Source organism: Quercus suber, unplaced genomic scaffold (genome assembly GCF_002906115.3).
Source record: "Quercus suber isolate HL8 unplaced genomic scaffold, Cork oak 2.0 scaffold_70, whole genome shotgun sequence".
Classification (NCBI taxonomy): domain Eukaryota; kingdom Viridiplantae; phylum Streptophyta; class Magnoliopsida; order Fagales; family Fagaceae; genus Quercus; species Quercus suber.
This window is the reverse complement of record NW_027069535.1, coordinates 1,749,273-1,813,146: the sequence shown is the minus strand read 5'-3', so window position 1 is coordinate 1,813,146 and position 63,874 is coordinate 1,749,273. Positions and strand designations below refer to the sequence as shown.

Here is a 63,874-nt window from a genome sequence, read left to right as displayed (position 1 = left end):
TGCGGATGATGGATCCTCTCAGCTTCTTCGTCCGTAAAAGTGATGGTTGGTTCGTCTGTCTCCTTCGTCCTTGGGGGTCGTCCAGAGAGTTGGACGTTCTGCACCGCTTTGAGGTACGTCTTCTTCGCCTTAAAGGATTGCCCCGTCGACGTCCCACCAATGATAACTCTTATTTCTCCGAGTGGGGGCCGTGATGACTCTTCCATCTTCGCTTTCAATTTTTCATCTTTATGATCTCTTCCGACGAAATGCCTCAACTTTCCTTGTCTGATGAGATTCTCAATCTGCTGTTTCAAGTCATAACACTCATCCGTATCATGCCCATGATCCCTATGGAAGCGACAATATTTATTCTTATTGCGCTTGTTAGGATCTCCTTTCATCTTTTCTGGCCACTTCAAGGAAGGATCATCCTTGATTTGCATGAGCACTTGATCGAGTGGGGCATTCAAGGGTGTGTAATTCTGATTTCGTACTGATGGGCCTGCCTTCCTGTTATCCCTGTCTCGATCCTTCTTGTCTTCCGTTCGTCCCTTCTTTGGACGAGGCCCTTGGTCAGAATGACGCGGTGGGTTGGCTTCCATTCTCTCAACTCTCTTCCTCTTCTTAGCTATGACAGCGTCTTCTGCATTCATAAAGTTTTGGGCTGAATGGACGAGTTCAGCCATGGATTGGGGCTCTTTTTCATACAACTTGTGAATAAATAAATCAGAGTTAGCCCCATTGTGGAAGGCTGCCAATAGGAGCTTGTCGTCCACCTCGTCTACTGTCAAGGCTTCCCTATTGAAGCGAGTGATGAAGGAACGCAGGCTCTTATTTTCTCCTTACTCTATGGTCAGCAAACTGGACGAGGAACGTTTGTGTCTTTATCCCCCAATGAAATTATTGACGAATAACTTGCTTAACTCCTCGAAGGAACTTACAGAATTCGGGGGTATTTTGCTGAACCATACTCGTGCTGGTCCCTTAAGGGTGGTAGGGAAGGCTCTGCACATGATCTCGTCCGGAACTCCTTGGAGATGCATTGTAGTCTTGAAAGTAGCGATATGATCGAAGGGATCACGTGCTCCATCGTATGAGTCCAGGGAAGGCATTTTAAACTTAGGCGGCAAGGGATGCCCATTGATGGAAGCAGTAAAAGGGGAGTCTGTTCGGTGGACCAAATCCTCTACGGGATTTGCCCTTCTCATGTTCTCCTTCATCTCATCCATAACCTTCCTCATCTGATCCATTTCCTTCTCCAGATGTGGCACCCTTCGCGAAGTGGTGCCTCTTGATTGAATCTCGGGCTCAGCATTTCCTCCTCCATCTCCTTGACTCTGGGATTGTCTCTCAGCCTGCCCTTCTCGTCGCTGCCTTTCTATCTCCCTGGTCAACTCTTGGTTTTGGCGGGTTAATTTCGCCATCGCGGCTGCCATGGATTGTATGTGTTGGATGGAAGGCGACTGCGTGACAGGCGCTAATTGGTGATTTCAATGGGGATGGCTAGAAGCATCCCTACTCCCTTGATGGCCTGGGCTAGTAGCCTTTGATCTGGTCCGAACCATTCGACTTTTTGTCCCAGAAAGAGCAAATCGCAAATCGTTTCACGAATAACCCTTCCCACAGACGGCGCCAACTGATGATGTATGGAATCAGTTAGTTGAACACTTCGGCTTCGGTGGACTACAGCGTTAGCGGAGACCTACAAAGAGAGAAAGCAGTCAAAGGGTGACCGGGGCGAGCCGGCCAAACACCCTCCGATGATGAAGTTAGTTTTTCTCTTCTAATGGAGTTCCAACTTTATTCAATGTAAAATCTCAGAAAATTCATACCTTTGCATGGTGAAGACCGGGCCTTATATAGGGTACTCCAGGGCGGTTACTAGTTCAATAACTTCCCCCAGAATCTTGGAATCTGGACATAACCTCCTCAACGGCTACAAAAAATCATAACCGCCGTTGGAAGTTACATGCATTGGAGGGATTGGCGGCGATGAACGCGGGTTGATGAACCGCTACGAAGTTCGCCAAGTGTTTGCGTAGTCGTCCATGTGCTCTGCGCATGGACGACTCTTTGTTGTGTCGTTTTGTGGTCGTCCATGCACCTTGTGCATGGACGATTCTCTCGATTTGATTCCCTGGAGTGATCAATTGCCCAACATCCCAAGGACGAGATATTTGGACGAATTGGAGATGGCCTGATGTTTGGCTAACCGCAACTCTCTGGACGACCCTTCTGGACGAACCATAGATGTGATTTTTTGTTATACATCAATGTTGTATACAAGATGATCAAGTTTAAAATATAACAATATTTCTAAACTCAAATGTGTGTACAAAATTTGTCTAATTTTCTATAAACATGTATCAAAAAAAAATTTTAAAATAAAATAAACTTGCAATCTCCTATAAAATGTATGCTTAACGTTGATCCTTCAATAAATAAAATTAATTCATTATGAATTCTCTATGGAAATTCTTAGCAATTTCCTTTTTGAATCTTTTAAAAAAATTAATAAATCTTATGTCTATGGCAGCCTAAATTCTTTTCTAAAAACAAATTAATGTTAGCACAACTTATCAAGCAACTACTTTAAAAAAATAAAAAATAAAAATAAAAACTTATCTAGCAACTAGATCCAATATTAAAAGATATAATCAGTTAGAGAAAAAATAACATGATGAAAAGAAGATAAAAATAAGTTCAAACAGTGCACTATGCGCACTGCACATTAACAATTGAATACACAAATAACACAATGCACTCTTGTAGATTTATAAAATATAAAAAGAAATGACACAAGTCAGCTAGATATTTATTATAGGTTTTGGTAAAATGTTATGTTTTATTTAGATAGGGCTCTATTAGAGAAATTAATGGTAGGACATGAGGTTGATTGACTATACATTACAAGATTTCAAAAGAAAGAAAATAAAAACCAATTGTGAATTTGGGCTTAAATTTTGTTGGGGGGCGTATCATTACAATTTTTAGAAGCCCAATTTATTTTTTACATCAAACCAATATTCCATTACAAAGAATTTCAATAATTTTGATAGGTGCCTCCACCCTTACCTACAAAATAATCAAATAATGCCAAGAGCCTTGTAATTTCAGTTGGCTTAACCCTCTTGATGTCTATCTATTATAATTATATATAAAATAAAAAAAAAAAATGTACCATTTGTTTAGCAAAATGAAGATGTTAATGTTAATTTTAGCCTTAATAATCTGAGAAATGTTGGATAAGTCGTAAGTCATCATGCTTATCCACACATTAGGTAGTCTTTTTCTTTTCTTTTTTTACTTTTTTTATCTTTCCGATGGGGGGCAGTTTTTTAGTTACTATGGATAAGCCCTCATGGTTACCAACAGATAATCTGTTAGGTGTTGATAGGATTAGATTGAAATGTTTCTCTCTTAGTTTTATCACTTGAATTATGCAGAGGTCTATTGTCAATAATGAAAGATATGAGAATTTTTCTAGCAATTAAAGATTATTGAAGGTCTAGTTTTTTTTCTCCAATTAAAACCAAACCCATTGATTCCATCAAGTGAGTTTAGTGCTAGAGTGACTGACCATAGCCCCCCAAAGGAGATGTAGATCATGGACGAGTCCTAATTGAGACATTGGATGCTGAAGTTGGAAACTCAAAACAATTTCCACTTTGCTCAGAACTTGCAAAAGAGTTTGCCTCCTGCTTTTATAGTAACTTACTCATCAAGATTAACACCATTATATATCATCTATCATGTTCTACAAGTCTTGGATTAAAAAGTAAAGGCAACAATGAAAGTACAAGGATTCATAAAATAAAGTGGATGTCTTTCACATTAATTTCAATGATTGTCCAAACCAAGTCCCCAAAATTTCATGGTAATCCGAGAATTCTCACTCAACTGAATGATGGAACCTGCTCTTTTTTCTTTTTTTGATAGATATGGAACCTGCTTTTTAAAGAAATAAGTTAAGAGCAGCACATCCAATTTAAGTACTTTCAGAATCATATTTTTACAAGAATTGAAGCACACACTAAATAAAGTGAAGTCTCTTATCATCTTGGGTTGTCCAGCTTCCTAAAACAAGACATGCTTTTATATGGCATCACTTAAAAATTCTAAACCAAACATTTTTGATATATACATATCCTTACAAAATTATGGAGAGAATGAAAGAGAATTAAAAAAAAAATTATATATCTATTATAAAAATAAAAAGAACTAAAGGGAAAAATTTAGAGCCTAAGTTTTAAAACCAATCTAAATCCCTTTTTCCATTTCCCTTCCCTTCTATAATATAACTGCCCCGGCCTTACGGCAAGAATCCTCAAATAAAGCAAAACATTGTCCTTAGCCACATGCCCACATATCCTAGTTGTCAAATGTACAAGAAGTTCCTAAATCTAAATATAGGAGCAGCTCATCCCCATGTGCAGCCATACAAAGAAACTGGAAACACTAATTTGCTCAATTGCCAATGGCTTTATGTACACAAATTGCTTTCTCATGAGAGGCCACTTAACCTGAAAAAGCTGCCCCATTGAAGCAGAACAGGGAAGAGGGAACAAAAGGATCCAAAGAATTTGTAGAAAAATTGGGTTAGGTAAAGCATATAACTTATCTCAATGGGAAATGAATGCAGTCTTCTTTATTTTAGTCCGAAAATAACTCTTCGGCTAATTCTGGTAGCTCAGGTTTAAGTGAAATATTAGGATCTGATTCTGTTCCGTTGGGGAACCCTTTCCCTTGAAGTGTATTTACATTCTCCATATAATCCATATCGGACCATTCTAGCTCATCCTCCATTGACTGCTCGTCTGTCACATCACCAGAATCTTTATTTGTGTTATCCTCCTTGACACTTGTATTGTGATTATGAGTTTCATTTTGGGGAATCAAAACCACCTTGGCCTTTTTCCCGGACTTCTCACATATGCATGATAGAGGGTTCTCATGAAACTCACCCGTGCCAGGCTTCACCTCATTTGGCTCTCCCATGAAGCCAATCTGAAAAGTTCGAACTTTGGAGGCAAACTCTACCCATGTCATGTTATTTCGGTTCATGAACAACCGGTACAGCTTTTTAGCATTTGGATGGATTGTTGGTTTGTGCCCAAAGTATCTTCTGCATAGACAAGCATGTTTATGTTACTATGTATAACCAGGGAACAGATTTACCTTTCTCATCTGCAGTAGAGATAATAAAGGTGTACTTGGAAGCAACAATAAGAATGACATACTCTATGGACCACTAGATTGATCCTTATAAGAACAATTTAAATGTTCTGAAAGTTCAAAAGGTGAAGGTAATTTACACACAAACTTCAACTATATAGTATATATATCTTCTCTGAACCCATAGAACGCCTTCCCCTGGCAAAACCATGGCACTTTAATTGTTGCAAAAACCCACTTCAATTCTAAGCCAATTTCATGTTCTAAAACTAAATAGCATGAACAGAACCAAAAGACAATAACTATATAATTAGCATACCTTCGCCCGGCTAACATTCTAGCCATATTGCCATTGTTATTGGTGACAAAAACATCACTTTCATCACAAACTATGAAGTCTAGCGCAGCCATACGAGAAGAAAATGATGAAAATGGAGCCAACTCCTCCTTGGTGGCTATAGTTTCTTTTGAATGAAAATTTGGGAAGAGTGCTTTGAGCGGTGCCAATGTCTCTTCACCTCCATATACTTCACCTGATGCCACATACAAGTGAACATCACTTCCAAAACCCAATGCTCTTAGCATAAGACCAACTTCCTCCGGAGTGAGTGGGCATCGTCCATGCCTTCGAACTTTGTCAGGGTTTCTTGTCTGCATATCATGCCAAAATAAACATCTCAATAATCAGACAGGCCTAATCCACTAAAGAGGTTGAATAACCTTTTCTAAGAATAAGTGAGTCTCACATGTAAAGTTTTCCACCTCTTCCGTACTTCACCAAGTTCAATTCTTTCTTTTTCTCCCCCACCATAATCGCATCCAGAAAATGCAAGCATATCAGGTTCAAACCTAAAGCATGAAAAAGCAATTTGCATCAACAACATTTTCCCCTCTACTTCTAAAACCTTTGATATATAAAGAACTTGGGAAAGGCCTGTCTCTATCCATTGAAATATCATAACAAACACGCATCATATACTCATCCAAAAGACCATATAAACAAACTACTCTTTTCTGAAAATATTGAGAAATTCACATTTATTCCTTGGGTATCATGTTCATATGAACTCAAACAATACAAATTCTATTTTTGGGTTTGCTGCACTACACCTATTGTTATGCAAATAGTTACTACAGTTGGGTGGTTGTACATAGTTGGGTGCAGTGTGCTGCTGGTTGTTGTATTGGTGTTAGTATTCTATTTTTTCTAATGAAATGACTGATTCTTAAAAAAAATTAAAAAAAATTAAGGGAGACTAAAAGAGTCAACTAACAGTCTAACATCACAAATGAGAGAAGCTTTGCAGACGAAATATATTCAAAGAATGGTTGGAAACTATCTGTACATACCTCAAATGCAGGGCAATGAAATGCTTGCTTTTCATCCTCATCCTCCCAACCAAATTTTTTCCCATTTCAACAATAGAATCGGTAAATGTTAAAGCATGGTAGTTAACTCTACATCTCAGCCTTTGTAATTGAGTACCCAACTTGTTTGAAAGCCTGTAATCAAACTTAGAGAGCCGAACAGCCTGCAGCATCAAAAGGGTAACCACAAAGTGTTAAATAATTATGGAATCAAATAACTGATTCAAGAATAAAAAATCATTTACAGGTGTGTACCTCAATTCTGAAAGTATCTGTCAAAACATGCTGAAATGTCTTTCTTTTTTTTTAAAAAAAATTGAAGTAAAAATTGCTAAGCAAGAAATTAAAATAAATTAAATAAATTATCTGAGAATGAAAGAAAGGTAAATCCAGAGAAATCAGTCAGGCCCTTAAAAGCTGAATCCATGGAAGATACAATACTAGAAAAAGCATTGCTAAAGATTAGCCAATTAAGTAGGCATTTACTATGTACAGTAAACAAAACATACTGAGACAGGAAGAAATGTTATCTTCCATTGGAAGATTTTGATTCTGCATATTTTTTTTAACAACAATATCTATCGTTCTTGTTAAAGGAATCAAAATATCAAATATGAAAATTTTACAGCCTTAAACAATGTCCATGACATTCAATGAATTGATTATAAGATTCACTACTTTCCACAAAGAATTGAACACTTACATGCTTTTTTATAAGAACAGGCAGAACACGGCTCTGGTAGCATTTTGGATTACACTTCCTTGGAACACGCATGTTATATGGACTCAAGACTTTCCCTCCGTTTGGTGGAATCTCTTTAACGATTTTAACATCTTTTGAAAGAAAGGAGATAAATTGGTCCACATCAAAGATTTCAGCAAACTCACTGCAGCAAACACCAGATTAAATGAGTTTGACAGCCTATATATATTTTCTAATTTACTTATCAAACATTGGGCTTGAAACTAATTCTTATTTACTTATCAAACATTACAACAAACCTGGTATCCTTCCAAAAAGATTTCTGATCCAGTTGGGGAACAACAAGAGTAGCATTCAATATGTAAGCTGCAACAACAGCATCTGTTATCTGCAGCAAGTAAGGTAAAAATCAAAAACTAATTCAGCAAAATACCCATCAAAATCATGGCCCATTATGTCTCTGGATTCATTCTTGAACACTGAAAACAATAACTATTCATTCAAAACCATGAATCTCAGAAAGTTACATGTAAACGGGGTTTCACTTAATTCACTTACCAACCCAGATAATATTTTTCATCATTTATTATTTTATAAAAAAAAAAGTCAAAATTGGAAATTTAGAACCAGTCAAAAAACAAATCTAATTGACACAGTAAACATCGCCAACACAAAGATGATGTACTACTACTGTACAACATGAATTGCACGGAAAAAACTTATCAAAAACTAATACAAAACTCTTATCTTCGATTCATTTCTTAATATTTTAGCTGCAATGAGCTGCCCAAGTCAAGCCAAAGTCCACATTTAACACCAGAAGAAGCCGCAAAAAATCAATTAAGTAAATGACAAAGCCTAATTTTTTAATCCTTTTGAATCTAATCACAGGATCCTACATGAAATTTCTCAACAATCACACCAAAGTCAGACTAATTCAAACCTAAAGCCTACATCGAAATCAAATTCGGCAACTGAATCTTATACTAATAAAATTAAAAAATTAAGGAAAAAAAAATAAAAAAAAAAAAAAAAAACTCACCCCTGTTCTTTGTTGATTCAAGCCTCCACTAGCGTCAATCAACAAGTACCGATTTGGAATCGTTTTCACATTAGCCCCTGCAGAATCAAAAACCCAGAAGAAAAAAAAAAGGCAGCCTTTAGAGTCCAAAAAATCAAAAAGTAGTCCGATATTGAACGAGTTGAAAATCAGATAAACTTGAAGAATCGGAGTTCCCGATACAGTACTTTCGAACTTATCGCTGGCATTACTGCAACCTCTATACAACTCGGAGAAACTCGTTCTCCACAAATCTCGGTCTAAGCTCCCTCCACTTGCCTACAAAAACAAACCGAATCCGATATCAAAAAAACCGAAACCGAATACCGAAAATTTGAAATACAACAGACTCTAATATCCGTACCGGTACGCTGAAAGCTGGAAAAGGATCCGAATCCGAACCCGACCGGAGCTCCACCGCATTGTTAACCTGAGCTCACAAACACAGAAACACATAAATACACAAAAGCGAACGAAATGAAAAACCGAAACGACGTCGTTGAGAGAGAGAGGAACAGTACGGAGTGAAGGTGGTCGTGGTGGTGGTGGAGAGGGAGAGAGAAAGCGGCGAAGAGGAGGAGGAAGCAACCGGAGATGACGGAGAGGAGAGGGAAAACGTGGCGGTGGAGACGCCGTTTACGACGGAAATGGTACATGAGGCTGGCCAAAACGACGCCGTTATGGTGGTGGTGGTGGCCGTGGCTGTGGCCGTTACTGCCGCTATTACTCAACCTCTTCTTCTTCTTCATGACTATCTCCGTTTTGGTTTCTGTGTCTGTGAAAGACAGATGAATAGAGAGCGGGATTGGCTTTGTGTTTGGGTCTGCAGAAGAAGAAGAAGAAGACGAAGAACATCGAACAGTCTGATGATTGTGACTGTGAAGAAGAAGCTCGTTTTGTATTTGTTGTTGGTTTTCTTCTTCCGTCTGTGACGCTGTCGTCATGGACGACAGCGTTTCCATATAAGCTTTCCCCCACACCCAAACAAAATTCTTACTATTAAAAAACTACTTTCCCAATTTCTTTTTTTTTTTTTCTTTTTTCAGAATCAGGATTTAAATTTACAAAAACCCTAATTCTCTTAATAAAAAAGAATGGATTAATTTTTCAAATTTATTTTTACAACTACATTTGATAATAAGAGGGTAAGAGAATCAGGATTTGAATTCAGAAAATCCTGATTCTCTTAAAAAAAAAAAAATTTAAAAAAGAATGGACTACACTGCTGAATTAAAATGTGCTATCAAATTTTTTTTTTTTATTTGACGTTGGTGGAAAACTAAATTGACCATAAATAAATTTGGTAGCAAAAATAGAATTTGAAAAGCTTCTATTTTAATTAAGAGGGAAAAGATAGAAAATTTTGAGTTTTTAAGAGTTAGAGATGAGAGAATCAAAATTTGAATTCAGAATATCCTCATTCTCTTTTTTTTTTTTTTTTTTTTTTTAATTAAGAGGAAAAAGATAGAAAATTTTGAGTTTTTAAGAGTTAAAGATGAGAGGTTATGAAACTAATTTGGATAAGATATATGTGTTTAAAAATCAGATAGATTTACGTAAATGTAACTAAAATAAGATGAGATTGGTTAGCAACAAATTCAACTGAGAATCAATGACAGTGATTAGTGAAATTAAAAAAAATTGAGTAATGTTCACTCATAAAAATATAATATTTTAAAATGTATTTATATTACTTTTTTATCAGCAATTTGTAAAATATTTTGTAAAATAACTTGTCTCACTAACATTATTCAAAGAAATTATACTCTTAATTTTTTTAAATAATAAAATTGTTACTAATTTTTTAAAAAAAAGTTTTTATTTATTTATATAATAGTAATAAAATAATTTTTAAAAAATCTAATTTCTGAGCTTAAGTGGGTCCCATCCTCGAGCGCGTAATTTTTTTTTTTTTTTTTTTTTTTTCAGTTGGTGTTTTGCTTAGGTGTGATTACTCAGACCTGGGTGTAATGTAGTATACTTGGATTGCGATTCAAATGAATCTTTGACCGTTGTTACTTACTTGCTACGTGATGCAGATAGATTTGCTAAATCTGTATTATCCCTAAAATTTTAGTTTACTAAATTTCCATCCATGCATTTAGAATATTCTTCACCTACATTAGAAAACTTTTCACTATCTATTATAATTTTATCCCATAAATTAAGGAAATTTTTCTCATCAATAGATTTCCACTCTGACTATTAGTTATGATCCACCTAAAATAGTAAAATTAACACAAACGAAACACAAGATAATGATAAGTTTTTTTTTTTTTTTCTTTTTTGGGTTGTAAATAATTAGTACTTCTAGTCTATGATTCTTTAAATAGGTCAATGTTTGAGTCTTTGACTTGAAATCAAATGAAGTTAATTAGTAAAACTAAAAAAATAAATGCTAATTACTATATTACTAATTTTCTATAGATTTCCTTCTAAAAAAAAAAAAAGTCTATAGATTAAATTATATATATAAGATAAAAATAAAAACTCTTGAGTTGTATCAAATTTTAGATGAAAATTGTGGGTTTCAGTTAGTTTAACTGGTAAAGTTTTTTATGGTTGTATAAAAGATTTAAGATTCAATCCCCGCTTACACCAAAAACTGATTGGTGTCTTGATTTAATAATAAAAAATTATTATCAAGAATGGACGCCATAAATTAAAACCTTTTAAAAAATAGATGGAAATTACAAATTAGAAGAATGTTCAATTTCCTAAGCAATAAAATTAGAAGAAACTATTTTATCATTCTATGCTTAAAAAGGACAACTACAAAATGTCTAGGGTCCACTGTGGTAGTGGTAGATGATAGATATTCTAGGTATGCTATCTATTTCATTTTTTTTTTTAAAGGTATGCTATAATTCAATAAGGCTTTGGAGTCATTGACCTTTTGACTTGATTGTATTTCACTACTTCTACCCTTTTTTTCTTTTCTTTTTTTAATACTATTTTTACCTTGTGAGAACATTTTCCAATTAAGATCCTTGCCCTTTTTGTCTAAATAAAAATTGATAAATGATTATATACTTTGAACTAAGAGACTCTTAGAGCCTCGGCATCCTCATCTAAATAAACGACTATAGGATTTGGGATTGAATCCCTTTAGAGGAATACTTCCTCTCTTTTTTTGAGTGTGAAAACAAAATAGAGTAATATTTTTTTAAAACAACTTTTACATGGTCAATAAAAAAAGAAAAGAAAAACAAGGCTTCATTGCAAAAATATTTCTTGGCATTTGAATCAGTTACAAAATCATTTATTGGAGTTTCAATTCTTCTTTATAATTTTCTTTTATGAACGGAAAAAATCAAATGACCATCGACACGAATTAGTTTGTGAGTCTTTTTAATGGTTAAATAATATTTGAATTAACTATTAACGAAAAATAAAGAAACAAATTATAATTGAGAGTTGAGACTGTATGAGTACATATACACAAACTCTTCCCAATCTTTATATTCCTTCCCGGCAAGATCTTTGTTGCTGTTTTGCTCTTCACGTGTGTCTCACGTGTTTAGGTGACCTCCCAGTTGCTTTAGTCTGTCGAGGCAGTCATGTCCCCCATCTCCTACAAAAGCGCGTGTGTTAAACTTCTCATCATAGAATGCCAAAATCGCCGTCAAATGGTTAAGACCGTTGCTACACGAGCTTAAAAGCGCGTGATAATGAAATTTCGTGTTTACTAGTAAATTCATTGTCGTTTTAGGTTCACACTAATAACGCTTTACGATGTTATTTGGGGAGGTTAGGTGCCTGCTGTTTTGTCTCAATGCGTCGTATTTTGACGTTTCAAACTCCTCTGTTTTTGGTTTTTGGCTTCAGCATCATACATAAAAGTAAAACGCATCAAAAACCTTAAACCTTAATTATCACACTAATCAATGAATGGATTCTAATATTTGGTCGACTTAAAATCTGTTTAAATATCGCTTATTTTTTAAAATTGAAAATACTATAGTAAAATAATTTTTAAATATGTAAATAGTGCCATGAGACCTTATTTTAAAGTTAAATTTGCGTTTTTTCATACTTGCAGGTCTTATGAACAGTACACATGACCCAGCCAAAAAAATGCAGACGCACGGTCTACCGCTATCCAAACCCAGCCTTACAATATTGTAACTCCACCGTTAAAATTACTGCTACAATTATATTCATGTCCATTACCTTTTGAAACGAATAGGTTTGATTATGTAACACCATCCATATTTAAAACAAACATTCACTATCATTGTTTTAGTGTCATTTAAACTTATTAATAATGTAACAACATCTACATTATGTTCTTTCATTATATATATATATATATATTATAAAGAAGAATTGATAGGATTTTATGAATATTAAAGGATTATAAATTTATAATATGATTTGAAATTACAAATTTACGATATATATGTTTCATGGATTTCTATTGGTGTATGAGGTTTCAAATTTGATCACAAGTCCTTTAGTTTAGAACAAAATCCTTAAACCTTAATTATCACACTAATCAATGGATTCTAATATTCAGTTGGATTTGAATATTTTAAGTTTGTAACTCCACCATGAAATTACTACTACAAATATATTTATATCTATTACTTTTTGAAACGAATAGATTTGATTTTATAACGCCACCGATATTTAAACAAACATTGACTATCATGGTTTTACTGTTATTTAAACTTATTAATAATGTGACGTCATCCAATTAACTCTTTTCTTTCATTATTCTTTTTTGTTTATGAAATGGATCGATAGGATTTAATTTGTAAATTTTAAAGGATTTTACATTTATAATATGATTTGAATTAAGATATATGTTTCATGTTGCTTGCATCTTATTTTCAATTTCACACTGGATTTCTTTCGATGTAGGAGTTTTCAAATTTGATCACAAGTCCTTTATCACTTCAGTTTTATTAGAAAATAATACATTTTTTTTTAACCAAGAGAATCAAGCTTCTTATTTATTTTTATTTTTTTGATAGGGGTTAATTTTATAAAGGAATAAAAAGAAAAACAAGTTTTTGAACATAGGATTCAGATTAGACGATCAAGATGTAGGTGGGTGCACCAAACATTACCTGTCACAAGAATATTGAGAGTGTAAATCATGATTCCTTCTTAATAAAATATAATCTTGGTGTTAATCAGATGATTAATAAGGATTTTTTTTTTGAAAGCAGGTGATTAATAAGTTGGTTAGCTGAATAGACATGCAACTGTATAAAATATTGTGCCTTGCACCTAACGATTTGGCTAGATTCTAAAGAACATGAAGAGTGGTTGAACAAAGAAGAAGATAAAGCCATTTTCAAAGAAAGAGAGTGATGGTGATTACTGATGACTAGTATTAGTTCGAGAAGACTATTCTCTATGATTGAAAATGAAAGAAAGCTGGATATGGAAAATGTTTTTTTTTGGGTAATTGTTGATTTTAGAAAATTGTGTGAAGTGCTTTAAATTTCGTTTTGAAAGAGGAAGGAGAAGCTTGAAAAATTCAATACTACTATTTAATGGATGGTAGGGTCAGTTGGTCTTGCATGGACAGCATGGTTACCAAGCAAACACCATTTTAGTCTTTTAATAAAAAGATTGAATTCTAATTTTCGTTAATTAATAAATGACTATCTAGTTGTTAAGCAAAAGAGCACAGCAAACGTTATCTGGGTGAGGAGGGAATTGGGAAAGGCAGGCCTAAAGAAAGCATATTTGGACCTCTAATTAATTTAGAGAAGGTGTGTATGTTATATTTGTTAGGAAAAAGTTAATGAATGCTCTAAGGGTATTTGTTAATGAGTCATTTTAAGCAACTTTTTATGAGAAAAAAAAAAAGTAATTAATGTTTTGATAGCTTTTTCAATTTCCCATAAAAGTTTTATAAAAACTTTCCTAAAATTGTTTATTAACAATTACTCTAAAAACACTCGTTAACATGACCCTGTTTGTTATGCATAACATGTCTATCGCACAATATATGAATCCTAATGGGTTTTAATTAGCTTAATTGGTAAACTTTTCTCGTCGAATAAAATATTTAGAGTTTAAGCTACCGGCTATGCTAAAATCTCACTGGTATCTTATCTTAATGATAATAAACAATCATTATGGAGAGATTGAAATTCTTATCTTTTCTGTTCCATACAATGTACATGTTGGATGAGATAATTATTGGAATAATTTGTGAGTTGCTTATATGACTACTAATTGACCAGAGTGCCCCACATTCTTTCATAAAAGGCTTATTTTCATGTTTAAGTTTTCACTCAATGATGCTTTAAAAATTCTTAAAGGACCTCATGGGTGGGGTTGCAACCTCATAAGTTGACATAGAGAATCATGGTTGCGTCACTACAACATGGAGTTCTTCTTTTCCATTTTCTTTTTCTTTTTTTGGTTTCCCTTATAAGGGATTGATGTTCACCATTTCAAACGAAGCAAACATGTTGATGTGGTTTTGATGGGATTATTGCAGGTTTAAAGGGATATTGATATTATTTTAGTGATGGTTATCATGATTCCTCAATTATCTTATGTTGCAAGCCTTTGGGGTTTCAATCATTTCTATCCCATCAAATTTGTTGGGCCATTCCTTTCAACCAATTTTACATATTTGTAGCAATAGAGACACCCATCCTATAGAGTGCAGATTTCCAAAATGACCATTTTAGGTCAAAATCATTGACTTTGATTCTACATCCATGAAAAGTGAATTCTTAACTACCAACCACCAAGACTAAAACAAAATTAATTTTCCCATTCCTGTTCATGCTCTTTGTAAGCCAAATGGCTTATGTCATCCTTATTTTCAACTATCAAAGCACAAAAGCTAATCATTTTGTGTCTTTTAATTTCATTCTTGCTACTCTCAATCTCTCTCTCTCTCTCTAGGGAAATGAAAAGTTCCATAATTTGTCAACATTCCTTGGTAATAAATTATTTGGATAATTTTGGATTCATCAATAAACAGTTGAACTTCTTGAATCTTAATGGGTCAACTATTGAATTTCCGAAGTAACTTTTGTTAATTGCGAAGGCTAAAAGTAACTATAGTATTTATTTTCCACTTGAGCATTATTTATTGGAAAATGCTAAAGAGTGCCATTAGGACACTCATTAACAATCAATTTAAAGAAAGTTTTTATGAAAAAAGAAAAAGTAATTAATATGTTGACAACTTTTTTCATTTCCCATAAAAGTGATTTTAAAACTTTCTTAAAATGGATTATTAAGAAGTGCCCTAAAGGCACTCGTTAGCGTGACCCTTATTTATTTTATATTCCCTTGAAAGAAACAAGTTTGAGTTATTTAATAATACCCTAAACATTTTTTGACAAATAATTAATGTCTAGGTACTATATATAAATCTCTCTATATTAGTATTATATTATGTGCCTTGTGGCTGAGGAATCTTTTCTTTTTCCTCTTGGTCCAATGATGTCGACCCCTTTCTCAAACTTACTTTCTTTCAGAAGTTAGATCTTGAACTTTCCCATTCTAAACACATAAATTCAGAATCCATAAATGAGTAAAATAGAACAAACAAGGGTGTTGTTTTCTTGTGCCTTATGCTAGTTTCTTAACATCATATAGTGTACACCCATCCTATAGAGTGCAGATTTCCAAAATGACCATTTTAGGTCAAAATCATTGACTTTGATTCTACATCCATGAAAAGTGAATTCTTAACTACCAACCACCAAGACTAAAACAAAATTAATTTTCCCATTCCTGTTCATGCTCTTTGTAAGCCAAATGGCTTATGTCATCCTTATTTTCAACTATCAAAGCACAAAAGCTAATCATTTTGTGTCTTTTAATTTCATTCTTGCTACTCTCAATCTCTCTCTCCCTCTAGGGAAATGAAAAGTTCCATAATTTGTCAACATTCCTTGGTAATAAATTATTTGGATAATTTTGGATTTATCAATAAACAGTTGAACTTCTTGAATCTTGATGGGTCAACTATTGAATTTCCGAAGTAACTTTTGTTAATTGCGAAGGCTAAAAGTAACTATAGTATTTATTTTCCACTTGAGCATTATTTATTGGAAAATGCTAAAGAGTGCCATTAGGACACTCATTAACAATCAATTTAAAGAAAGTTTTTATGGGAAAAAAAAAGTAATTAATATGTTGACAACTTTTTTCATTTCTTATAAAAGTGATTTTAAAACTTTCTTAAAATGGATTATTAAGAAGTGCCCTAAAGGCACTCGTTAGCGTGACCCTTATTTATTTTATATTCCCTTGAAAGAAACAAGTTTGAGTTATTTAATAATACCCTAAACATTTTTTGACAAATAATTAATGTCTAGGTACTATATATAAATCTCTCTATATTAGTATTATATTATGTGCCTTGTGGCTGAGGAATCTTTTCTTTTTCCTCTTGGTCCAATGATGTCGACCCCTTTCTCAAACTTACTTTCTTTCAGAAGTTAGATCTTGAACTTTCCCATTCTAAACACATAAATTCAGAATCCATAAATGAGTAAAATAGAACAAACAAGGGTGTTGTTTTCTTGTGCCTTATGCTAGTTTCTTAACATCATATAGTGCTTACATAACAACATCTAAATCATTTTCAATGGGCTGTTTTGGCTATTTTAATTTCGATTTGGAAAATGCTAAAGTCACAAATTATTTTACAAACTTACGATGTGATGAATAATTATTGGCAAGTAAAAAATAATATTAGCAGTGAGTCCATATAAAAATCAATAATAATTTACCATGTCAATAATTTGTAAAAATATTATAAAATAGTTTGTGTTTATAGTATTAATCAATATATTTTTGTTAACATTGACATTCTAATTCTGCCCAGTTTTAGTACAATTCATGATGATAATAACAAGTTATGAAAAAAAAAAAGCTACGAAAATATTTATGTCCTTATTTTAGTATTTGTTTGAGAACAACTTATTTATCTAAAAACTGAAATTGAAATTTTTTTACTAAAAGTATTGTAAATAAAGTTAAAAGGTAACTGAAATAGTACAGTAGGGTCATGAATAATACAAAAAAGTGTAACGAGACTCATAAATAAATAAATAAAAAAACTGAATAGTAAAAAAAGTTAATTTTTTAAGCAATCTCAAATGCACATGTAGTAGTTTTAAGGGTTAAATTAAAATTTGCTGAATTGCATGTTACCGTATAAGTCTATAAGACTATGGCTCCGCCTGGGAGGAGGGAATGGAATGGAATAAAAAGAATAATTTTAGAATATTCTTTCCTTCTCTTGTTTGGGAGTTTTAATGGAGAGAATGGAGTTTTAATGGAGAGAATGGAAAGTCCATTCCCTTGTTTGGGAGTTTAAATGAGAGTAAATGAAATGGGTAGGAGGGAACACTCATTCCTCTCTATCTTAAAACCTCAAATTTTCATTCCCCCAAAAATTGGGAGGAATGGGAGGGAATGAAATTAAATTTAATGACTTTTTCACTAAAACTCCCAAAATACTCCTGTATATTCAACCATTTATTTTAAAATAGGGGTCTAATAGTAATATTGTCATAAAATGATTCAATTCCATTCCCTCCATGTTGTTCCCAAACAAGATTACTTACATTCCATTCATTTTCATTCCTTCATTTTAAAACATCCAGTCAAAGTTACTAAATTCTATTCCATTCCATTCTTTTCCATTCCTTTCCCTTACTTAAATACATTCCATTCCATTTTATTCATTTCCATTCCCTTATGATCATCTCATTCCATTCCATTTCATTCTCTAATAAACTTCCAAGCGGAGCCTATAAGTACGGGCTTATTCACGAGGTCATGTTTAATTAGTAATTAATTATCATATTCTCACTAGGCCAATAAATCTTTTTTATTTTATCTTTATTAATCTTCTCGTAAGAAACAAGTGAGAGTTCCTTTATAAAAAAATGATTTGTTGTCCTTGGAGACCCTGTTGAACACAATTTTTTATTTTTTATTTTTTATGGCTTCTAGTTCAAATGTTGCCTATAAAAGGGCTGATTTGTTTCAATTGTTTTTCACAGATTTGTTCAAATTGTTTAGTATTGGCATGTGGTGCTATGAGTTTGAGTATGTGGTAACATTAATATTAACCCTCAGACATGAGAAAAAAAAAAAAAAAAGAAGGTAAGTTGACTTCGGATCCAAGTTATATTGTTTATCATTAATCCCTCATTCATTAATAGTAATTAATATTATTAGCGTAAAACCTAATTAATTATAGGACAGATGGCTAATTTGAAAAATTAAGTACTAGTAACCACATGGGTATGTCACGTGAAATTTTAAAAAAAGAAAAAAAATGATCATTAGTTCTTGATAGAGTTTCTATTCAGCATTTCAGATTGAGAATGAGTCAGGCTCTCGGTTATCTCAGTGTATCTTATAGCATAGGGTTATTGTAAGATTTTAATTGATTTTATATTAAACATTATATCAATACCACAACATATCACAATTTTTTTAATTTTCAACTCCAACAATGTCTGTGATTTCAATTTAGACAATAGTATGTTGGACCAAGGAATGTTGAAGCTTAAAAAAACAGCCCAAATTGAAAGCCCATTGGTTTAAACTGATAATTTGCACACTAGTTCAATGAAAACCGTATGTGTTGTGTGCTATTCTATTGCTTGTGGCAGTTTAGAGTAATTTTTGCACTTAGCAAAAAGATTAAGACAACGATTGGGGCTCTTGAGACGAAAGCAAAAGCTTTTGAAGCCCGTTTTCAATTTGCTAAAGATATGAGTATTCATGATTTTATTATTGAAAGTGACTCTCTCATTATTTTCAAGGTCTTAAGTGACCTTTCCCCTCTCCTACTTCAGTTGCCCTCAATTATTTATGTGATGTTGTCCTCTATGCATGATTTTTGTAGATTTCATATTTCTTATGTACGTAGACAAGGGAATCGTTTTACTCATTTGTTAGCCAAACATGCTTGAGGCGTTATTGAATTTTCTGTTTGGATTGAAGAGAGTCCTTATTTTTAGAACAAACTCTTCACCATGATGTACTGTTACTTTTTATTCTAAATAAAGATTGAACTATTCCCATTAAAAAAAAAAAAAAAACTCTTTTAGCATGTTAAAATAGCATAGTCTTTTTTTTTTCCTTAGTATATTTGTAATTAGAAGAAACGTGCCTTTAAAAATTGTTAGTAAGTTGGCAATGAAACTAAATTTGACATTTTAACATAACACAGATATATCCTTATTAAAGGGAAAAAAAAAAACAGATAAATCCTTATTATCGAGAAGTTAAATGTAAACTCACAAATGTTATAGTCAAACAACAAAGAATACCCAAGAGAAGTACAAATTGGGTAACAAAATCCAACAAGCTAGATCTAGTACATAGGTAAGGACCACAAAAATGTGTAACTATAATTTATACTACATAAGAAGCATAACTAATTTAAGAAGGGGCACCAAGGACTCAAAATGAAGAATTTAAGGTGTTTGCAACATCAATGACAAAGCGATATTTAACGTCACCCTTGGCAAGCCTTTCCATGGCAGTGTTCACATAGTCCATAGGAATAACTTCAATATCTGCTATAATATTGTGCTTTGCTGCAAAATCAACCATCTCCTGTGTCTCTTTCATTCCCCCTGCAGCGCTACCACCAATAAGCTTCCTTCCTGTTTAACCATGTACAATTAGAAAAACAAGGAACCACTAAAACTCGGGAAAAAAATGATCATCTTCATTCGAAATAGACCCTTAAAAATAAACATTTACCCATGATTAAAGGAATATATGGTATTTCAGGAGCCTCCGTTGGAACACCAACTGCAACCAATTTTCCATTGGTCTTCAACAAATTAATCAATGGCAGTATAGAGTGAGGTCCTGAAACTGTGTCGATGATACCATTCATTGTGCCCATAGCAGCCTAAAAAAAAGTATATAGGGTTGAATCTCGGTTACACAAAAAAGCAATTCATAGTATCTTGACCTTATAATAAAGTGAAATCATCTCATATTTATATAAAAATAAATTGAAAATTCAAACACCACATTTTATGCAATTGCAATTGGTCCAATCATTATGGTCCAAAAAAGTGGATTCAAAAAAAAAAAAAAAATGCTATGATATCTCCTGTTTTCAGTACATGCAATGAGCCTCTGATAACAAGTGGATCTTATACACTTATGGGCTTACATATTGCGAGAGAGCCCGATGCATTTATCTGAGGCAGCTAATAATCATTCCAAAATCACAAAGTAAAATGCATCTATGCCCTATGCTTTGCTTGAAGCTCATTTTTTTGACGTGTGTTGTATGCAGATTTGGATATCAATAGCATATCTTTGAGTGAGATATCTTGTATTAGTTCAAAATAAGAGCAATTAGTTCTTAGTTACCTGTAATTGCTCTTGGTCATGACTAACCAAAAATGAATCCACCCCAAGCCGTTCCACTGCTTCATTTTTCTTGCTTGGAGAGGTGCTTATTACTGTGACCTTCATTCCTAGAGCTTTGGCAAACTTCACGGCCACATGACCCAATCCACCAAGCCCAACCACACCCAAATGTTGACCAGGCTTACAAAGTCCATAGTACATCATGGGACTGTACACAGTAATCCCAGCACACAAGAGTGGAGCAACACCATGTAACGGCAAACTATTTGGAATTAACACTGCAAAATGCTCATCTATGACTATGTTTTCAGAATATCCACCAAAGGTTTTTAAGGTCCAAATCATTTCTGGGCAATAAACTTCCAAGTCCTGTTTGCAGTTTTCACATGAGCCACACGAGCCCACCATACAGCCCACACCGGCCTTATCTCCAACTTTGAATTTTGTGACATTGTGCCCAACCTTTGTCACCTCACCCACAATCTCGTGCCTATAAAAAATTGAAAAACATTTATAGAAAACAAAAACTATGATCCAATATCTCACTAAAGAATTCTTCAACAAAATATGACTCTGGCAGATTATCATGTCATTCTACCAAAAAAGTATCTTCTAATAATTATATCAAGTCACTTATGTAACAATCTAATAAGTGAATCTCGTATAATTCAATTTATATATATATAAGTAATCAACAATTCACTTTTCATAATCATAAATCAAACTTTCAAATAGGTTAAACCATTAAAAGTAACCTTTTAAATCACACATGCATTAAATTAAAGAAAAAAATAAAATGAACATTTATTTTTAATGTAAATATGAAATGAACATAATTGTCAAACAAAATTCACACAAAATTTCATAAACATGTTGAAAGATTACCCTGGGACAAATGGATAGCTGGTTATTCCTGCTTTATTCTTAGCGAAATGAAGGTCGGAATGGCAAATCCCACAAAAAAGTATCTTTATGGTGATATCATTGTCGCCATTAGCCCTATATAAAATACCAAGTCAATGCCATGTAGCATTTGCGCAATTTAATGAGCTTATAAACTCTTATTGATAAATAATATCAAGTAGAATAAATAAGTAAATAAGTACCTTCTCTCGAAGTGAAAAAGGGAGAGAATTCCTGAAGAATCTCTAGCTGCCCATCCATATGTGTTCATTGTTTTTTCTTCTACTGCTGATACTTTTGACTATTCTTCTTGTGTTTTGATTAGCTAAAAGGGTATGCTGAAAATTGACAAAAATATGATTGTACTTAAGAAAAAATATGGTTTAAAAATTGTAAATTAACAAATAAACTAAAAAACACTAAGCCTTTGAGGTTTTTCATTTTGCACCAAGAAAACAGTCTTTCAATAAAAAATCTAAAACTTAAGGAACTAAAATGAAATTAATCCCAAATTTTATAGATAAAAAGTGTAATCTAAACTCACCTTTTTTATATATATATATATATATAGACAGAATGGTAAGAGCTACTAATCTAAATGAACCTTGATTATAGATAGTTGATGGAAATGAAACTTATGGTGATCAATAGAAGAGTCTCTGGTGATGGGTTTAATTTATAGCATACCATAATGTGGGCAGCAAGAAATGTGAGGTTAGTAACGTATTCAATATTATCACAGCAAAGAAAAGAATATTAGTCAATCATGCACGCATAATGGTGGCCTTTTCATCAACTTTTCTAACAAGTAACCAAAGAAAAAACTTTTCAAATCCATCCTAGAAACTAGAATGCAATAGCAGGTTGAAAAGTCGAACCAATTGCACGTAGGTTTTCATTCACTTGGTTTTTTTGCTTAGGGGTGATTATTCAGAACTGATGTAATATACGTGAATTTGTGATTCAAGTTCAATATGATAGATTCTAACTAAAAAAAAAAAAAATCAATATTATAAATTATTTTGATGGCACCAGGACAATATTTGGGCCCAGGCCCTTTACCATATTGAGAGTAGCTCACCAATTCTCAGCCCTGCCTACTGGTTGGACCAAGGCTTGTCCAAGATGAAAGAAGCCTCTGCCCAAATTCAGAGCCCATTCCACAATTAATCTAACAAAATGCACACAGCTTAATCCACAATTCAAAGGAACTTCTCGGCTAGACCGAACAAGATTGAATAAGAAACAGTATCAAATTTGAGGTTTTGGTATCCAAGAACCATGAAATTCAACTCTCTTTTTTTATTATTATTTAATTTTGGGATAAACTATTGCATTGCATGTTAAGTAGTATATTCCTACAATTTCACATTTTGATTAACAAAACAAACTACTACTCTTAAGTCTCACCACATTGGTCAATGATGTAACCTTGTAATCCAATAGTCGAGTTAATTTTGTTAATTTTTTTTCACTTACAGGTTGCAACAAGTTAATAAGTAGATAATGTCCGATATTTGTGGTTTAAATCTCTCATCTCCCCTCTATCTACCTATAATTTTAAAATTTAAACAAATAAATAAAACCAACAACACGCTTAATTTCTTCAATCCTTTTGGTCTGTGATTAAAATAGTTTATTACCATCAATCATATTCCAAACAAGGTACTTTCTTTGAGTTGATTAAAAGTATTTATATGTATGGCTGTGACTTGAATTCCCGATTTCATTCATTCATATTTATTGAATTTATTTATAATACGACGATGAGATCGTGAAAGTGATGACAAACATTAGAACATTAGGAGATATAAATGCTAGCAATATAGAAGGGAAACATTTGGTGTCATAATCAAGTGAGCCAAATCAGTAAGCATATTGTTCACCAACCCTGGTGAGGAAAATTTAATGGAGTTGGTATGAACTATGAATCTTTGCAATCATTAATTTAATCGACTGGCCTACTACTATCTTGGTGCTTTGGTCTCTATGGTAGGATCATTATGTAGCTTTTTTTTTTTTTTTTAATTACATGACCCGTAAAGTAATTAAATTCAAACCAATTTCTTACTTATTGAATATACTCTCCAAACATGGAAAAAATTGGCCTTTGCCCTTTTTAAAAAAATAATCTAGCATTTTGCCCTCTTTCTCAAACAAATTAGGAAAATGTTTCTCTTTTGAAAATTGATTTTCTCAAAATCGAGTTAAACCTTATAGTGACATTTTTAAAGAGCTTATAGTGACGTTTTAAGGACTTATAGTGGCGTTTTGTAACTCGATTTTCATGAAATTGAGTTATAGGTAAAAAAAAAGAATAAAAATTGCATGTAACTCGACTTCATGGAGATCGAGTTACAAAACGCTACTATAAGTCCTTAAAACGTTACTATAGGCTTCTTAAAACACCACTATAGGGTTCCAGATTTTTTTTTTTTTTTTAACTTGATTTTGAGAAAATCGAATTTCAAAAGAGGGACATTTCCCTAATTAGTTTGGGAAATGAGATAAAATGCTGGATTTTTTTTTGTTTTTTTATTTTAAAGGGGCATTTGCCCATTTTCTCCCTCAAAACATAGTCTAAATTTCTTTAGCTTAACTATTTAGTTAGTCATTTAGTTCAAGTTCCAAAATTTCTAATTAAATCATATGCAAGTTCTTATGATTTGAAGTCATAAATTTTTTGAACTTTGAGTACAACTTTTAGGGCATACTTTAGAGTTGAGACAAGCATCTATAAACTCCTTTATTGAATCCTTCTCCTTTCTACTTCCTATTTATCAAAAAGGGATTTATACGCCAATGGGCACACTAGCTTTAAGCTTGCTATTCCTCATAAGCTTACAAAGTCTTAGCTTCATCTAATTCTATATCTCATTTTTGTTGCGAAATGGGCTCTTTTAGATTCCTTAGATTGATTATCATTTGCCAACTTGAATTCCATTTCAGATTATGGAACCCACATACTGTAAGACGATACATAACATAATTTTTAGTAGGATAAGCCTATATATATATAGAAATAGATCTTTGTTGGGCCCAATTTTTTTGTAGTAATTTATATATTTTATTTATCAAAATTAAAAATTTTAATAGTTTGGACTCCCAAAAAAATATGTATTCCCCCCTCCCCCTCAAAAAACTCTTTTAAGGAACTAAAAAAAAAGTTTTATTTTTTAAAAATGTAGTATCTCATGAAAACTAAGAAGATTACAAGTACATTATAAAAATAGTATAAAAACCCCCCACTCAAATTCATTATTTTACCTTCTCCCAAAAAAAAAAAAAATCATTATTTTTGTATGAAAGTAAATGACTAATCTTTTGTAGTTCTAAAACAGTTATATTTAAGGTATATGGCTATAAAACAAATTCATTGTCAAATCTAAAACATAACACTATTTGAAAAGATTAATAAAATATTAAATGAGTTTTAGTTTTTGTCAATCCAGTTTCAACAATGCACTTTTTGAACTATGTAGTCCACGTGCTTAGTTTTTATAACTTTCTAGACTACTCATATATTTTTCTTCAATTTATGCTATTTTCTTCTTATTTTCTTGCGTTAAATTTGTTGAATTTTGAGATAGGAAAGAGTGCAAAGTTACATAAGAAGTCAATTGAAAAGAAAATCAAGTTTTTTTTTTTTTAAAAGAGAGATTGATTGGAATGATAATTTTCTAAAATGATTATTGATTGGCATGTTGCTTTAATATATGCGGGTCAACTAATTGTTATATATGGTTTAAATCCAGTGAATTTCACAAATTTGTTAATATTGTGAGGGGTAAATGAAATTACTTTTTTGAAGTAAAAATTCAAATGTTTAAGATGCTAAAAGTTTCATTAAATCAAAAATTATCTCATGTGAATTGGGTTAAAATGATATATCATAATTACAATATAAATGCTTAATTTAAATTCAATTTTTTTCCAGTAATTTATTTAAAATCTATAAGACTTTCAACTATATAATAATATATGAATTATTCCATTTCATTCCTCCTAAAATAGTAATTAATAATTTTTGGCATATAATTATTGTAGGTTTGGATTCACGTTTTGAGTTTTGCGTTTGCGTTTTAATCTTTTTTTTTTTTAAGCCGCGTTTCAATGGGACTTGAGCAGTTACGACTACTATTCATGAACAGTAGCCGCAACTTTTGACCAAGTCTTCCGTGAACAGTGCATCCGTGTACTGTTCATGAACCCACAAACTTCACTTTTGAGTCACTTTTTTATTAAAAATGGGTCACATGATACTATTTACACATTTAAAAATTATTTTGCTACAATGTTTTCAATTTTCAGTTTCAGCAAAATAAGTTCTATCCAAACGGACCCTTAATTATAGAACAGATGTCTAATTTGGCAAATTAAGTATTATTAACCACATGGGTATGTAACATGAAATAAAAGATATAAAAATGAGCTAAGCCAACCAATCCTAGCCCAGGTCACTAGTTCCTGATTGAATTTCTATTCAAGTATTCAACATTTCAGATTAGGATTGAGTCAAGCTCAGTTATCTCATTGTTTCTTATAGCATATGGTTATTGTAAACTTGTAATCTTCTTTTCTTTTTTCTTCTTTTTAGAAAGAAACTGTAAATCTATATATTACTAAAAGTTGAAGCATAATGTTTAATGCTGTTACTCTCACATTGTGCCACATCAGCTACCACATCATTTTTTTTAAAATATAATTTGTCCTACAATTTTAAAATGGTTTTTACAATTTTCAGCCTTATAAATGCAGCCCACTACTTATTTATTTACTTCCACTATCACTCTATAATAAATCTGTATAATTAATCCAACCCACCTCTTATTTATTTAGTTTCACTATCAAGCCCAACCCAAAACCTTTTCAGTTCAGTTTTAAAGTTTTGTGTAAGCTTTTTCAGCTTAATGAAAAAAAAAAAAAAAAAAATACCAACAACGTTGAAGCCTATAATTTTGTGTGTGTGTATGTTTTATTTATTTATTTATTTAAATTTTCCTATAATTGTTTTTAATATTACATTTCTCCAATCTTTCTCTCTCGCTTACCATTTCATCTCCCCACTACTTCTTCAATCTTTCTCCTCCCTTACCTTTTCATCTCCTCACTACCCTTTACATTAATATCATTATTTCTCTTTCCCTTAATCTTGCTTTATTTTTGTCTCTTCTTATTCACACTCTCTTACTATAAATTTGTCACTATTTCTTCTATTCTATGCATAGTTTTCCCTCAAAAAAAAAAAAAAAAAAAGGTTCCCTCTCTCTCTCTGTCTCTAAATTTTTTGGTGGATTTTTTTTATTTTTCTTGCGTCTCTACTTTAGGTTGATAATTTTTTATATTCTTTAAAACTCTATGTTGGGTTAGTACGATTTAGTTTTTTTTTTTTTTTTAATAACTTGTTGTTGTTTTTTTTTTAATTTTTTTTTATTCTCTTTAATTGTTAAATGTTATACTATTGCGTTGTAAAGAATTAAATATAGCATATAAAAATATAATATTATTCTATTACATAGTATGATTTGGATAATTTGCTATTTATTCTATTACATATCATGATTTTTTATAGTACTCAATTTAGATGTTAAACTATGAGACTATACTAATTTTTTTTTTCTAATTCTTTTGTAGTGGGCAAAGTACTCTATAATGCTATTTATTTAAAGAAAAGCAAATGTTAGCCAAATGAAAATAATCAAATAGGTGACAAATTTTAACTTTTGCAATTTTATTTTAATAATTATTATTTTATAACAATGCATGTATAGAAATTTAATTCTTAGATTTTGCTAATAATTGTTTATTTGATAATATGTTTTTGGTGGCCGAAATTATAATTTCTACAAAGAAAATAACCTTAATAGATTATCAAAAACAAAATTTTATCCTAATATTGGTTCAATTAATCATAGTTAAGTTTTATTAAATTTTTTAAGTTTATATTTTTTTTGGTGTTTAGGATTGTTTCTATATTACATTTATGATTGTTCTTATAATAAATAAAAATATAATTATGAAATACATTACTCATTATTAGATTAGTTTAAATTGTAAATTTTTTTTCAATAAAACTACCATAAAATAATTATCACACACAACGCGCGGGTTCGCGGCTAGTATTATTAAAAACAGTAACTAAATTGGCTCGAATTACATAATAAAGATGAGGTGAAACAACTTTCATCTACACACATAAACCTATGACATGTATTGCATGCCAGCAAGGTTATGAGCAATAAAGTTGCCCTTATGACATACATGAAAGAAGCTGATACTTTAGATTCCTCTACAAAAAGTTGGACATCTCAAATGAGTCAAATCAAGTGACCAAAAAAAAAAAAAAAAAGTGACCTAAAGAAGCCAAAGGAGGAGCTGGGTCTCTTAATGAGTCAACAACACAGCTTAATGAAGTGAAGTGATTTTGAATGGACATTATATCAATACCACACCAATCACCATATCAGAATTTTTAAGTTTCACAGGCTCTTCCTGGATTGTATATCTTTTGTTTCTTCTTTTAAATAAAGTATTTTTTCAGCCAAAAAAAAAAAACTCCAACAGTGTCCTGTGATCCTAATTTAGACAATAGTTCTAAGTCTCATTGATTCTCAGGCCTGCCAACAGGTTGGACTGAGATTTGTTGAAGCTTGAACAGTTAATAAAAAAAAAAAAAGGGCCAAATTGAAAGCCCATTGAGTTCAATTGATAATTTGCACCCTTGTTTCATGTATGTGTTGTGTGTTATTCTATTGCTTGTAGTAGTTTTTCCAACAAATTCTTTGGATTAATTATGTCATAAGGATACCCAACAAAGGTAATGCAGAAATAGGTACTTCAATGAAATTACCAGTTTGTTTTCTTATGAGCATTGAAATTGATTTGATTCTATATAGATAATGCATAATCAAATTGTGTTTGAGCGTGTTAACAAAAGCATAGTCCTTTTTTTTTTCTTAGTATATTTGTAACTAGAAAAAATGTGGCTTTAAAAAATTCTAATAAGTTGGCAATGAATTTTTTTCTTTTTTTGGAAAAGAAATAATAGTAAACTTTATTTATTGAAAATCACGTTATATAATGGAAAAGAGAAAAGATGGACATTGTTCTAACCATACAAAAGTCTATTCATTCTCTTTTGCAACACCTAGCAAGAGTTAGAGTAGTACAATTACAATTTAAATATACACTAACAAAAGAAAAGTATGAAAACTTTAGCAAATAATGAAAATATCCTCTAAAATCCAAGCAGTTCCAGAGGACAACTTATACTAATAATTTTCATGGAGAGTAGTAAGGTTGAAGAACACCCATGATAAATCCTTATTAAAAAAAAAAAAACTCAAATAAATCCTTATTATCAAGAAGTTAAAAGAAGTTAAATGTAAGCTAACAAATATTATAGTTAAACAACAAACAATTAAACAATACCCAAGAGAAGTACAAATTGGGTAACAAAATCCAACAAGCCAGATCTAGTACATAGGTAAGGATCACAGAAATGTGTAACTATAATTTATATTACATAAAAATCATAACTAATTTAAGAAGGGGCACCAAGGAGTCATGTCAAGGACTCAAAATGAAGAATTTAAGGTGTTTGCAATATCTATGACAAAGCGATATTTAACATCACCATTGGCAAGTCTTTCCATGGCAGTGTTCACATAGTCCATAGGAATAACTTCAACATTTGCGATAATATTGTGATTTGCTGCAAAATCAACCATCTCTTGTGTCTCTTTCATTCCCCTGGTGCCGCTACCACCAATAAGCTTCCTTCCTGTTTAATCATATACACTTAGAAAAACAAGGAAGCACTAGAACTCGAAAAAAATGATCCTCTCCATTTGAAATAGACCCTTTAAAAATAAACACTTACCCATAATTAAAAGAATATATGGTATCTCAGGAGCCTCTATTGGAACACCAACTACAATGAATTTTCCATTAGTCTTCAACAAATCAATTAATAGCAGTATAGGGTGAGGGCTTGAAACTGTGTCAATGATACTATCCATTGTGTCCATGACAGCCTAAGAGAGAAGAATTGTTCATGCTTATTTCATTACCAATTTTAGATTAAGATAATTTCCATAAACTAATAAAGTTTGTATCCTCACGGGTGGAAAATTGCTTTGAGGTATAGTCCAAAGTCAAATTGAACATACAATTATTTTTCAATAAAAAGGGATATAGGATTGAATCCTGCTTACACCAAAAAGAAATCCGTAGTATCTTGACCTTATGATTAAGAAAAATCATCTCTCATATCTATATAAAACAAAATAAAATACCAACACCAATTTTATACTGTTGTAATCTTTTCAATCATTAAAGTTCAATAAATAGGATATTGTATCTCATGTTTCCGATACATGCAGTGGGCCTCTCATAACAAGTGAATCTTATACAATTATGAGGCTTACATATTATGAGAGAGCCCGATGCATTTTTCCGTAGCAGCCGATAACTTTTCCAACAACACAACGTGAAATGCAACTATGCCCTATGATTTGCTTGAAGCTCATTTTTTTGACGTGCGTTGTATCTCAATTTGGATATCAATGGCATATCTTTGAGTGAGATATTCTGTATTAGTTCAAAATAAGAATAACTAGTTCTTAGTTACCAGCAATTGCTCTTGGTCATGACTAACCAAAAATTAATCCACCCCAAGCCGTTCCACTGCTTCCTTTTGCTTGCTTGGAGAGGTGCTTATTACTGTGACCTTCGTTCCTAAAACTTTGGCAAACTTCACAACCACATGACCCAATCCACCAAGCCCAACCACACCCAAATATTGACCAGGCTTACAGAATCCATAGTACATCATGGGACTGTACACAGTAATCCCAGCACACAAAAGTGGAGCAGCACCATGTAATGGCAAACTATTTGGAATTAACACTGCAAAATGCTCATCTATGACTATGTTTTCAGAAAATCCACCAAAGGTTTTAAGGTCCAAATCATTTCGGGGCAATAAATTTCCGAGTCCAGTTTGCAGTTTTCACATGTGCCACATGAGCCCACCATACAGCCCACACCGGCTTTATCTCCAATTTTGAATTTTGTGACATTGTGCCCAACCTTTGTCACTTCACCCTCAGTCTCGTGCCTATAAAAAATGAGAAACATTTAAAGAAAGCAAAAGCTATGATCCAACAACTCACTAAAGAATTATTCAATAAACTATGAATCTTTGTAGATTATCATGTGATTCTACCAAATAAATTATGTCAAGTCATCCATGTAACAATTTAATAAGTAAATCTCATGTGATTCAGTTATATATATATATATATATATTAAGTTGGTTTCATCAATCTCCTACATAAGCATGTGATTCTTTATATTTAAATTTATCATTTTTAATATATATAAGTAGTTGATGGTTCACTTTTCATAGGCATAAATTTAACTTTCAAATAGGTTAAACCATTAAAAGGAACCTTTTAAATCACACATGCATTAAATTAAAGAAAAAAAAATGAAATGTACTTTTTTTTTTTTAATGTAAACATGAAATGAACATAATGATACGGTTTTTATCAAAGAACATAATTGTCAAACAAATTTTTCACACTTCATAAACACATTGAAAGATTACCCTAGGACAAATGGATAGTTGGTCATTTCTGCTTCATTCTTAGCCATGTGAATATCAGTGTGGCAAATCCCACAATAGAGTATCTTTATGGTGATATTGTTGTTACCATTAGCCCTGTACAAAATAGCAAAGCAATGCCATGTAGCGTTTGCACAATCTGACGAGCTTATAAACTCTTATTGAGAACAAGTAGAATATATAGCTAAATAAGTACCTTCTCTCGAAATGAAAATGGGAGAGAATTCTTGAGGAATCTCTAGCTGTCCATCCATATGTATTCATTGTTTGTTTTTCTGTTGTTGATACTTCTAACATTTTTCTTGTGTTTTGATTAGTTGAACATTTTAAATTTGGGATTTTTTTTTTTTTTGGTCTCTTAACTTAAGTTTGAGATTTATCATCTTTCTCCAAGAAAATAATCTTTCAATAAAAAAAAAATCTAAAATTTAAAGGAACCAAAATGAAAATAATACCAAATTTTATAGACGTAAAGCTTAATCTAAACTCACTTTTTTTTAGAGGGAGAAAGGTAAGAAGTAAGAACTACTAAATACTTAAACTCACCTTGATTAGAGTTAGAGATAACCGATGGAAATGAAACTTGCGGCGATCAATAGAGGAGACTCTAGCGATGGGTTTTATTGATAGCACACCATAACGTGGAGAGCAAGAAATGTGAGAATAGTGAAGTATTCAATATTATTACAACAGAGACTTTTTCAACTTTTCTAACATGTAACCAGTTTCAAATCCGTTCTAGAATAAAAGAGCAGGATGACAAGTTGAACCAGTTGCGGGTAGATATTTCGTTCAACTTACTTCTTTTTTCTTTTCTTTTTTTTCAATTTATATGAAAAAATTCATAATTATTTTAGTATAAAATCCTACTTTTTCTAATTTAAATATCTATTTTTCAAAAACAACAATAAGCAGATTTTTTATTTTACACTACATTTCATTAAAATATAAAAAAATTTAATTGTTTTTTTTTTTTTTTCACATACAATAACCATCATCCACTCTCTTCATCAAGATACGTAAAAAAAATAAAAAAACTAAATGCAAAATGATATATTTATATATAAAAGAAAAAACTTTTCAAATCCCTCATAAAGTTCAATAGCAGGTTGAAAAGTCAAACCAATTGCACGTAGATTTTCATTCACTTGGTTTTTTGCTTAGGGGTGATTATTCAGACCTGATGTAATATACGTGAATTTGTGATTCAAGTTCAATATGATAAAGATTCAAACTTTTTTTAAAAAAAATAATAAATATTATAAAATTATTTTGATGGGTGCTCTCTCTCCCTATCCCTCATAGCATGCACTTAGTGGTTCCAACTCAGCATTGCTACTTTTGAGTGGTATGTCATCCCAGCAAGATACTTCCCCTAAAAGAACCTGAGTAGTAATCTCAGAATAGGTTTTTCCCCTCTCCCCACCGCCAAACCATGCCCTCTTACCTCTGACCCATGACCTTACCGTGTCCCGTATTGGCTGGGTATAGCTTAGTGATGTCTGGGCTTTACACGTGCCTCCATTCCATGTGTGTCCAAAATCTGCCTGCTGCTCATGCGTTCGCCATGGCTCGGAGGCTTGCCTGCACAATCTGTTGTCTGTCCTTGACCTCGTATGGTGGTTCCAACTCAGTCTTGCTTCTTTTTGGTGGTATGTCATCCCAGCAGGACACTTCCCTCAAAAGAGCCCGAGTAAGAATCTCAAAATAGGTTTTTCCCCTCTCCCCACCGCCAACCATGCCCTCTTACCTCTGACCTATGACCTCACCGTGTCCCGTATTGGCTGGGTACAGGCTGGTGATGTTTGGGCCTTACGCATGCCTCCCTTCCATGCGTGACCAAAATCTGTTTGCTTCTCATGCGTTGGCCATGGTCTGGAGGCTTGCCTGCACAATATGCTGTTCGTCCTTGACCTCTTATGTGAGCTATTTTCTAATTTCCCGCTCCCCTTAGGGGCTAGGCTTTATTTGATGTTGGGCTTTGCCTTTTACTCCTTGACTGCTATCATTTCCTGCCATATCACTCTGTCATTCCTGTTGTGACGTCTATTTGACCCAATCTTGCTGGGCCTCTTTGGGCTTGCCATTTATTCTCCCCTCAATGGCTTAGTATGGCAATTGGTTTTTTATTACGTTACTTGCGGGCTCTTGTGTCCCATTTGTTTTCTCTTGGGCATCCTTGGCCCATTTGCGTTGTTTGGGCTTCCTTAGCTCTTTTCCTAACTCTGTATTCTTATGGGTTTTTACTAATTTCATTGGGTTTTTTCAGCCCAATTACTTTATCCTCATCCTTGGGGCTCGTGGGTTTGCTATCAACCCCTTATTTTCTTTGCTTGCATTACTTTGGGTCTGCTATGACTCATTCTCACTTTTCTATATCATATACTACCCATGGGTTTGCTACTTCCTTCTTTCCAAGCTCCTTTAAGCCCATTTGCTTCCTCAAGGCTCATTTGTTTATTTCATAAACTTGTGATCCATTATTTCTACCGCTTGGGCTTAATAATTTTTCTATCCATTTACCAGCTCCTTTCTGCTTGTGTTGCTGAGCTTCTTCTTTCTTTTTAACTTCCAAAATGACCATCAACATTCTTTTAGGCAAATAGTAAAGTGCAATTCTATTTCTCATTTTTGTTGTGAAATGGGCTCTTTTAGCTTTCCTAGATTGATTATCGCTTGCCAACTTGAATTCCATTTCAGATTATGGAACCCACATACTATAAGATAAATGATGTATATATCTATATATGTGGGACAAAATTTAGTTACAAAATTGATTGTAGCCTTAGGCTACAAACTCATTCAATATCTTTTTATTGGAGGTGAATTTTGACAAATCCGCCATTGGATTGCATCTTCTTCTTATATCCTCCATGTTTGTAAAATTTCAAGAAAATTAAAAATCAATAGCTATATCATCAATAAATTTTTAAATTGCAAGTTTTTGTAATTTAAAATTATGCATAAAATATAAGATTATAAATTATATAGTAAATGATATCTGATTGACACAAAAATTGACATATGCATTAAGAAGATAAAGAACATGTAATTCAACGGTTAGATTTTCTAAATATGTAGTAATATTTATTTTATTGAGTGAGTTTGTAGCCTAAGGCTACAACCAATTTTGTAGCTAAACTTTGTCCATATATGTGATATATAATATAATTTTCAATAAGATTAGCCTTTTATATATATATATATATATATATATATAGATGGGTTTAAGTTATACCTATTGTAACTCTTATAAACTTACACATTTTGTACACCATAGATTTCTAAGAAATCTAACAGCTAAAAAAACACGATTAAATGCTATTGTTTCCCACCTTATTACCTAATTAATACTAGCATTCTCTCTCTCCTTATTTATTGCTTTTCACCAAATAATATTTTCTTCAACACAATCTAAAAAAAAAAAAAAAATTGAAAAATAATCCCATTTTCTTCACGCAAAGGAGCTTTCTTCACCAAATATATATATAGAAAAGGAGCTTTGTTGGGTCAAATTTTTTTTGTAGTAATATATATATATATATATATTATTTATTAAAATTAAAAATTTTAATAGTTTGAACTCCCAAAAAAATATGTATTCCCTCCTCCCCATTAAAAAAAAAAAAAAAAAAACTTTTAAGGAACTTAAAGAAAAATTTTATTTTTTAAAAATGTAGTATCTCGTGAAAACTAATAAGATTACAGGTACATTATAAAAATTGTATAAAATCCCCCACTCAAATTCATTATTTTCGTAAGAAAATAAATGACTAATCTTCAGTAGTTCTAATACAGTTATATTTAAGGTAATGGCTAAAAAATAAATTCATTGTCAAATCTAAAATATAACACTATTTGAAAAGAGTAATAAAATATCATATGAGTTTTAGGTTTTGTCAATCCAGTTTCAACAATGTACTTTTTGAACTATGTATTCCATATGCCTAGTTTTCATGACTTTCTATACTAGTCAAACAGTTTTCTTCAATTTATTGCTATTTTCTTCTTATTTTCTTGAGTTAAATTTGTTGATTTTTGAGATAGGAAAGAGTGCACAGTTTTATAAGAAGTCAATTGAAAAGAAAATCAAGTTAATGATTTAATTTTATACAGAATGCATATCCATGATGCAACGTGGGTTCTTTCAGTATCTCCTTTTTATAAGATTAATGTGGATGGAGTTACTTTCTCAACTCAAAAGGATGTGTAACTATTGCACTTGGCAAAAAGATTAAGACACCGTTGGGGCTCTTGAGACGAAAGCAAAAGTTTTTGAAGCCCGCTTTCAATTTGCTAGAGATATGAGTATTCATGATTTTATTATTGATGGTGATTCTCTCATTACCTCCAAGGCCTTAAGTGACCTTTCCCCTCTCCTACTTCAGTTGCCCTCAATTATTTATGTGATGTTGTCCTCTATGCATGATTTTTGTAGAGTTCATATTTCTTATGTACGTAGACAAGGGAATCGTTTTACTCATTTGTTAGCCAAACATGCTTGAGGCGTTATTGAATTTTCTGTTTGGATTGAAGAGAGTCCTTATTTTTAGAACAAACTCTTCACCATGATGTACTGTTACTTTTTATTCTAAATAAAGATTGAACTATTCCCATTAAAAAAAAAAAAAAAAACTCTTTTAGCATGTTAAAATAGCATAGTCTTTTTTTTTTTCCTTAGTATATTTGTAATTAGAAGAAACGTGCCTTTAAAAATTGTTAGTAAGTTGGCAATGAAACTAAATTTGACATTTTAACATAACACAGATATATCCTTATTAAAGGGAAAAAAAAAAACAGATAAATCCTTATTATCGAGAAGTTAAATGTAAACTCACAAATGTTATAGTCAAACAACAAAGAATACCCAAGAGAAGTACAAATTGGGTAACAAAATCCAACAAGCTAGATCTAGTACATAGGTAAGGACCACAAAAATGTGTAACTATAATTTATACTACATAAGAAGCATAACTAATTTAAGAAGGGGCACCAAGGACTCAAAATGAAGAATTTAAGGTGTTTGCAACATCAATGACAAAGCGATATTTAACGTCACCCTTGGCAAGCCTTTCCATGGCAGTGTTCACATAGTCCATAGGAATAACTTCAATATCTGCTATAATATTGTGCTTTGCTGCAAAATCAACCATCTCCTGTGTCTCTTTCATTCCCCCTGCAGCGCTACCACCAATAAGCTTCCTTCCTGTTTAACCATGTACAATTAGAAAAACAAGGAACCACTATAACTCGAAAAAAAAAATGATCATCTTCATTCGAAATAGACCCTTAAAAATAAACATTTACCCATGATTAAAGGAATATATGGTATTTCAGGAGCCTCCGTTGGAACACCAACTGCAACCAATTTTCCATTGGTCTTCAACAAATTAATCAATGGCAGTATAGAGTGAGGTCCTGAAACTGTGTCGATGATGCCATTCATTGTGCCCATAGCAGCCTAAAAAAAAGTATATAGGGTTGAATCTCGGTTACACAAAAAAGCAATTCATAGTATCTTGACCTTATAATAAAGTGAAATCATCTCATATTTATATAAAAATAAATTGAAAATTCAAACACCACATTTTATGCAATTGCAATTGGTCCAATCATTATGGTCCAAAAAAGTGGATTAAAAAAAAAAAAAAAAATGCTATGATATCTCCTGTTTTCAGTACATGCAATGAGCCTCTGATAACAAGTGGATCTTATACACTTATGGGCTTACATATTGCGAGAGAGCCCGATGCATTTATCTGAGGCAGCTAATAATCATTCCAAAATCACAAAGTAAAATGCATCTATGCCCTATGCTTTGCTTGAAGCTCATTTTTTTGACGTGTGTTGTATGCAGATTTGGATATCAATAGCATATCTTTGAGTGAGATATCTTGTATTAGTTCAAAATAAGAGCAATTAGTTCTTAGTTACCTGTAATTGCTCTTGGTCATGACTAACCAAAAATGAATCCACCCCAAGCCGTTCCACTGCTTCATTTTTCTTGCTTGGAGAGGTGCTTATTACTGTGACCTTCATTCCTAGAGCTTTGGCAAACTTCACGGCCACATGACCCAATCCACCAAGCCCAACCACACCCAAATGTTGACCAGGCTTACAAAGTCCATAGTACATCATGGGACTGTACACAGTAATCCCAGCACACAAGAGTGGAGCAACACCATGTAACGGCAAACTATTTGGAATTAACACTGCAAAATGCTCATCTATGACTATGTTTTCAGAATATCCACCAAAGGTTTTTAAGGTCCAAATCATTTCTGGGCAATAAACTTCCAAGTCCTGTTTGCAGTTTTCACATGAGCCACACGAGCCCACCATACAGCCCACACCGGCCTTATCTCCAATTTTGAATTTTGTGACATTGTGCCCAACCTTTGTCACCTCACCCACAATCTCGTGCCTATAAAAAATTGAAAAACATTTATAGAAAACAAAAACTATGATCCAATATCTCACTAAAGAATTCTTCAACAAAATATGACTCTGGCAGATTATCATGTCATTCTACCAAAAAAGTATCTTCTAATAATTATATCAAGTCACTTATGTAACAATCTAATAAGTGAATCTCGTATAATTCAATTTATATATATATAAGTAATCAACAATTCACTTTTCATACTCATAAATCAAACTTTCAAATAGGTTAAACCATTAAAAGTAACCTTTTAAATCACACATGCATTAAATTAAAGAAAAAAATGAAATGAACATTTATTTTTAATGTAAATATGAAATGAACATAATTGTCAAACAAAATTCACACAAAATTTCATAAACATGTTGAAAGATTACCCTGGGACAAATGGATAGCTGGTTATTCCTGCTTTATTCTTAGCTAAATGAAGGTCGGAATGGCAAATCCCACAAAAAAGTATCTTTATGGTGATATCATTGTCGCCATTAGCCCTATATAAAATACCAAGTCAATGCCATGTAGCATTTGCGCAATTTAATGAGCTTATAAACTCTTATTGATAAATAATATCAAGTAGAATATATAAGTAAATAAGTACCTTCTCTCGAAGTGAAAAAGGGAGAGAATTCCTGAAGAATCTCTAGCTGCCCATCCATATGTGTTCATTGTTTTTTCTTCTACTGCTGATACTTTTGACTATTCTTCTTGTGTTTTGATTAGCTAAAAGGGTATGCTGAAAATTGACAAAAATATGATTGTACTTAAGAAAAAATATGGTTTAAAAATTGTAAATTAACAAATAAACTAAAAAACACTAAGCCTTTGAGGTTTTTCATTTTGCACCAAGAAAACAGTCTTTCAATAAAAAATCTAAAACTTAAGGAACTAAAATGAAATTAATCCCAAATTTTATAGATAAAAAGTGTAATCTAAACTCACCTTTTTTATATATATATATATATATAGACAGAATGGTAAGAGCTACTAATCTAAATGAACCTTGATTCTAGATAGTTGATGGAAATGAAACTTATGGTGATCAATAGAAGAGTCTCTGGTGATGGGTTTAATTTATAGCATACCATAATGTGGGCAGCAAGAAATGTGAGGTTAGTAACGTATTCAATATTATCACAGCAAAGAAAAGAATATTAGTCAATCATGCACGCATAATGGTGGCCTTTTCATCAACTTTTCTAACAAGTAACCAAAGAAAAAACTTTTCAAATCCATCCTAGAAACTAGAATGCAATAGCAGGTTGAAAAGTCGAACCAATTGCACGTAGGTTTTCATTCACTTGGTTTTTTTGCTTAGGGGTGATTATTCAGAACTGATGTAATATACGTGAATTTGTGATTCAAGTTCAATATGATAGATTCTAACTAAAAAAAAAAAAAATCAATATTATAAATTATTTTGATGGCACCTGGACAATATTTGGGCCCAGGCCCTTTACCATATTGAGAGTAGCTCACCAATTCTCAGCCCTGCCTACTGGTTGGACCAAGGCTTGTCCAAGATGAAAGAAGCCTCTGCCCAAATTCAGAGCCCATTCCACAATTAATCTAACAAAATGCACACAGCTTAATCCACAATTCAAAGGAACTTCTCGGCTAGACCGAACAAGATTGAATAAGAAACAGTATCAAATTTGAGGTTTTGGTATCCAAGAACCATGAAATTCAACTCTCTTTTTTTTTTTTTTAATTATTAAATTTTGGGATAAACTATTGCATTGCATGTTAAGTAGTATATCCCTACAATTTCACATTTTGATTAACAAAACAAACTACTACTCTTAAGTCTTACCACATTGGTCAATGATGTAACCTTGTAAGCCTATAATTTTAAAATTTAAACAAATAAATAAAACCAACAACACGCTTAATTTCTTCAATCCTTTTGGTCTGTGATTTAAATAGTTTATTACCATCAATCATATTCCAAACAAGGTACTTTCTTTGAGTTGATTAAAAGTATTTATATGTATGGCTGTGATTTGAATTCCCGATTTCATTCATTCGTATTTATTGAATTTATTTATAATATGACGATGAGATCGTGAAAGTGATGACAAACATTAGAACATTAGGAGATATAAATGCTAGCAATATAGAAGGGAAACATTTGGTGTCATAATCAAGTGAGCCAAATCAGTAAGCATATTGTTCACCAACCTTGGTGAGGAAAATTTAATGGAGTTGGTATGAACTATGAATCTTTGCAATCATTAATTTAATCGACTGGCCTACTACTATCTTGGTGGTTTGGTCTCTATGGTAGGATCATTATGTAGCTTTTTTATTTTTTTAATTACATGACCCGTAAAGTAATTAAATTCAAACCAATTTCTTACTTATTGAATATACTCTCCAAACATAGTCTAAATTTCTTTAGCTTAACTATTTAGTTTGTCATTCAGTTCAAGTTCCAAATTTTTTAATTAAATCATATGCAAGTTCTTATGATTTGAAGTAATAAATTTTTTTAACTTTGAGTACAACTTTTAGGGCATACTTTAGAGTTGAGACAAGCATCTATAAACCCCTTTATTGAATCCTTCTCCTTTCTACTTCCTATTTATCAAAAAGGGATTTATAAGCCAATGGGTTTTAAACTTGCTATTCCTCATAAGCTTACAAAGTTTTAGCTTCATCTAATTCTATATCTCATTTTTGTTGTGAAATGGGCTCTTTTAGCTTCCTTAGATTGATTATCATTTGCCAACTTGAATTCCATTTCAGATTATGGAACCCACATACTATAAGATGAATGATATACATATACGATAGATAATATAATTTTTAGTAGCCTATATATATATATATATAGAAATAGAGCTTTGTTGGGCCCAATTTTTTTGTAGTAATTTATATATTTTATTTATCAAAATTAAAAATTTTAATAGTTTGGACTCCCAAAAAACATGTATTCCCCCCTCCCCCTAAAAAAACTCTTTTAAGGAACTAAAAAAAAAAGTTTTATTTTTTAAAAAGGTAGTATCTCATGAAAACTAATAAGATTACAAGTACATTATAAAAATTGTATAAAGTCCCCCACTCAAATTCATTATTTTACCTTCTCAAAAAAAAAAAAAAAATCATTATTTTTGTATGAAAGTAAATGACTAATCGTTAGTAGTTCTAATACAGTTATATTTAAGGTATATGGCTATAAAACAAATTCATTGTCAAATCTAAAATATAACACTATTTGAAAAGATTAATAAAATATTAAATGAGTTTTAGTTTTTGTCAATCCAGTTTCAACGTTGCACTTTTTGAGCTATGTAGTCCATATGCTTGGTTTTTATAACTTTCTAGTCTTCTCATATATTTTTCTTCAATTTATTGCTATTTTCTTCTTATTTTCTTGCGTTAAATTTGTTGAATTTTGAGATAGGAAAGAGTGCAAAGTTACATAAGAAGTCAATTGAAAAGAAAATCAAGTTTTTTTTTTTTTTTAAGAGAGATTGATTGGAATAATAATTTTCTAAAATGATTATTGATTGGCATGTTGCTTTAATATATGCGGGTCAACTAATTGTTATATAGGTTTTAAATCCAGTGACTTTCACAAATTTGTTAATATTGTGAGGGGTAAATGAAATTACTTTTTTGAAGTAAAAATTCAAATGTTTAAGATGCTAAAAGTTTCATTAAATAAAAAATTTTCTCATGTGAATTGGGTTAAAATAATATATCATAATTACAATATAAATGCTTAATTTAAATTCAAAATTTTTTTCCAGTAATTTATTTAAAATCTATAAGACTTTCAACTGTATAATAATATATGACTTATTCCATTTCATTCCTCCTAAAATAGTAATTAATAATTTTTGGCATATAATTATTCTGGGTTTGGATTTACCTTTTGAGTTTTGCATTTGTGTTTTACTTTTTTAGTTTTTTTTTTTTTAAGCCGCATTTCAGTGGGACTTGAGCAGTTACGGCTACTGTTCATGAACAGTAGCTGCAACTTTTGACCAAGTCTTTCGTGAACAGTGCATCTGTGTACTGTTTATGGACCTACAAACTTCACTTTTCAGTCACTTTTTTTTATTAAAAATGAGTTCCATAGCACTATTTACACATTTAAAAATTATTTTGTTATAATATTTTCAGTTTTCAGTTTCAGTAAAATAAGTTTTATCCAAACAGACCCTTAATTATAGTACAGATGTCTAATTTGGCAAATTAAGTATTATTAACCACATGGGTATGTAACGTTAAATAAAAGATATAAAAATGAGCTAAGCCAACCAATCCTAGCCCAGGTCATTAGTTCTTGATTGAATTTCTATTCAAGTATTCAACATTTCAGATTAGGATTGAGTCAAGCTCAGTTATCTCATTGTTTCTTATAGCATATGGTTATTGTAAACTTGTAATCTTCTTTTCTTTTTTATTTTTTCAGAAAGAAATTGTAAATATTATTAAAAACAGTAATTAAATTGGCTCGAATTACAAAATAAAGGTGAGGAGAAATAACTTTCATCCACACACATAAACCTATGAGATGTATTGCATGTCAGCAAGGTTATGAGCAATAAAGTTGCCTTTACGAGAAGCATGAAAGAAGCTGATACTTTAGATTCCTCTGTAAAAACTTGGACATCTCAAATGAGTCAAATCAAGTGACCAAAAAAAAAAAAAAANACTTGTTGTTGTTTTTTTTTTAATTTTTTTTTATTCTCTTTAATTGTTAAATGTTATACTATTGCGTTGTAAAGAATTAAATATAGCATATAAAAATATAATATTATTCTATTACATAGTATGATTTGGATAATTTGCTATTTATTCTATTACATATCATGATTTTTTATAGTACTCAATTTAGATGTTAAACTATGAGACTATACTAATTTTTTTTTTCTAATTCTTTTGTAGTGGGCAAAGTACTCTATAATGCTATTTATTTAAAGAAAAGCAAATGTTAGCCAAATGAAAATAATCAAATAGGTGACAAATTTTAACTTTTGCAATTTTATTTTAATAATTATTATTTTATAACAATGCATGTATAGAAATTTAATTCTTAGATTTTGCTAATAATTGTTTATTTGATAATATGTTTTTGGTGGCCGAAATTATAATTTCTACAAAGAAAATAACCTTAATAGATTATCAAAAACAAAATTTTATCCTAATATTGGTTCAATTAATCATAGTTAAGTTTTATTAAATTTTTTAAGTTTATATTTTTTTTGGTGTTTAGGATTGTTTCTATATTACATTTATGATTGTTCTTATAATAAATAAAAATATAATTATGAAATACATTACTCATTATTAGATTAGTTTAAATTGTAAATTTTTTTTCAATAAAACTACCATAAAATAATTATCACACACAACGCGCGGGTTCGCGGCTAGTATTATTAAAAACAGTAACTAAATTGGCTCGAATTACATAATAAAGATGAGGTGAAACAACTTTCATCTACACACATAAACCTATGACATGTATTGCATGCCAGCAAGGTTATGAGCAATAAAGTTGCCCTTATGACATACATGAAAGAAGCTGATACTTTAGATTCCTCTACAAAAAGTTGGACATCTCAAATGAGTCAAATCAAGTGACCAAAAAAAAAAAAAAAAAGTGACCTAAAGAAGCCAAAGGAGGAGCTGGGTCTCTTAATGAGTCAACAACACAGCTTAATGAAGTGAAGTGATTTTGAATGGACATTATATCAATACCACACCAATCACCATATCAGAATTTTTAAGTTTCACAGGCTCTTCCTGGATTGTATATCTTTTGTTTCTTCTTTTAAATAAAGTATTTTTTCAGCCAAAAAAAAAAAACTCCAACAGTGTCCTGTGATCCTAATTTAGACAATAGTTCTAAGTCTCATTGATTCTCAGGCCTGCCAACAGGTTGGACTGAGATTTGTTGAAGCTTGAACAGTTAATAAAAAAAAAAAAAGGGCCAAATTGAAAGCCCATTGAGTTCAATTGATAATTTGCACCCTTGTTTCATGTATGTGTTGTGTGTTATTCTATTGCTTGTAGTAGTTTTTCCAACAAATTCTTTGGATTAATTATGTCATAAGGATACCCAACAAAGGTAATGCAGAAATAGGTACTTCAATGAAATTACCAGTTTGTTTTCTTATGAGCATTGAAATTGATTTGATTCTATATAGATAATGCATAATCAAATTGTGTTTGAGCGTGTTAACAAAAGCATAGTCCTTTTTTTTTTCTTAGTATATTTGTAACTAGAAAAAATGTGGCTTTAAAAAATTCTAATAAGTTGGCAATGAATTTTTTTCTTTTTTTGGAAAAGAAATAATAGTAAACTTTATTTATTGAAAATCACGTTATATAATGGAAAAGAGAAAAGATGGACATTGTTCTAACCATACAAAAGTCTATTCATTCTCTTTTGCAACACCTAGCAAGAGTTAGAGTAGTACAATTACAATTTAAATATACACTAACAAAAGAAAAGTATGAAAACTTTAGCAAATAATGAAAATATCCTCTAAAATCCAAGCAGTTCCAGAGGACAACTTATACTAATAATTTTCATGGAGAGTAGTAAAGGTTGAAGAACACCCATGGATAAATCCTTATTTAAAAAAAAAAAAAAAAAAAAAAACTCAAATAAATCCTTATTATCAAGAAGTTAAAAGAAGTTAAATGTAAGCTAACAAATATTATAGTTAAACAACAAACAATTAAACAATATCCAAGAGAAGTACAAATTGGGTAACAAAATCCAACAAGCCAGATCTAGTACATAGGTAAGGATCACAGAAATGTGTAACTATAATTTATATTACATAAAAATCATAACTTATTTAAGAAGGGGCACCAAGGACTCAAAATGAAGAATTTAAGGTGTTTGCAATATCTATGACAAAACGATATTTAACATCATCATTGGCAAGTCTTTCCATGGTAGTGTTCACATAGTCTATAGGAATAACTTCAACATCTGTGATAATATTGTGCTTTGCTGCAAAATCAACATCTCCTATGTCTCTTTCATTCCCCCGGCGCCGCTACCACCGATAAGCTTGCTTCCTGTTTAATCATGTACACTTAGAAAAACAAGGAAGCACTAGAACTTGAAGAAAATGATCCTCTCCATTTGAAATAGACCCTTTAAAAATAAACACTTACCCATAATTAAAGGAATATATGGTATCTCAGGAGCCTCTATTGGAACACCAACTACAATGAATTTTCCATTAGTTTTCAACAAATCAATCAATGGTAGTATAGGGTGAGGGCTTGAAACTGTGTCAATGATACCATCCATTGTGTCCACGGCAACCTAAGAAAGAAGAATTGTTCATGCTTATTTCATAACCAATTTTAGATTAAGCTAATTTCCATAAACTAATAAAGTTTGTATCCTCACGGGTGGAAAAATTGCTTTGAGGTATAGTCCAAAGTCAAATGGAGCATACAATTATTTTTCAATAAAAAGGGATATAGGATCAAATCTGGCTTACACCAAAAGAAAACCATAGTATCTTGACCTTATATAATTAAGAAAAATCATCTCTCATATCTATATAAAACAAAATAAAATTCCAACGTCACATTTTATGCTGTTGCAATCTTTACAATCATCAAGGTCCAATAAATATGATATTGTATCTCATGTTTCCGATACATACAGTGGGCCTCTCATAACAAGTGGATCTCATACAATTATGGAGCTTACATATTGTGAGAGAACTGGATGCATTTTTCCAAAGCAGCCGATAACTATTCCAACAACACAAGGTGAAATGCGACCATGCCCTATGATTTGCTTGAAGCACATTTTTTTGACGTGCGTTGTATGTCAATTTGGATATCAACAGCATATCTTTGAGTGAGATATTTTGTATTAGTTCAAAATAAGAATAACTAGTTCTTAGTTACCAGCAATTGCTCTTGGTCATGACAAACCAAAAATGAATCCACCCCAAGCCATTCCAGTGCTTCCTTTTGCTTGCTTGGAGAGGTGCTTGTTACTGTGACCTTCGTTCCTAAAACTTTCACAAACTTCACAGTCACATGACCCAATCCACCAAGCCCAACCACGCCGAAATGTTGACCAAGCTTACAGAGTCCATAGTACATCATGGGACTGTACACAGTAATCCCAGCACACAAGAGTAGCAACACCATGTAATGGCAAACTATTTGGAATTGACACTGCAAAATGCTCATCTATGACTATGTTTTCAGAATATCCACCAAAGGTTTTTAAGGTCCAAATTAGGGACGAACCTACATAGGGGCAGGCTAGGAATATTGGTCAAAACATGGCTCTCATTTTGGAAGTTTCATTGAATTCAAGGTGAGCTATTCTCTCTTTTGTTGTGAACTTGATGTTGTACGAATCATTTACTCGCCATTTTTTACTCGTAACTTCATCTCTTTCGCATGCCATAGGCTATAGAATTTGTGGGGGTAGTTTTAAGTCTGTATTTCATTTCCTAAATAATGTCCCCAACAGAACTTCTTCTTTTGGGCTTCGGTAAGATTTTAAATCCATCCTTTAAATTTATTTCTTTTCCAACTTTTTTTTGTTCATTACTTTTGTTCATTATTATTATTATTTTGTTTAATCATAAACGACTTTCGAGACTTAAAAGAGTGTCGAGTTCCATTTTGATATATGTGTTGAAATGTTTAAAAACACTTATTTTGTATGTTATACTTTGTCGACATTTTTATAATATCAAATGTTTAAGAAACACTTATTTTATATGAAGTATTTTGTTGAATATGAAATATCTGTTAGTTTTTATTTTCATTAAAAAAAATTATTTTAAGCTTTACCCCTCCCCCCTCTAGGTTCAAATTCTGGTTCCGTCCCTTGTCCAAATCATTTCAGCAATAAATTTCCAAATCTTGTTTGCAGTTTTCACATGAGCCACATAAGCCCACCATACAGCCCACACCGGCCTTATCTCCAATTTTGAATTTTGTAATGTTATGCCCAACCTTTGTCACTTCACCCACAATCTTGTGCCTATAAAAAATGAAAAACATTTAAAGAAAACAAAAGCTATGATCCAACAACTCACCAAAGGTAGGAGCCTTTCTCTCTCGACAGGTGCGAGTGTTTCTCTCCCTTAGTTTTCCAGTAAGGGTTCTTTTCTTGGCCTACTCATCTGTGTAGCTAGGTAGTAGCCATCACAGAGATTGTTATGGAGCAAGAAGTTGTCAATAGTCTTCAAAAACTACAAAAGAGGAAGAAGAGGATATTGTGTTGATGAATACCAAATTGGATATCCTGGAAGAATGCTCATTAAGTCTCTTTGGACGGCTTCTCACTGACCATCACCAGAATCAAAGAGCTCTCAAAACTACTCTGAAGCCAACATTAAAAATGGGGTTTGATCTGAGGATTGTGGAGGTAGGAAACAACATATTACAATTTAAGTTTGGTTCTCAATGTCAGCTGGAATGGGTTGAAAAAGGGGGTCCATGGAATTTTGAAAATAATCTTCTCTTGCTATGCCCGTGGAAGAAGGGATTAACTGCAACAAATATCTCTTTTACCCATGCTCCTTTTTGGATCCAAGTGGGGGGTTTGCCATTTGAATACATGTATGAAGAAGTAGGGAAGGATAAAGGTAGCAAAGTTGGCAAAGTAATTGAGGTGGACAAAAGATCCCTTCAGGCTAAACAAGCAAAATTTGTGAGAGTAAGAGTTGAAATCCCCATTGACAAGCCACTTCGCCGAGGAGGGAACATCACAACCACTGATGGTGCTCGAAGTTGGCTCACATTCAGGTATGAACGACTCCCTACTTTCTGTTATATATGTGGTTTAATTGGGCATGATGAAAAACATTGTTGTAAGAGTCAGCAAGAAGGTGTGAAGGAAAGGCAGTATGGGGAATGGCTTAGGGCTGGTAGTGTAGTCAAAATTGGAAGTGAAAAAGGAAAATCTAAGGTGTATGGAGGATCAGATTCAAGGGTAAATGATAGTGCAAGAGTTGAGTCACACGGTACAGCAGGGGCCAGATCACATGGTGTAGCAAGTGTTGTTGGTGTATCAATGCAAATGGAAGTAGGAAAAAGTGACGGCCGGAACAATAACCATACATTGGCAGTGATGACAGCCTCGGGTTCAGAAGCAAAGTCCAAATTTTCAAACTCCACTAAACAAGATAGCCTTGACAAATGGGACGTGCCTGCTATGACAGCATGTGATGGTGAAGAAAGTATGGAAACTTGGTTCAGAAGGAACGAAACTGAAGCTGGTTTGGTTAAGGAGTTGTTCAAGGAGAAAGAAATTGCAAGTCAGCAGTAAATATCAGTACAGGTGGGCCGGGTAAAGAAGAGTTTGTGGTTAGTGACCCAATAAAATTTAAAATGCAAGTAAATAGCACTTGTCAAGCTATGGGCCTGAGCCCAAATACAAACAAGATAGCCATGGGCAGAGGAAGAATAAAAAGAATGGCAAGGGAGAAAAGTATGGCCCAAGAGGAAAATGTAATAAGTCTGAGTCCACGAAGTGGAAAAAAAAGACTGGGAAATTTTGAAGAACTTACAGAAGGTGAAGGGAGGGGTCAGAAACGTATACGTGGGGAGCTTGAAAATAACAGTCCAATTTCTTCTGATGAAATAGCGGTGGCTGCGTGGCAGCATCGCCAAGAACAATAAGGACTTTAGGGTGGAACTGCCGAGGGCTTGGGAACCCTCAGACAGTTCGAGAGTTGCGCGAACTAGTGCAACAATGGGATCCTGATTTAGTGTTCTTATCAGAAACGAAATTAAAGAAGAGTAGTATGGACAAAAGGAAAAGGAATGTTGGCTTCGTCAATGGCTTAATCGTTCCAAGTATGGGAAGAAGTGAGGGTTTAGCCCTGTTTTGGAAGAAAGATATTATTGTAGATATTCAGAGTTATTCTGATAGGCATATTGACGCCATTGTCATTGGGGATTCGGGATTTAGATGGCGGATTACCGGATTTTATGGAAACCCCAAATCTCACCGACGAAAAGAATCATGGGATTTACTGAAGGCTCTCGGTAAGAAGTTTGATATCCCCTGGTTATGTCTTGGTGACTTTAATGAAATCACGTCATTGAGAGAAAAATTGGGGGGAGTCTGGAGACCACAAAGGCAAATGGAGGAAATCAAGGAAGCAATAAATTATTGTAATTTTAAGGATCTTGGGTTTTGTGGTCCGGAGTATACGTGGTGATATAAGAGGGAGTGCACAGGAGATGTCTTCGCTTATACGGAGCATTGGCTATGCAAGATTGGATTAATCATTATAAAGATATGCGAGTTCACCACCTGGTTGCATCAACCATCGACCATGTTGCACTATTAATTTCTGACTCCTTTGCCCTGAATAAACCCCAGAGGAGATTCCAGTTTGAAGCTATGTGGACTAGAAGAGATGAATGTAGAGATATTATTAAGGAAGCTTGGATTGGAAGTGTGAGAGTTGATAATCCATGTGACATAGTGGCTGGTCTCAAAAGTTGTGTGGATGATCTTTCAAAATGGAATAGAGCAGTTTTTGGCAACGTTCCAAGGTAGATTAAAAAAGAAGAGGCATGTCTTGAATGATTTGGTCTTAAAGTATCAGAATGGAAGAAATGGCAGGGAGATAAACAAGATCAGAAAAGAGATTAATGAGTTGCTGGATTGTGAGGAAGTTATGTGACAGCAAAGATCAAAAGTTCAATGGATGGGTCTTGGAGATCGTAACACAAAATACTTCCATTCAAAGGCTTCCGGGAGGAAAAAGAAAAATACTATAACCAAACTTTTGGATGAATCGGGGGTCTGGAGAGAATCTACTTTGGGCGTGGCTGAAGTTGCTGTGTCTTATTTTGAGAAGCTTTATGCAACATCTCACCCGAATAGAATTCAGGAGGTTATTGACACTATGGAACCTAAGGTGTCTATTGAAATGAATTAGAATCTCATTGAGTAATTCACTAAGGAAGAAGTTGAAGCAGCCCTAAAGTAGATGCACCCGACCAAATCCCTTGGCCCAAATGGTATGCCTGCTATTTTTTATCAAAAATTTTGGGATATTGTGGGTAATGATGTTGTGAATATGGTTCTTAATGTTTTAAATTCTGATATGTTCATGGTTGATATAAATAAAACTTATATTACTCTTGTTCCTAAAATTAGCAATCCTTCTAAAATGACGAACTTTAGACCTATTAGCCTAAGCAATGTTATTTATAAACTTATTGCTAAGGTTTTGGCTAACCGTTTCAAGTTGATCCTTCCCCAAGTAATAACTGAAAATTAGAGTGCTTTTATTGCTGGAAGGCTTATAACAGATAATGTTCTTGTTGCTTTTGAAATGATGCATTATTTAGAACACAAGAAGGAGGGTAAGGATAGCTCTATGGCAATTAAATTGGACATGAGTAAGGCTTATGATAAGGTGGAATGGGACTTCATTGAGCAGGTTATGAGAACATTAGGCTTCTATGAAAGGTGGATTGGATTGATAATGAGATGTATAACAATTGTCTCTTATTCTGTATTTATAAATGGGGTTGCTCATAGTAATATTATGCCTTCGAGAGGACTCCGTCAAGGAGATCCTCTTTCATCTTATCTGTTTCTTTTATGTGCAGATGGCTTCTCTTCGCTCATTAACAAGGCTATTAGAAGTCAAGCTATGAGTGGGCTTTCAATTTGCAGGGGCAGCCCTATGATATCACATCTCTTTTTCACGGATGACAGCTTGCTTTTCTGTAAGGCCAGCAGCCAGGAATGCCAGCAGCTAATTGATATTCTCTGGCTGTATGAGGCTGCTTCAGGACCGAAAGTCAATACAAACAAATCATCGGTTTTCTTTAGTGCCAATACTCTTGGGGAGTTGAAAATTGAGACCTTGGATATTCTTGGGCCGATGCAGGATTCTTGGCATAGTAAGTATCTTGGTCTTCCCTCCATCATCAAAAAATCAAAGATGGATGTATTTGCAGAGATCAAAGAAAGAGTTGAAAGGAAACTGTCTGGGTGGAAGGAAAAAATTCTTTCCTTTGGTGGTAGGGAGATCTTAATCAAGGCGGTGGGCCAAGCTATTCCAACGTACACTATGAGCTGTTTTCAGCTTCCTAAAGGGTTGTGTGATGAGATTGAGATGAGGAGGTTTTGGTGGGGCCAGCAAGGTCAGGAGTCTAAGATTGCTTGGGTGAGCTGGAGGAAATTATGCATTTCTAAGCTTAAAGGTGGGATGGGTTTCAGAAATCTCCAAGCGTTCAATCTTGCCATGCTTGCAAAGCAAAGTTGGAGGCTCCTTGAGAATCCAAACTCATTAGTAGCTCAAACATATAGAACTAAATACTATCCCCATGGTGATGCTTTTAATGCTGGTTTGGGGTCTAGTCCATCTTTTCTTGGAGAAGCATAAGACAGGGGCTTGAAGTTGTGAAGTGAGGAACGCGTTGGAGAGTTGGTAACGGAAGATTGATTCATATTTGGGAAGACAAATGGCTGCCCACTCCTACAACGTGTAAGGTTGTTTCTCCTCCTCCCCAAAATTTTGATAACTTTCCCATGGCCTTAACTCTTATTGATTATGATTCTAGAAGATGGAAAGTAGATCTTGTGAAGTCTTTTTTCTTGCCTTTTGAAGAAAGATTGATTCTTAGTATCTCTATTAGCTATAATCTTCTGGAGGATAAAGTTATTTGGTTCGGAAACAATAGGGGTGTTTTCACAGTAAAAAATGCATACTATATTGCACTTAATTTTGTTGAATCATCCGAGGGAGGAGAATGTTCTTATAATGACCCAAGGGAGCTGTTATGGAGGAAGTTATGGCACTTACATATCCCATCAAAGATAAAAATCTTTGCTTGGAGGGCATGCATTGATGCCCTTCCAACAATGGTGAACTTGCAGAAAAGAGGCATTAGGACTTGTGATTTATGTCCTTGTTGTGGAGTTAAGTCAGAGACTCTTTTTCATTCAATTATTGATTGTGAAGTGGCTAGAAGAGTTTGGGATAAGTGGGAAGCAAGTTCTATGGAAAGCTGGCAGGGGCTTGTGGACATCTTTGATGTAGCTTTGGATGTCTTGAGGAATGGCACCAATTGTGATTTGGAGACTTTCTTTGGGGTTGCTTGGGCTGTTTGGTATAATAGGAATCAAGTAGCCTATGAAGCAAAGTGCCAAATGCCGGATCATATCTGGGGGTTCGCTTGGAGTTATCTACAAGATTATAAAGGTGCTTTGGTGACTTCGAACATAAACCCAGCAAAGAAGAATAATGGGTGGACTCCTCCTCCGCCGCCGGGAGTTTTTGAAATCAACGTTGATGGGGCGACATCTATGGATGGACGAAACTCTAGTGTTGGTACTATTATTCATGATTTGTGTGGTGTAGTTATTGCGGCTTGTGGTAAATTCCTACAAGGTCAGTTTTCAGTTTCAGAGGTGGAAGCTCTTGCTGTGGAATCTGGAATTTTGCTTGCCCGAAGTATGAAGCTATCCCAGATCATTGTTGAATCAGATGATTTATTCGTTGTTAGTAGTATTAATGGGAGGTTCATTAAAGGCAGTATTGGCCATCTGTTTCAAGACATCCTTGCCTTGTTGAACTCTTTTACTAGCTGGAAGGTCAATCATGTGAAACGAGATTACAACAGATGTGCTCTTGAGTTAGCTCATTTGGCAAGAAGAAATGAAGACTCGCAGGTATGGATAGGAGTTCTTCCTATGGTTGTGCAGGAAATTGTCCAATCTGAATGTATTAAATAGTGCCTGAGTTTCTTGTCTTCTCTGGTAGTTTTCTGTTGTACTTCCATTTCTCTGCTTGTTTATATGTACAAGCTTTGCATCAAAAAAAAAAAAAAAAAAACTCACCAAAAAATTTTTCAATAAACTTTGAATCTTTGCAGATTATCATGTGATTCTACCAAATAGTTATATCAAGCCACCCATGTAACAATTTAATAAGTGAATCTCATGGGATTCAATTATATATGTGTATATATATATATATTAAGTTGGTTTCATCAATCTCCTACATAAGCATGTGATTCTTTATATTCAAATTTATCATTTTTAATATATATAAGTAGTTGATGGTTCACTTTTCATAGGCATAAATTTAACTTTCAAATAGGTTAAACCATTAAAATGAACATTTTAAATCACACATGCATTAAATTAAAGAAAAAAAATGAAATGAACATAATGATATGGTTTTTATCAAAGAACATAATTGTCAAACAAATTTTTCACACAACTTCATAAACACATCGAAAGATTACCCTAGGACAAATGGGTAATTGGTAATTCCTCCTTCATTCTTAGCCATGTGAATATTAGTGTGGCAAATCCCACAATAGAGTATCTTTATGGTGATATCGTTGTTGCCATTAGCCTTGTACAAAATAGCAAAGCAATGCCATGTAGCATTTGCACAATCAAATGAGCTTATAAACTCTAGAGTTTAAAAGCTCAATAATATCTTATTGAAAAACAATATCAAGTAGAATATATAAGTAAATAAGTACCTTCTCTCGAAGTGGAAAGGGGAGAGAATTCCTGAAGAATCTCTAGTTGCCCATCCATATGTGTTCATTGTTTGTTTTTCTATTGCTGATACTTCTGACATTTTTCTTGTGTTTTGATTAGCTGAAAGGGTATGTTGAAAATTGACAAAAATATAGTTGTACTTAAGGAAAAAAATGGTTTAAAAATTGTAAATAAACATATAAACTTAATATATATATATATATATATAGTCTATTTTTGACAATTTAAATTAGGGATTTATTTATTTATTTATTTTCTGTTTCATTTTGGTCTCTTAACTTAAGTTTGAGATTTTTCATCTTGCTCTAAGAAAATAATCTTTCAATAAATTTTTTTTTTTTTTTTAAATCTAAAATTTAAAGGAACCAAGATGAAGAGAATACCAAATTTTATAGACGTAAAGCTTAATCTAAACTCTTTGTTTTTTTAGAGGGAGAAGGTAAGAAGTAAGAACTACTAAGGTGGGGTTTGGATTCGCGTTTGCTGCGTCCACGTTTGCTACAATGTGTGTTTCAGCTTCTTTTTTTTTTGCTTTGCTTTCAGCCGCAAAGGTTGACTTTTCAACCGTGAACAATGCATCTATGCATTATTTACGGACCCCCAAATATCACTTTTCAGTAACTTTTACATTAAAAATAGATCCACGATATTATTCACACATTTAAAAATTATTTTGCTACAGTGTTTTCAGTTTTCAACAAAATAAGTTGTATCCAAATGGATCCTAAATACTTACGCCTTGCATTGTTCACAGACCCACAAATATCACTTTTCAGTAACTTTTACATTAAAAATGGATCCCATGATATTATTCACACATTTAAAAATTATTTTGCTACAGTGTTTTTAGTTTTCAATAAAATAAGTTATATCCAAACAGACCTTAAATACTTAGGCCTTGTTTGGTTGTTGAGTTACCTATCACTCATCACTCAAATTTCATCACTCATCACTCATCACTTATCACTCATTTCTCATAACTTAAAAATTTTCAAAATACTCCCAACCTTGTTTAGCAACTAAACCCGATTCAGTTTTCTGCTTAAAAACTCAAAAAAACTTACATTTTTATGGGACCCACGAACTAACATTGCGCAGTGCGCACAAAACGGTTACCCGTGGTTAACCTTTGATTTTTTGTTTGCATTTCATCTCTCAAAATGCTTTACCCAATTTCCTTACCCTTACTTTCACACTTCAGCTCTCAAATCCCAAAGCCACCGACCACCCTTGAGCTCACCTCCTCCATCCTCGCCCAACTACACCGCTGCCATGGTTCCTTCGTACGTCATCTTCCTCATTCCTCGTCCTTGAAACTGAACCCAGAAATCCATGATCGCTCCTCTGCTCCTCAAGGCTAATCGGCGATGGGTAAGGCATGTGACCATTGGCTCAAGCGTGCGAATTGAGCAGATGATGGGACAAGACACTGCCGTGGGGCCCACACAAGTTCAGCTATTTACAAGTTTGCCACAAAACTCATATTTCAATAACTTGAAAACAACATTTTCTTGTTTCCAAATTTCTTAACTCAAATCCCAAAAATCTCAATTTTGTTACTGAGTTAACATCCGAAAAAAAAAGCCAAACAAACATCATTCATGTGGGGCCCACGATTTTTGGAATATGAGTTAACAAAACTCAGTTTTGTTAACTGAGTTTGGCAAAATCCAAACAACACCTTATCTTCTAAACTCACCTTGATTAGAGATAACCGATGGAAATGAAACTTGTGGCGATCAATAGAGGAGTCTCTAGTGATGGGTTTTATTGATAGCACACCATAATGTCGAGAGCAAGAAATGTGAGATTAGTGAAGTATTCAATATTATTACAACCTAGAGATAGGTCATTAATGGCGGGCTCGTCTTCGACTTTTCTAACGTGTAACCAGTTTCAAATCCGTTTTAGAATAAAAGAGCAGGTTGAAAAGTTGAACCAGTTGCGGGTAGATATTTCGTTCAACTTGCTTCGTTTTTCTTTTCTTTTTTCAATTTATATGCAAAAATTCATAATTATTTTAGCATAAAATCCTACTTTTTTTAATTTAAATATTTATTTTTCAAAAACAGCAACAATCAGATTATTTATTAATTTTACACTACTTTCATTAAAATATAAAAAAAATTTAATTGTTTTTTTTTTTTTCACACACAATAACCATCATTTATTCTCAAGATACGTAAAAAAATAATAAAAAATTAAATGCAAAATGAATAGTGTTAATGTAAATTTATATTGTAACAACCATATATTTATACACAACTTTACATAGCCTGATAAATTTTAAGTTTAGTTAACTATTGATCATTTTTTTATTATATAAGTACTGGAGTGGATTATTCAGACTTGATATAATATACATGTGGATTTGTAATTCAAGTTCAATATGATAAAGATACTAACTTTTTTTCTTTTTTTTTTTAAGTCCAATATGATCAAATAATTTGGTGGGACCTGGACAATATTTGGGCCCAGGGCCCTTCACCATATTCAGTGCAGCTAATAGTTTTTCTGATTGTCAGTCCTGCCTACTGGTTGGTCCAAGGTTTGTCCAAGGCGAGAGAAGCCTCTGCCCAAATTCAGAGCCCATTCCACAGTTAATCTAACAAAATGCTTTAAAACAAAATTCAAAGGAACTTCTTGGCTAGACCCAACCAAGAATGAATAAGAAACAGTATCAAATTTGAAGTTTTGGTATCCAAGAACCATGAAATTCAACTCTTTTTTTTTTGTGTGGATAAACTATTCCATTAATTGCATGTTAAGTAGTATATTCCAACAATTTCACATTTGATTAACAAGAACAAACTACTACTCTTATGTCTTACCGCATTGGTCAATGATGTAATCATGTAAGCCGTACCATTCGAGTTAATTTTGTTAAATATTTTTCTCTTACAAATAATAACAATTTAATAATTAAATAGTGTCTCATGTTTGTTGGTGGAAATCTCATCTCCCTTTTATCTACCTATGATTTTAAAATTTAAATAAATAAATAAAACCAACATTAGATACCGCACGCTTAATTTCTTCAATCCTCTCGGTCCATGATTAAAATAGTTCATTACCATTAATAATATTCCAAACAAAGTACTTTCTTCGAGTTGATTAAAAGTATTTATATGTATGGTTGCGAGTTGAATTCCCAGTTTCATTCATTCATACCTATTTAATTAATTTATAATATGAAGATAAGATGTGATCACAAAAATTAGAACATTAGGAGATATAAATGCTAGCAATGTAGAAGGGAAAAATTTGGTGTCATAATCAAGTGAGCAAGGTTGTCAAAATCGCGATCCGGATCGTAAAATCGCACGATTTTACGATTCCACCTCACCAAAAAGATTAAAATCGTAGCAAGATCGTAAAAATGTTAGGATCGTAGGTAGGATCGTGTAGGATCGTATAGGATCGTAGGATCGTATGGGATCCTACCGATCCTACCGATCCTACCATTTTATATATATATTGAGGGTATTTTTGTAATCTAGGGTACCGAGTTTTTAAATGGGGCAGGTTTCGTGTTGGGTCTCGGGTCGGGTCCGGATTTTTTTCATAAAACCTGGACCCGACCCGGACTCGCTTCGGATTTTTTTTTTAAAACCCATACCCGACCCTATTCCTAATCGGATCGGATAAAACCCGGCCCATTAGGGCCGGGCCGGGCCAGGTACCCGCGGGTCGGGCAAAATTTGTCATCCCTACCTCCACATTAATACGACCAGAGAGTTAGCTGGAAAGCATTTAATGTGGAGGTAGCAACGTCAGAAGATATTTGTTGCCTCCACTATTCCATATCTGTTTCTCAATTATAATACAACCTTGTGGACTACCTAGGGTAATCAGATGTTACATCCACCTCGGACTATCGTTCTGAGGTGAATCTTCTCCTCGAACACATTTTGGATTCTCATGTGCAATCCTCGGCTCTTCTTCTTATATTATTTGTATCATGCTTTTATTAAATCATCCTCGGACGGATTGCTGTTCTCGGATTGGGCCATTGGGCCGCATGCCCATTCCCTACAAACTTACCAATACCACCTTATATAGTTGGCCCCACAAGTATCAAATTTGAAGTTTTGGTATCCAAGAACCATGAAATTCAACTCTTTTTTTGTGTGGATAAACTATTGCATTGCATGTTAAGTAGCATATTCCAACAATTTCACATTTGATTAACAAGAACAAACTACTACTCTTATGTCTTACCACATTGGTCAATGATGTAACCTTGTAAGCCGTACCATTCGAGTTAATTTTGTTAAATATTTTTCTCTTACAAATAATAACAATTTAATAATTAAATAATGTCTAATGTTTGTTGGTGGAAATCTCATCTCCCTTTTATCTACCTATGATTTTAAAATTTAAATAAATAAATAAATAAAACCAACATCAGATACCGCACGCTTAATTTCTTCAATCCTCTCGGTCCATGATTAAAATAGTTCATTACCATTAATAATATTCCAAACAAAGTACTTTCTTCGAGTTGATTAAAAGTATTTATATGTATGGTTGCAAGTTGAATTCCCAGTTTCATTCATTTATACCTATTTAATTAATTTATAATATGAAGATAAGATGCGATCACAAAAATTAGAACATTAGGAGATATAAATGCTAGCAATGTAGAAGGGAAAAATTTGGTGTCATAATCAAGTGAGCCTAAGTTGGTTGGGATATTTTGTTATATTGGTATATGATATGGTGGGTCTATGCTTACCAAATCATTAAGCATATTGTTCACCAACCTTGGTGAGGAAAATTTAATGGAGTTGGTATGAACTATGAATCTTTGCAATCATTAATTTAATCGACTGGCCTACTGCTACTATTTTGGTGGTTTGATCTCTATGGTAGGATCATTAAGTAGCTTTTTTTTTTTTTTTTTTAATTACATGATCCGTAAAGTAATTAAATTCAAACCAATTTCTTACTTATTGAAATATTCTCCAAACACAGTCTAAATTTCTTGTAGCTTAACTATTTAGTTAGTCATTTAGTCAAAGTTCCAAATCTTATAATTAAATCATATGCAATTTCTTACAAATTGTAGTCATAAAAATTTTGAACTTTGAGTACTACTTTTAGGGCATACTTGAGAGTTGAGATAAGCATCTATAAACCCCTTTATTGAATCCTCCTCCTTTTTACTTCGTATATATCAAAAAGGGAATTATAAGCCAATGGCCACGCTAGCTTTAGGTTTGCTATCCCTCATAAGTTTACAAAGTTTTAGCTTCATCTAACCATGAGAGGGGTTGATGTTCTTTTAGGCAAATAGTTAAGTGCAATTCTATATCTCATTTTTGCTACGAAATGGGCTCTTTAAATTCCCTCGATTGATTATCGCTTGCCACCTGAAATTCCATTTTGGATAATGAAACCCATATACTGTAAGATGAAGGATATGTGTGTGTATATATATATTACATAATATAATTTTCCGTAGGATTTTAAGGAACTTAGAGAATTTTTTTTTTAATTAAAAAAATGCAGTATCCCATGAAAACTAATTAGACTTCAAGTACATTATAAAAATTGTATAAAATCTCCAACTCAAATTCATTATTTTTGTCAGAAAGTAAATGACTAATCTTTAGTAGTTATAATATAGTTATATTTAAGGTATATGGCTAAAAAACAAATTCATTGTCAAATCTAAATTATAATGATATTTGGAATGAGTAATAAAATATTATATGAGTTTTAAGTTCTGTCAATATAGTTTAAACAGTGCACTTTTTGAACTATGTATTCCATATGCTTAGTTTTCATAATTTTCTAGACTACTCAAATATTTTTCTTCAATTTATTGCTATCTTTTTCTTCTTATTTTCTTGCATTAAATTTGTTGATTTTTGAGATACAGAATAGTGCAAAATTACATAAGAAGTTAATTGAAAAGAAAATCATGTTTTTTTGAGAAATTGATTGGAATGATAAGTTTCTAAAATGATTATTGATTGGCATGTTGCTTTGGTGTCTGTTGGTTAAATAATTGTTATATATGTTTTAAATCCAGTGTATTCCACAAATTTGTTAATATTGTGAGGGCTAAATGAAATTACTTTTTTGAAGTAAATGTTCAAATGTTTAAGATGTTAAAAGTTTCATCAAAGCAAAAAGTATCTCATAACATGTTAATCAGGTTTAAAATATAATTTTTGATGAACAGGTTTTAAAATATATTATAGATACAATATAAATGCTTAATTTAAATTCAATTTTTTACGGTGATTTATATAAAATTTATAAGTCTTTCAACCATATAATAATATATGACTTATTCCATTTTATATGAAAAGACAATACATAAACAAAATCTGTTATGTTAAAAAATATAAAAAAGAAAATGAACGGGTAATGTATCTATAGTTTCAATTTAGTTATCTAACAAAAATTAAAAATATTTGCTCACTTTTCAAGCAAAATAGCAAAATACATAACTATGTCCAATTGTGTATATCAGTATATATATGTCCCCACAGACACACATATAGTGATATGAGTTTCATACAATTTTGTTTCTTAGTCCTAGGGCCGACCCTTATCTAGAAAGTATTTATGCCTTTGCCTCAGTTTGTTGCTTACTATAAAGTTCTTTTGTTCCAAAAAAAAAGAAAAAAGAAAAAAAGAAAAAGAAAAAACACACACTCACACACACATACACAAAATATAGAATTTTCCTTAAAATTAGTTTGAATGAAAGTTCTTCCAATCAGCTAGATGTTGATTCCAATAAGCATGCATGTATATTTTATAGCCGCATAACATATTTGTTTAATAATTTAAATACTCTTATAAATACTCTTTAAGAGTATTTAAATACTCTTATAAACTGTCAAGTACTAAATTAGAGGATATCTTTCTAAATAAGTTAGAGAAAAACTTCTTACAAACAAAACAGTGCACATAATTTCCTATTAACTTGTGTTAAATTGTTAATGTACGAAAGGCAAATTCTCTTGCCGTTGTTGGATTACTTGGATGTTTTACAGTTTTACAATGAAAATTTATCACTAGAAAGAGAGAAAAATTTTCCCCTTTTATTTTATGTTATAAGAAAGAGAAACGTCACATCTACAATAATTTCACAACATATCCTAACATATCTTGTTGTATATATAAGTATATACATGAATAGGTTGTAATAATGATATTTGAGTTTAGAGAATATTGTTTCATAAAGTTGATAAAGTGAAAATTCAAGTTCTAGAATTTTCTAAGTGAAATTTGAAATTCAGTATTTTTGATCGGTCGAAACTTTTACTCAATTAATCAAAATGGTAAGGAAATCTATCATGGAGTCTCTACCTGGTTCAATTGATACTCGATTTCTGTTCAATCAATTGAAAAGAGCATTCGATTAATCAAAATGAATTCTTGACCGATCGAAACTCGTAAAACTAAATTTTTTGCAAAATTTTCTAGTGACTATTCCAAAAGTTTGAAGATATTTCAAGCCTTGTGAACGGTTTTATGAAATATTTTGATTTTCCATATATGCCTTTTGATGAAAGATAACCATATGGGTATAAATAGAGATTTATGTTAGAGAGAAACACAAAAAATCCTGTAGTTATTCTCAAGAATTGCTATCTGTAGAATCTAATAACTTGGTTGTATCTTAAGGACAAGTTTGCGATAACCCTTTAACAAGTAACAACAAGAGTGTAAGGGACAAATATTGTTTAAGGATAACAATTTTGTACATCTAAGTTATCTATTTTTATTTGTGTTTTATGTTATCCTTATTCTTCCCTTATTACTTTGTGTATTACTCCCAACATATCGTACGTGGTTGGTTTGGTAGAGTTTGAGGCCTTTTTTTACTTGGCTTTCCATTAAAGCTACGAAATCCTTCCTTTTATAAATATTAAAAAAAAAAAGTTTTAATTAATCAATTATATTTTATTTTTATGGGAAGATTCTTTATTTATTTTAGTTCTAACTTCTAACTGCTAACGTCTAACTTCTAACTTCTTTGACGCATAGACGTCAAAGACATAGACGTGAATCTCCGGAAGAGACTTGTTGAAGTGGGATACTGATATTTGATTATTTGTCTATGCCTCTACAGTATTATACGAATGATTCCAATCGAGTATTCATATCAAAGATGTGAAAAATGCTAAATCCTAATTTTAGCTCTCATTCTCTTAGTATATCATCCACATCAAGTATGCTATTCTTAAAATTTTTTACGTCTTTGCTACAGTGGAGTGTCGTCTTTGACACCCTACTGTACCAAGTTGCTAGAGTTTTTTTTTTTTTCTTTCTCTCTCTTACTCTCTCTTGTCTTGTGCTGTGCCTCTCTCTACTTCTTTCTCTCTCTCACTTGATTAAAATAAGTATTTTGAGATGTTAAATGTTATATTTTTTGACATATTTGATAAGAATGCTCGTGAGCACCATTCCAAAGCCAAAGCGGTTGTTTTGACTTTTGACCGGGATATACTATATGTCGTTTTCATCCATTTTTAATTGATTAATTAGCAATTAAGTTTAAGACCACTTCCCAAAGCCAAAGGGGTTATTTGACTTGGATTAAATCGTTTCCATCCATTTAAAATAATTAATTCGCAATATTTGGTAAAGTCAAGTTTTGTATACAGTTTTTTGTTTGAACAGAAAATAGCATTCTGATTCGATGGCCAAAAAAAAAAAAAAATTAAGAATTTAAAGAGAAACTAATAAGAAACAAGAAAAAAGAAAAGCGTTTTAAGCATAAAGTATGCAAGTAGAATCTCCCCAGGAATGACTTGAAGCATCCTCTCTCTCTCTCTCTTATTTATGTTAAATTTCTCTCCCAACTATTTTGTATTGATAAGACAAATATTTAAAAAAAAATTAGATTACATTTTTTAATTATATTTTTCATTCATTAAAGTTGGTTTTTTTTTTTTTTTTTTGAGAAGGAATTAAAGTTGGTTTAAGTAAAAAAAAAAAAAAAAAAAAAAAAAAAAAAAGAGAAAACGCGAGAACAGAAACGTGCCGCAGTTTAACGCTGTATCCAAACCCAGTCATAGACGCGAATCTCCGGAAGAGACTTGTTGAAGTGGGATACTGATATTTGATTATTTGTCTATGCCTCTACAGTATTATACGAATGATTCCAATCGAGTATTCACATCAAAGATGTGAAAAATGCTAAATCCTAATTTTAGCTCTCATTCTCTTAGTATATCATCCACATCGAATATGTTATTCTTAAAATTTTTTACGTCTTTGCTACAGTGGAGTGTCGTCTTTGACACCCTATTGTACCAAGTTGCTAGAGTTTTTTTTTTTTTTTTTCTCTCTCTTACTCTCTCTTGTCTTGTGCTGTGCCTCTCTCTACTTCTTTCTCTCTCTCACTTGATTAAAATAAGTATTTTGAGATGTTAAATGTTATATTTTTTGACATATTTGATAAGAATGCTTGTGAGCACCATCCCAAAGCCAAAGCGGTTGTTTTGACTTTTGACCGGGATATACTATATGTCGTTTTCATCCATTTTTAATTGATTAATTAGCAATTAAGTTTAAGACCACTTCCCAAAGCCAAAGGTGTTATTTGACTTGGATTAAGTCGTTTCCATCCATTTAAAATAATTAATTCGCAATATTTGGTAAAGTCAAGTTTTGTATACAGTTTTTTGTTTGAACAGAAAATAGCATTCTGATTCGATGGCTAAAAAAAAAAAAAAAAAAATTAAGAATTTAAAGAGAAACTAATAAGAAACAAGAAAAAAGAAAAGCGTTTTAAGCATAAAGTATGCAAGTAGAATCTCTCCAAGAATGACTTGAAGCATCCTCTCTCTCTCTCTTATTTATGCTAAATTTCTCTCCCAACTATTTTGTATTGATAAGACAAATATTTAAAAAAATTTAGATTACATTTTTTAATTATATTTTTCATTCATTAAAGTTGGTTTTTTTTTTGAGAAGGAATTAAAGTTGGTTTAAGTTTGGTTTTGAAGAATTTATTTTTATTGTTCATTTAACTTTTAAAAAAAAAGGTGTGATAAAGATACAGTTATAAATAAATAAATAAAACTTTAAAAAGTTATACTTAAGTAAAATAACTTGATAAGCATATCATATTGAAGTTAAATCATTTGTCAGGAGACAATTCACCTTTGATGGCTAAAAGTAAGTCCCAATTGTTTTCCTATAAAGAAATTGTATTCATGATAGACATAGCCTTAATATAAGATGTTAAAAGGTTCTATTAAGGAAAATCGTTAAGAGGTTGACGTTTCAAAATAAATTTAGGAATTTGTCGGAATTTGCCTTCATGCGGTTTGGTAATCTCAAAACTTAATCCATAAACTTTTAGTATTTACTACACGCGTGCGGTGAGTTTTTTTTTTTAATATGGTTTAGTGTTATAATGAATAAAAGTGCGATAAAAATAATGTCCTAATTTTTATGATTTTTCTCTACATGATTTTAAAAAAAAAAAGTTATTTGTACGTGGGTTTAAAGATTGAAATTTTGAATTTAAAATAAAAAGTGGTAATTCAAATAAAGAAGATAAAAGAAAAAAGTGTGTGATTTTTTTTTTTTTAAAGTTATTTGTAAAGTTTGAAATTTTAAAAATTTAAAATAAAAAGCAGTAATTTAGATAGATAAGATAAAAGAAAAAAGCTTAAAATTTAAGAACAATAAATTACTCTTTTAACCCATTTGCGTTTTCTAATTTAAAAATTATTTAACTAAAAGATAAGAGTATTTTAGAGAGTTTA

The 63,874-nt window shown here is 32.3% G+C and overlaps 6 protein-coding genes and 1 pseudogene across 7 annotated transcripts; 1 reads left to right on the top strand and 6 right to left on the bottom strand.

The window, feature by feature from the left end:
- Nucleotides 1-4,096: 4,096 nt before the first annotated feature.
- On the bottom strand, nt 4,097-9,321 carry LOC112003916 (protein ROOT HAIR SPECIFIC 17). The gene is made up of 10 exons (XM_024036138.2): nt 8,810-9,321; nt 8,653-8,718; nt 8,477-8,567; nt 8,271-8,347; nt 7,528-7,616; nt 7,229-7,412; nt 6,508-6,689; nt 5,904-6,006; nt 5,477-5,808; nt 4,097-5,107 (listed from the first exon to the last, which is right to left on the bottom strand). Exons 1-10 carry the CDS (start codon nt 9,248-9,250, stop codon nt 4,636-4,638), a joined length of 2,037 nt encoding a protein of 678 aa, XP_023891906.2. The 5' UTR covers nt 9,251-9,321; the 3' UTR covers nt 4,097-4,635.
- Nucleotides 9,322-19,498: 10,177 nt separating this feature from the next.
- LOC136067398 (probable mannitol dehydrogenase) lies at nt 19,499-22,191 on the bottom strand. 2 transcript variants are annotated; one of them, XM_065773186.1, is made up of 6 exons: nt 22,090-22,191; nt 21,749-21,883; nt 21,528-21,641; nt 20,643-21,132; nt 20,016-20,169; nt 19,499-19,915 (listed from the first exon to the last, which is right to left on the bottom strand). In XM_065773186.1, the coding sequence occupies exons 2-6, from the start codon at nt 21,814-21,816 to the stop codon at nt 19,710-19,712; spliced, it is 1,032 nt and encodes a 343-aa protein (XP_065629258.1). In that variant the 5' UTR covers nt 21,817-21,883; nt 22,090-22,191; the 3' UTR covers nt 19,499-19,709. The 2 variants fall into 2 exon arrangements, with proteins under 2 accessions (XP_065629258.1, XP_065629259.1); XM_065773187.1 differs by lacking the exon at nt 21,528-21,641.
- Nucleotides 22,192-29,122: 6,931 nt separating this feature from the next.
- Nucleotides 29,123-29,566, bottom strand: LOC136061109 (probable mannitol dehydrogenase). The gene is made up of 2 exons (XM_065773209.1): nt 29,428-29,566; nt 29,123-29,328 (listed from the first exon to the last, which is right to left on the bottom strand). Exons 1-2 carry the CDS (start codon nt 29,564-29,566, stop codon nt 29,123-29,125), a joined length of 345 nt encoding a protein of 114 aa, XP_065629281.1.
- Nucleotides 29,567-29,682: 116 nt separating this feature from the next.
- LOC112003913 (probable mannitol dehydrogenase) lies at nt 29,683-31,440 on the bottom strand (annotated as a pseudogene).
- A 4,736-nt stretch (nt 31,441-36,176) lies between these two features.
- Nucleotides 36,177-38,284, bottom strand: LOC112003912 (probable mannitol dehydrogenase). Its single transcript, XM_065773208.1, has 5 exons — nt 38,217-38,284; nt 37,996-38,109; nt 37,111-37,600; nt 36,484-36,637; nt 36,177-36,382 (listed from the first exon to the last, which is right to left on the bottom strand). The coding sequence occupies exons 1-5, from the start codon at nt 38,282-38,284 to the stop codon at nt 36,177-36,179; spliced, it is 1,032 nt and encodes a 343-aa protein (XP_065629280.1).
- Nucleotides 38,285-44,612: 6,328 nt separating this feature from the next.
- On the bottom strand, nt 44,613-45,763 carry LOC112026243 (probable mannitol dehydrogenase). Its single transcript, XM_065773207.1, has 3 exons — nt 45,515-45,763; nt 44,762-44,915; nt 44,613-44,662 (listed from the first exon to the last, which is right to left on the bottom strand). The coding sequence occupies exons 1-3, from the start codon at nt 45,761-45,763 to the stop codon at nt 44,613-44,615; spliced, it is 453 nt and encodes a 150-aa protein (XP_065629279.1).
- A 3,118-nt stretch (nt 45,764-48,881) lies between these two features.
- LOC136067411 (uncharacterized) lies at nt 48,882-50,991 on the top strand. The gene is made up of 2 exons (XM_065773206.1): nt 48,882-49,141; nt 49,896-50,991. Exons 1-2 carry the CDS (start codon nt 48,882-48,884, stop codon nt 50,989-50,991), a joined length of 1,356 nt encoding a protein of 451 aa, XP_065629278.1.
- Nucleotides 50,992-63,874: the final 12,883 nt, after the last annotated feature.

Excerpts from the sequence above, each read along its gene's own strand:
- LOC112003916 (XM_024036138.2), bottom strand. The coding sequence starts at position 9,250 with ATGGAAACGCTGTCGTCCATGACGACAGCGTCACAGACGGAAGAAGAA. Across the intron at positions 8,719-8,809 it reads ACCACGACCACCTTCACTCC|GTTAACAATGCGGTGGAGCT; the intron begins GTACTGTTCCTC and ends TTGTGAGCTCAG. Across the intron at positions 6,690-7,228 it reads CTGTTCTTATAAAAAAGCAT|GCTGTTCGGCTCTCTAAGTT; the intron begins GTAAGTGTTCAA and ends TTGATGCTGCAG.
- LOC136067398 (XM_065773186.1), bottom strand. The coding sequence starts at position 21,816 with ATGAACACATATGGATGGGCAGCTAGAGATTCTTCAGGAATTCTCTCC. Across the intron at positions 21,133-21,527 it reads AGCTATCCATTTGTCCCAGG|GCACGAGATTGTGGGTGAGG; the intron begins GTAATCTTTCAA and ends AATTTTTTATAG. Across the intron at positions 20,170-20,642 it reads ATGACCAAGAGCAATTACAG|GCTGCTATGGGCACAATGAA; the intron begins GTAACTAAGAAC and ends ACTTTTTTTTAG.
- LOC136061109 (XM_065773209.1), bottom strand. The coding sequence starts at position 29,566 with ATGGATAGTATCATTGACACAGTTTCAAGCCCTCACCCTATACTGCTA. Across the intron at positions 29,329-29,427 it reads ATATATTCTTTTAATTATGG|GAAGGAAGCTTATTGGTGGT; the intron begins GTAAGTGTTTAT and ends ATGATTAAACAG.
- LOC112003912 (XM_065773208.1), bottom strand. The coding sequence starts at position 38,284 with ATGAACACATATGGATGGGCAGCTAGAGATTCTTCAGGAATTCTCTCC. Across the intron at positions 37,601-37,995 it reads AGCTATCCATTTGTCCCAGG|GCACGAGATTGTGGGTGAGG; the intron begins GTAATCTTTCAA and ends AATTTTTTATAG. Across the intron at positions 36,383-36,483 it reads ATATATTCCTTTAATCATGG|GAAGGAAGCTTATTGGTGGT; the intron begins GTAAATGTTTAT and ends ATGGTTAAACAG.
- LOC112026243 (XM_065773207.1), bottom strand. The coding sequence starts at position 45,763 with ATGGTGTTGCTACTCTTGTGTGCTGGGATTACTGTGTACAGTCCCATG. Across the intron at positions 44,916-45,514 it reads ATGACCAAGAGCAATTGCTG|GTTGCCGTGGACACAATGGA; the intron begins GTAACTAAGAAC and ends CTTCTTTCTTAG. Across the intron at positions 44,663-44,761 it reads ATATATTCCTTTAATTATGG|GAAGCAAGCTTATCGGTGGT; the intron begins GTAAGTGTTTAT and ends ATGATTAAACAG.
- LOC136067411 (XM_065773206.1), top strand. The coding sequence starts at position 48,882 with ATGCGAGTTCACCACCTGGTTGCATCAACCATCGACCATGTTGCACTA. Across the intron at positions 49,142-49,895 it reads GTTTTTGGCAACGTTCCAAG|GCTTATAACAGATAATGTTC; the intron begins GTAGATTAAAAA and ends TATTGCTGGAAG.